This window comes from Carassius carassius, chromosome 4 (assembly GCF_963082965.1).
Source record: "Carassius carassius chromosome 4, fCarCar2.1, whole genome shotgun sequence".
NCBI classification, from domain to species: Eukaryota; Metazoa; Chordata; class Actinopteri; order Cypriniformes; family Cyprinidae; genus Carassius; species Carassius carassius.
Genome location: NC_081758.1, coordinates 37,528,779 through 37,600,867, shown reverse-complemented (window position 1 = coordinate 37,600,867; position 72,089 = coordinate 37,528,779). Strand labels below are relative to the sequence as shown.

Here is a 72,089-nt window from a genome sequence, read left to right as displayed (position 1 = left end):
AAATATAAATGTGTAAATATATATATTTTGTATCTATTGTCTTTTATTTATGTTCTTTTACACAACATAATTTCATAAAATTTAATAAATACTTACTCCTCTTCATTTCTGCGTCTCACTTGTCCATAGTCGGCTCTGTAAATATTATTGATAATTTGCAAAGTATACGGATTTAAGCAGTTTGGTTCAAAACCTGGATGCTCAACCATACATTTAGGAGGGTCTGGAACCTCCATCATTCGTTTTACAACCTAAACGGTAATGTAAGACAATGAGAACATACTGTACAATTAACCTATGTTCATCTTTTAAATATGAAAAAATAATTATACAGAATTAACACGTTATGCATAATTTTGGTAATAGCTTATTACACTACCTTCTGTATTTCTTTGCAGCAGATGTTTTCCTCTTCAATTGGCATTTTTTCACAGTTATTACATGTACACCTAATAAAATATATATATTTTTTTTTAATAAAAAAGGTTCTTGAATACACTTTTGTTAATAGACAAACACTTATTATTGTTATAAATTAAACATCAACTATTATAATTAGTACAATTAAATTACAGCGTATCTAAAAAAGTATTAGATATCAACAACAAAAAACATACCATTCTGAAACGTCATTTAAACGCCGTTCTTGAACAGGTTCTGCTCGTTCATCTTCATTAAAATTTTCTAGGTCCGATTCGGGCTCAAATTGGTATGGTTTTATTGACGCCATTGTTTCTAATACCACCAAAGCACAGACGACTGGTAAAGGTAAGGGCCGTGACGTTACCGAAAAACGTGCTCTAGGCGGTTAGCGAATCACAACACACTGGGCCAGCTAACCAATCTGAGCCCATTACTATTTTTGTGGGACTGGCTTCATAGAACCCGGAAACCATCAGACCGTTTTACAAGGAGGGACAGAGCAGTGTAGAGTAAAGGTAAAATATATGAAAAATAATGCGATTTTTTAAAAAACAAAGCATGAACACATGTTACAGTGCACCCCACAAACACAATCAAGCCTTCGAAAAACCGCGTTTTACCACCCCTTTAAAGTCTCCTCCAATAATTACATTTGATTCAGAGATATTAGGGATTAGTTTGAATACTTTCTGAAAGAAGAGGGGATCATTAAAATTTGGTGCATATAAATTAACTAAAGTAATTTGCTTTAAATGTATGGAGCCAAACACAATAATATATCTACCGTTTGTGTCAGAGATAGTCTTGTGATGGACGAATGGTATATTCTTATGAATCAAGATAGCTCTGGCTTTGGCAGAAAAAGTGGACTAATACACTTGTGCAACCCAGTTAGACTTTAATCTATTCTCGCTACCCTTCTTTAAATGTGTTACTTGAATAAAACCTATATCGGTTTTCAAGGCTTTGAGATGTAGAAGAACCTTTCCACGCTTTATTCATTCCCCTAACATTCCAACTAATGAACATAATATTGCCCAATCTATCACTGGGATCATTACCGTAAGTATCAGTTGACATTTATGTAGTTACAGTATATACATTTATATATGTATAAACCGCATCATAACCAAAACAAGAACATTTGGACCTTCTTTGAACTCGTGAACTTAAAGACAACCCACGGAATACCCACACAAGGTTTCCAAGGTTTTTTTTTACCCTTTCCTAGTTGATTGGTTTATATTTCTATGATAAAACAGTTGTAAAATATTTATATGTAGCTACTTACACCATTAAAGAATGTGCACTGGAATTCATGATCAACAAAATTGGATAGCTGCATTAGTAGCACAATGAGATAATTCAGGAGAATATGAGCCAACATCATTTCATCTTTCAAGTGATCTTCATCATTAGAGTCTGACACACACCCAGATGAAAGAAAATAGGACCTCTTTCTCTCCTCTAATTGTTTCTCCAAACAGCAATGAGATCAGTGTTGGGGAGTAACTAGTTACATGTAACGGCGTTACGTAATTTAATTACAAAATAAATGTAACAGTAATCAGTTACAGTTACTAAGAAAAAATGAGTAATTAAATTACAGTTACTTATGAAAATTGTAATGATTACAAAGAGGATTACATTTGAATATTTACACACATCCACATACAGCTTATACTTTCCCAAATTGCACTAAGACATATGGCCCATAATCTCCGAGACGCGGAAAACACATTCGTAGAATCGAGTCATAAAAATGGAATTCAGCCTATAACGCGGACGCAGTATGCCACATTTTGGACGAATAAATCAAAAGCAGGTCAGTACACTTGAATCAAAACCCGATATGGACTGATGTCTGTGAATATTAAGCCGCAAAAAGACTGAATATGAATCCTGCACATTCTGCGTGTCTGTGGAAATCAGGCGCTGACTGGACATCGGGAGAACCGGGACTATTCCCGGTGGCCTGGCAGACGATTTGGCCTTCTACTTTAATATTGTTATTGTGTAATTGCAGGGCGAATATACTAAAGCGATTATTTCCGAATCCGCCATTCGATAATTAAATTTCTAATAAATCATGAATCGGTTAGTCGTGACTGGCAATGGTTGGGCTCGCGCGTTCTCTGCGCCTCCGCCGAACGGTTTGGATCAGACTCCGAGTAATCAATGCGAGAGAGAGAGACCCGAGTGAACTGTGTAAGCGCACAGCTGGAGCAGAGAAGCGACACTTCTGTTCAGGGTTTCAGGTGCAGGTCAGTTTCATCTGTAAATATGCTAATGTAGTTTTGTCTTTGTTTACTTAGTCAAGCAGCAGCACATTGCTCGCAATCACTCAAAATACTGTATAAACGACGTCATTATTATCTTTTGTAATGTTACAGTAGTAAGTTAGCAGACAAATCATCATATTTTATTATAGGTTTAGGGGGAGCTAGTGGATACAAAAACACAACCCTTAGGAAAATTAATATAGCCTATGGTATGGCACTAACCGTGGTTTAATTATGGAATTTGTAGTAAAAATAAATACAAGTGGTAATTAATTTGCCAAAAAAACAAAATTGCACTTACAAAACATGGTAAAATTCAAATAAAAATCTTCAGTATTAAAGTCATGAGAGAGATGGATGGATAATGGAAGTGAATGTGCAGTTCAGGAAAGAACTCTTGATTACGTTGCAAGTCCCCCAACCTAAGGATTCAAATCTTTTTGATGTCAGGTCCAAAAAAAAATAGGGTTGTCCATGTTTCAGAATGGGTTGTGGTTGTATGAGTGTGAGATTTCCCAGCCTATTTTTTTCCCAGTCCGCCCCTCATGGAAATTAATCTCTAGAACAGTCACTTCATGAGCATTTTTTACTTATTTTGAGAAACTATCATCATATCATATACAAAGAGACAGCAGTGTTTCAAAAAGACACCAATGTTTCAGGAGTTTAGTACACAAAATAGGACACATGCTTATTAGATAACCGTATTTGAGTTGATGTATATGCTTTTATTTTTTTATTAACTATTTTTCCCCAAACCATTGTTAGATGCAGTTAGATGCCTGTAGTTATGCAAAGATTTGGTTTCAAAAACAGTATCTATAAACTATTTCTTTTGATTTTAAATCTGCTTTGAACTGCAGATCAATCTCTAAGTAAAAGGCAGTACTAAAGTCTGATTGTGTGGTGGATGTGTTCAAATGTGATCATCTTAATTCAAGTGATGAAGGATGGTGAAAGTCTGACAGTATTGAGCACTACTGTAAGGTTAAACCTGCATGGTGTAAAATGGTTGAAGATGATTAACAGTTGCAAATGAACATTCATTAGAAATTTATAAAAGTAATCAAAATGTACTCAAAAGTAATTAGTTACATTACTTTATTAAAGTAATTAAAAAAGTTACACTACTATTACATTTTAAATAGGGTAACTTGTAATCTGTAACCTATTACATTTCCAAAGTAACCTTCCCAACACTGAATGAGATTAAATGCGGAGCAAATGCAGACTCTTGATTAGTTCTTCTCCTTGTCAGTTTGATTTCTGAGAAAAGACCAGTAGTTTTACATATCTCACTAGAGTGTCAAAAGGGTTCTCACTCTGATTAGCCAAGATATTAAAGTCTGCAATCAAATGTCAAAATGTTCAGTATAAACGATGAATACATTTATATCTTACACTATATGTTTTAGGACAAGTATCATTGACAAAGTTTCTTTATGAAGCATAACCAAGACGACTACAAAAAAAAAAAAAAAAACACTTCTGAGCAACAGAAGTTTCCTCTAATATGATTTAAAAATAAATAAATAAAAGAAATGCAATTTTCTGCCAGGCTATTTCACAGTTCAGAGGACCTTTTATGAGTCTGTCTTAAACTGGACTTTCTCCCTCAATCTCTCTTTAATATTTTGTTTTATTGCAAACAAACCGAAATCCTATCCGTTGGATGTTTTTATGAAGATCACTGAATCACACAGACAAGTCAAGACAACCTCTTTGAAGAACCGTTTTCCTCTGTATATCAGAGCCTTCTAGGCATTTGTGATGGCTCAAAACTGATATAGCTTCACAGAGGAGTGCTCATCTGTACATGTTGGGCCCACGCAGTAGTGTTACTTTGAAACTGCTGAAATAAAGCCATCTATAAAGTAAAAAAAAAAAAAAAAAGTCCTCATACAGATATAAATCTATGAAAGAGTTCACAAGGCCAGAGACATCATTCTAATGAGACATCAATCACTTATCTTATGAACCTTTATCTTGAGTAATCTTTGAGAAACTGTGTGTAAACTTATTTGGCTTGCTGTCCACTGATGAGGGGCTCGATGAATCAGCTTCAGCTCGAGCTCTGATATACCCCTCCAGGGACTTGATATAGGATGATTACAAAGGGCAAGGTACCTAAGATGAAGGCAGAAATTGGGGAGGTGGAGGGATGCTGGAACAGCTGAGACTGGAGAGGGGTAAGCAGATGCTTATATACTCTGGCTGTTGATTAAAAGATAAGGTGGACTCACTCCTCCCTAACTTACATTTAGGAACTTAATTTAAGGCCATTTCATTGTTTCTTGTTTGCATTGCCTCTTCATGCAGCTGAATTTGACCCAGCAGTCTATATTCTAGATGGCTATCTATAGCCACTAAAAACTTGTGCAGTTTAAGATGTAAATGCTTTTTCCACAATAATTAAGAAAGTATCAAGCATGAATAATTTTAATCTATTTATTATTATTATTAATGTAAGTTTTTATTTATTTATTTTCTTACCCACACTGCATAGAAAACAATTGTCATTATGCAACCAGTCATTAAATGGTCTATTATATACCTTGTTATATTTCCTTTCAGCATTAATTATTTTTCTTTCCTTCGGCTGTGAAAGAAAATCACAGCGTGAGGATATACAGCCATTTCTCACAAGTACGAGTGTGATATTGCGTTTTATACAACAGTTTGACGGCACGAGTTTATAAATACATAAGAAAAACACCAACGGTCTTTTAAACCCCTCTGAATGGACGCTGATGCCCTGAAGCTCACATCTCCGAAAAGTTTTCAGATAGGCTTTATCTTAATTAACAAACGTCATATTTGAAGTCTAAACAAGTACATTATTGCCTTAAAGATTCTTAAAACTACATTCCGTGACACAAAAACAGTATTATTTTTAAATTATGGATTTGGGTGTCCACCATGACACTCGCTGAGAAATACAAATGTTGAAACATTAGAGGAGTTTTATTAGCACTTTCGCACTCTTATCAGCCAATCAAAGTCGAGATATAGATATAGATATATATATATATATATATATATATATTATATATATATATATATATATATATATATATAGATATACTGTATATACACACCTTTCTCTCATCATCTATCCAGACTAGTAAAGAGCTAAAATAATTTGCCATTGCATTGTTGGACCAGCATGAGGAATAGCAGTGCAGTCTGGAAGAGCATTTTCTTTTGTCTGCATCAACAGAAGAATTGCAGAGATTTAGAATTTAATATCAACAACAACAACAAAAAAGAAATATCTGCCATTAAAATCCTTTGCCCTTCTCCCCCAACTCAACAGTAAAATAAAATGCTTGTTCTGTACAGGAGTTTCTCAAACCTGCTCTTGGGAAACCTCAGCACTTCACATTTTGAATATTTCGAATATCTTTTCTATCTAATTCAACGAATTCAGTTCATCACCTCATTAGTAAAAGTTCAATGAGCTCTGCTGAAGGTGTCTGATAAAACCAACCAAAATGCAGTGCCAGGACCCAAATCAGGAATAAAAATGACTTAAGAACCGAGGCCATACATTTATCAAAATTAATACAAAAACAGACAGAGAGAACTCTTGCTATGTGGATTATTTGGGTGTAAAAGTGCACATGGCATGCATATTAGTTCACATGGTAACAGAGTCCGGCTGGACTTCCGTCTCAGTGGTTGAGTTAGCAGTAAAAATATGTGTTCAGAAAAGTCCAAACTATGTTGTTTGTCAAGTATTATCATCACATTCATGTCAGGCATCAGATTTGGGGCCCTAATGAAACTTTTTTGCTTGTCCAGTGACTAAGTCAGCTTTATTTCTACAGCACTTTATACAATACAGATCGTTTCAAAACCGCTTCACATTAATAAACAAAGGAAATTACAATGATACGAACTTCTACAAGTATGAGACAAAATATAATTGGAGGACATTGTTATTTTCCTGTTTATTACTAAGCTGCTTTGAAACAGCCCGTATTAAAGCATTAAAGCAACTGTCTTGCTTGTTCAAATTTCCAAATGTACAAATTTAGACACTGGACATGCAAAGCAGTTTTATAGGGGGCCTAAATCTGAGTCGTGACATGAATATGATGATAATACTTGACAAATAATATAGTTCAGACTTTTCTGAACACATTTTTACATATTTTACACGATTCATCTCAAGTCATTTCAGTGTTCACAACTCAGTGTAATAACTATGTCAAGTGCATTAATTCTGAAACAAATGTGCAGTTATTTTCCTGTGTATGCAGAGTTATAAAGTAGTTCAAGGTCTGTCTACCTCATTACAGTTTCATATCACTTTGCTAAATTATTCAGTTATTTCAGCGGTCCTTACAGGATACAGCAGCAAATGGAGCAAGATCCACAAAGACACTAACCAAGCAAACAAATAAGACAACACTACATATATATTTTTAATAATTCAACGGCCCATCGTCAATGATTTCTTACTTAAGCAGTTCTAAAGAAGAAAACAATGTTGTTATTCAACTTGAGTCAGTTCAGCAATGTTAACTAACAAAAGTTTTTTTTTTTATGATTTATTTATATACTTTATACAATTATAAAAACAAATAATAATAATAAAAATAAAAAATACAACATTTACAGAAACGGGAAAATGAAAATAAACAAAACATTACAGAAAGAAGATGCACTGAGAATTATTTCCCCCTCAAAACAAGAATAAAGTAAATAACTATTTAAAATAACTATTTAAAATAAATAACTTAGAGTACAGTACAATCACATACAATAACATTAAACACAGCAGTGTACTGGCCAGGCAATACAAAATTAGTATCAACATCTAGACTGGTGATAGATGTGGGGAGAGACAAGGGGATCACACACAAAGAGCAGGGTCAAGCTGGAGAGTTTTGATATGTTCACAAAGGGGTTGCCAAAGCTTGATGAAAATGGTGCTAGGTCGGTGAAGAGAGTACCTAATTTTCTCCAGTTTCATAAAATAAAGAACATCTCTTATCCAGCGAGTGTAAGATGGAGGGTGAGGGCTTTTCCAATTCAATAGAATTATTAAACGACTAGCTAAAAGAGTCAGAAAGGCTACGAAATCTGAAAAGTGACAAGGCAAAGAATGGCCAGGCAAGAGAACCCCAAATAAAGCTGTGACTGGACAGAGTGGGATATCTGCCGAGGTAATGGCTGACAATTAGACAAAAATTTGTCTCCAAAAGGAAGACAGGGCAGGGCCAGAACATGTGAATTAAAGTGGTCGAACCAGAATGACACCTGTCACACTCTGAGTCAATAGACGGGTTAATGCGTGCTAACCTGGTCTTCGACCAGTGGGCTCTATGAACCACCTTACACTGTATGAGCCTGTGACGTGCGCAGAGGGATGAGGAGTAAACCCTGTTCAGGACTGCTCCCCGTGTCTCCTTGCTAATCTCAGTACCGATGTCTTGGGACCAGACAAGGCGCAAATTATCAGAGGAAGACTGCAAATGAACAATTGTATTCACTAATTTACAAACTGACCCTTTATTACAAGGATCCACACCCAGAATTGTGTCTAAATCTGAAGGGAGAGGTGCATTTGGAAAGTTGACAAATTTGTTCCGTACAAAATCTCGAATTTGTAAATATCTGAAAACATTTTTTTTGGAAATATTAAACTGAGAAGTCAACTGTTCAAAAGAGGCAAAAACTCCATTGATGTAAAGGTCAGCAATAGAAACCAACCCAAGGTCTCTCCAAGAGGTGTAAGCACGGTCTAAAATGGAGGGGTAAAACAATGGGTTAGAATGTATTGGGGATAACAGGGGGGTATTATGAAGAGTGAAATTTCGCAAAAATTGGGTCCAGATTTTAAGCCTGTTTTTAACAATTATATTATTTGAATATTTCATTGGGAACAATGTATATGGGAGGCATAAAAGAGTCGACAGGGAAGATGATTTACATGAAGCATTCTCAATATGCAGCCAGGATGGGGAGTTGACAGAGTTGCTTGGCTGGAACTAGTAAAGAGTGGTGCATATATTTGCTGCCCAATAATATATTAGAAAATTAGGAAGAGCTAGACCACCTAATTGTTTTGTCTTCTGCAGGTGATAATTTGTCAGAAAATGTCTTGAAAATATCAGGTCTTGAAGATATCAGGATCAATGCAAGGCATATTGAAGGAATTGAAAAAACTATCGAATTGGGCTACTTCAGCTATGCTTTCCGAAGTATATAACGAGGAATAAAAATTCCTGAACTCATTATTGATAGTTAGTGGATTAACTGAAGACCCACCAGAGGTGGAAATTTGAGTAATGAGATGTGAAGCAGCAGACTGACGCAACTGATGGGCAAGCAATTTACTTGATTTATTACCGAATTCATAATAATTGCAATAAGTTTTATGTAGAGCTTTAGTGGCCTCATTTGTAGTAAGTAAGTCAAACTCTGTCTTTGTTGTCAGAAATTTAACAAAGTCATCGGCGTTTGTAGAATTAACATACTTAGACTGGAGGTCTGCCAAAGTATTCAAAAGATTAGCTCTCCTTTCATTCATTATTTTTCTTGTATAAGCTGAATATGAAATTATTTCTCCCCTTAAATAAGCCTTGCATGCCTCCCAAATTGTCTTAGATGAAACATCAGGGGAAACATTTTTAGAAATAAAAAGGTCAATACGATCGTTAATGACAGAGATAAAATTAGAATCATTGAGAAGCAAAGGGTTAAAACGCCAAGGAGACCGGGACATTGAAAGGCTCGGTAAAGCGAGGTCATATATAACCGCAGCATGGTCTGAGATAACAATAGTATTATAGATACATGAGCTAATCTTTGGAAGCAATTTGTTATCAACAAGAAAGTAATCAATGATATGTATGATGTACAGGGGGAAAAAAAGAAAACTGTTTTGTGCTACAATTAAAAAACGGCCAAACATCAGAAACGGCATATTGCTCCATGAATAACTGAATTGTCCTACTGGACTTAGACTGTGCACATGGCCTAGATGAGGAACGGTCTAGAAGAGGGTCTAAGCAGCAGTTAAAATCCCCACCCAGAATTAGTTGGTTGGAGTTCAAATCAGGGAGGGAAAACAACACTTTTTTGAAAAAAGCCTCATCATCCCAGTTACGGCCATACACATTGGCCAAAATCAAACGAACTCCATTGATCTGTCTTCTAAGAATAATAAAACGCCCATTGGGGTCCGAGATGACCTCAGAAACGGAGAAAGGAACTGATTTGTGGATGAGAATAGCTACCCCGCGGGACCTATCCTGGAAGCTGGAGTGGTAGAGCTGGCCTACCCAGCCCTTTCTAATAATTAGATGGTCTCCAGGCCTGCGGTGTGTTTCCTGAATAAACGCTATGCTAGTATTCAATTGTTTCAAATAATTAAGAACTTTATTTCGTTTCAACAGAGAATTCAGTCCTTTGACGTTCCAGCTGGTGAATTTCAGTGCGCCACGAGGTGCCATCTTGTTATTCATCATGGGTGTGGATAATTAATTCACTGAACATGACAAGATTTCTGAGACCCCCCAACTCCCCCCACAAACACCCCAGCCAATAGTACACCTTGCTTGTAGCATATAAGGATATAAAGTGCCATAGTGATTGCACAAAGATTGACAACGATATAAGAAAAAATAAAAATAAAAAACGACAAAGAGACAAAAAACAAGATCAATATAAAACAACTCTGTCAAGTTTAACAATGTTAAATTCACTAAACCGCCCACATTATCCTTAACAAGAAGCTGAAATTAAGCAGCCTGCTCGCAGTATGATGGACTCTGATTTGAAAATTAAAAGCTGTTTGTCTGTAAACCAGAATTTTAAACTAATTGCAAAGCTTTTTTTTTTAACCAAAGTGTAAATAAAATGAGATTTGAAGGGTCCTTGTAGTTAGCAAGTTTTAAGAAAGAGAGAAAGAATCAACTTTGCCAGTTGATGGGGGGGGGGGGGGGGGGGGGCGTCAAAAATCAGGACTGCTCGAAATAGAATACAGTCCGTTCAATTTACTATGAGTCCAAGCTCTGGATGAAGTTGTTGGCTTCCGCGACCGAAGCCAGCCATTTCTTCTCACTGTTTGGAAGAGTAATTCGCAGTCTAGTAGGGAACAGAAGCGCAGGCTTGAGTCCACGTTTGTTTGTACAATGACGACATCACATCCTTATACTCGGAGCGAAGTTTCAAAATCTCGGGGCTGTAATCCTCAAAGATACGGATTTTGTGTCCTTCATACATCAACTCACCCTTCTTGAGAGACTCGCGGATGACCAAGTCCTTCACTTGAAAACGATGAAATCGCAAGACGGGTCGCGGTCTATGGAAGCATATGGGTAGCATTATTCAATTTGGAATGTAATATGCAAAATGACAATGCATTTATGTATTTGATTATGTATGTATTGAATTATGTGCCCAGCTACATCTGATTCAAATATTATGCTAATTAACAGTGAGTATAGTTTCAGACATTACAGTGTTTCACTCGCACTGACTCTTATTCTGCCTGAAAGAATGAAAAGACCGAGCTGAAGCTGGAGCGATTCAACCAATCAGATGAAAGCAGCGTTTCAGCTCCGCCCACAAGTGCGAATGAAATATTGAAGCCATAAACCGAAATGATCAAAACGTACACAGACCAACTGTCTTGTCCATGTTCTCTCACTTGAATCCTCTTCTTGAGATTTGAGTCTCTTGACCTTCTGCAAGCCCCGCCTTGTTCACGCAGTGATTTACATGGCGGGAGGGGGCGGACACGTGATTGGCTCGGAATGCATTTTCATTGTGCACATTGAATTTTGCTACATTCATTGCGGGACACTGAATGAAAATGCAATCGTAAGTGTCTTGACTGTGAGTGTTAATGCATTTAAGAAAAATAGCATTTAAATGATCATTTTGCCACAGTTTTTGCTTGAACATGTTATACATATCTTATCATTTCTGTAATACATTTTCATTTTAATTTTGCAACGTATAAAGCGTTGCAATTAGTATTCATTTTACATATTAAAACTGGTGTATGAAATGGCAAATGAAAATTATGTAATTTAATTTTCATTTTCATTTTGCACCAAACGTTGCACAAATGTATTGGAAAATGTAAATGTAAATACAGAAATGCATTGTCATTTTACATATTGCATTGTCATTTTGAATATTACATCCCAAATTGAATAATGCTACCCATATGCTTCCATAGCGGTCTCTGCCCAGGCGCTGGTTTAGGTGCGAGGCTGCGATGAGCTCTGTCTAGCTCGGGCAGCGAGGTTAACACCTGAATAGTGGTGGAAATTATGATTCTTTCAAGAGATTCGTTCATTTTCAGTTCGTTCATCAAAAGGATTCGTTCAGAATCGTTCATTGATTCGTTCAGTTTTAATTTCTTTGTATTACACAAAATATGCCAGCAGGTGGCAAAAAGAGTGTATTATGTGATATGTCTTAAGTCTTAAGTATTCACTTGTTACAAAAACTGATCTGGCTTTATTAAAATGTGTGCATAATCGCATTCAATTTATGAAGTGTAATTAACTTGTTCAGATGAACAAAGCATGAGGTTTTCTTGCCTAATTAGCATTTTAATTGTTTGGTCAGATAGGTTGTATATTATATATTCACGTTCATAAATCGGGGATTAAACGTGGAATTCTGTATGCTAAATATCAAAACAAGCGTATGTGCACAGTACCTGTAACTGTGCTTTGCCTTTTGCGAGACTGGCATGCTAAATGGCAGACTAACCCGGTTTACTCTCATTCATTTCGTTCACGAACGATGTATCCGTTCATTCAACTCATTCACGAACGACGTGTGCCAGTTCAGTCATTTCATTCACGAACGAGATGTACTAAATCATTGAACTCGTTCACGAACGACAGGGGTATCAGTTCAGTCATTTCGTTCACGAACGATAAAACCTCTAGATCTCGTTCACACTCATTTGAAACTGTTTATTGAAGGGCGTATTCGATCACTACATTCAACAAATCACATGCTCTGTCACATCTCATTCTTGAGGATATTGGCTCGAGGTTGATTAATTCTTTGACAGGATGAAATGGTTCAGTTACTCGGTTCACTTCACTTAGCTGCACATGCGCTGCTAATAGCGCCGCACTGCTGTGGAGGGAGGAACTTCAGTGAACGAGAAATATGGCGTTATATTTTAGTCAAAAGTTATGAGCTTATGTGTAAGAAAGTTATGTGTAAGACGTGCTCACGAGCACATTATGTTATTTCACACGCGCAAAAATGAACCTTCAGCTGGCATGATAAAAGTACTCGCGCACAAATTCAACAAGCAAGAGGTGTACAGGTAGCTGCGAGCGAGCGCCTGGCATACTCTCATAGGTTAACTCTGCTTGTACAGTGGAATCCTGCTCGCGCGCAGCGGGCTTCTGCTCGCGGAGTGCTGTTTTGCTAGCACACTGGATTTCTGCTCGCTCAGCTGATTTCTGCTCCCTCGAGTCTACATGACTTTTGACAATTTGGGGGCGGAAACCAAAGAGGGCACTGACCCTCTTATGATTGGTCACTTTCACACAAGGACATCCTTGTACCTTGATTGAGAGATTTTTTTAGAGATAAACTTAAAAGTTTAGGGAGCGAACCGCGCACAAGTCTACTCCTCATGCGCCATAACAGGAAAATCTCTAACAAAGTTTAAAGATGTTGAGAAACGACTAAAATATGTATAAACTAGATGTTTCCATGTTCTAGATAAGCGTGTTCGGAGTGTGTTTAGCATATTGGTGTTTGGATGCTAGAGTGTCCTGGCTGTCCTTTACAGTTCATCCAAAGCCTCTATGATATTTTTGTCCCTAGATATAGTTCTGGCATGCAAGAAATCCACCAGGCAAAAAATCTGATTAAAAAGAGCACACCTTTTCCCAACAAGCTGCACAATTTGAGGTTTCATTCATGTCAGTAACACAAACCATGCAAAACGGGACATGTGCAATTTGTGAGATGCTAAGTGGCAAAGGTAATGGCAGAAAGAAAAAATTATCTACAAAAGGCCACCACTGTAAATCTGACTGTTATGACACAATACTGACCACAACCACCATTGAGAAAAAAAGAAAAAAAATATATTGAAAAAATCCATATGGAGACTTAATCATATACCTATTACCTACTTAGAGACTTAATCATTTACCAAAGCAATTTTGCCCATCTATTTGAAATGGATTACACAGCAACATCCCACAGTGAATGTACTGAGAAGCCTTTTAAAGCATACACATCATTAATAGCCAATTAAATGCCATTTGCAATAACATACACCTTTTTAGATTAGTAGCCCCATGCTAAAATCTCAACCTGAAGAAGCTGAATTTGAGTCTGCTATTCAAAAAGCATGGTAAAAATGACAAATAGCCCCATTTCCTTTGGGCTTTTATTCCTGGAGCTGGTCATTATACAGGGTTTTTGGAAGGCACTCACTCTCCTGTCAGTCATTTCCAGTGTAAACAACCAATAATTGCTGTCAGAAAGAGAACAGCAAGAGTGCTTAACTGAATTATTTGTAACCACAGACACAGTATATAATATGGAGGGAATCTGATCTAATATCAGCTATAATAAAAGGCCAATTACATTTTTTAACCCTCTTTTGCCTTCACAATGTCTTCATTAGTCTTCTCAGCATTCAGAATTTTAAGGACCATGTTCTTTCACCTAGGAGCATGTCTCCAAAAATAGGTCAATTAGCTTTTAACAAACAGAAAGAAAACTACATTTGAAAAGGAAGGAGGGGTAAAAACCATTCATCATCACACAGTTGAGTAAAGTTACTGTACATAGAGCTATCTATTTTTTTGCATGCTGTATTTTTTTCTTTGACCTTCACTGTGCAGTTTTCACTAATAGGAATATAAATATGCATATTTTCACCTGTGCACATGGGTAACGGAGGCCAGCTGTACAGGTGCTGTGCAGCTAAACCTCACTCCCCTGATCTCAAGAGGCACACTAGTGACTGAGGGGCTGTGGTCTTTAGCTTCCCTGTTAGTGCACGTGCCTCTCATGCCAGCAACTCAGTTTCAAGTCCCACTTAGATGCATACAGTCTCCCTGCCTGTTCTGTACATCATAGTCAAAGCACTAAAGTTTCTAATTCATAAATATAAACACTGATCTCACTGTTGCATGATACTTCTGGACATGGAAATTTACCCTGCTGTGCAGATGATATGAAAGTATGTCGTCTAGTTCAAGACTCATTAAGGTAGCAAATGAAAATCATGTAAGGGATCTGATTTAACGCATTTACATTTAGACATAAACTCGATTAACCTTCTATTTCTCTCACTTTCTTTGACATCAGTACTCTGCAAATTTAGATGATTTTCAATGTATTCTTATATTCTGAATGTTTGTCAATATCTAGGGGTACTCAATTCATAATGTGCTAGAAAGTATATGTATATCCAACAGCAGCAATCATGTCATCATTTAGTTGCAACAAGATCCTATCACCCTTTACCACCTACAGCTTTAAAACGTTTCATCATCGTTTTTGCCATTGCCTTGGGATTTGTTGTAATCTTGAAGATGTAGCCATATAATCTCTATTTCCAGAGAAATGAGAGAGTCAGACCTGTAACCCAATGGTTGTGGGTTTGAGTCTCGGTAAGCAGGGATTGTAGGTGGGGGGAGTGAATAACCAGTGCTCTCTTCCACCTTCAGAACCACAACTGAGGTGAGACCCTTGCCACCATAATGAATGCTTTATTCCGCTGAATAATGCAGAACCCTCTCAACAAGTGATAATGATATTGTAATTCCAACATGCCGCTTTTACACCCCAGTGGCTTTTGAAGAGGTTTTATGTACAAGGTCCTATTCAAAGAATCTACAACATGTGGCAAATGACTGCACTTGTAGAAATAAAAATACACTTCACATCAAATGTGGCTAGAGTGTTCTGTTTGTAAGAACAGAGAATTCAGCTGAAAAATATTCAGAAGTGCTGTTTGACATTGCACACATAACATGAAAAAGCTCATTACTTAATAATGAGCATCAATCAGTCGTTTTACCTCATCAAAGTTCACATGCCAAAAAAAAAAAAAAAGATTGTATTTTAGTATTAGCACCTTGCCTTAATTTAGTTAAAAAATTGGAATGTAATAACAATCTTATAATCTTTTTCAATTGCTATCAAGAATTGTTTAATACTGAAGCCACATTTTTAAAGCATGTTCATACAGTTACAGTTCACCATGTTCATACAGCCTGCATTGAATCTTGGCCAAACATTTGAACTCACCTCCAAAACTCACTCAAACAAACAAAACACTTCATATACAATATGACTCAAAATAAACTTGTTTCACCATAACACTGACAACAGTTCTCAATCAGAAAACTCTTGTGTGTGTGTTCGTCATGTGTTGATGTTGGTTTCCTCTGGGTTTCTCCCACAATCCAAAGACATACCGGACAGGTGAACTACAGACTGTAAGTAAGTGTGAATATGAATGTGTGCTTCATCCCTGTGTTGGACTGGCCATCTGTCCAGGAGGTTTCCTGACCCAGGAAAGGCTCCAGGCTCTAGATGACCCTACACAGGAGGACAAGCACTTTGGAAAATGTATGGAATTGACTGATGGATGGATCAGTTCTGCGAGTGTTCTAGACCTCACCCCCCCCCCCCCCCCCCCCCCACACACACCAAAGAGTCTCTTCCTTGATCCATGTTTCCAAACAAAATCATTCTGAAGGCATTCATCCCATCAAAAAAAAAAAAAAAAAACTACAAATAAGGCATCTGCAGTCTGCTGTTAGCTGTGTTTGGAACAATTATTATTCAATTATTCAAGTAAATACTTTTGCTAAGATTTTAGATCTTAATATAATTCCTGCAGAAATGGACAGAGCTTATCATTGTTCTGAAAAACTCTTTTTATCAGTTTTGAAATGTACTGAAAATATTTAGTGTTTTGCAGGTTGTGGAGGATGAATGCAAAAGTGTTCGTGCATTTTGAGAAATGTAGTCATTGAATGTATTTTGTCTGAAAGCAATGAAAAATGAGTCACAGTTTGTTTAGCAAAGACTACTGTACCACTGAATGTGTGAATAGTTTTGAAAAGTGTGGCTTCAGTATTGAACGATGCTTGTTAGCAGCTGAAAAAAAAATTGTGACTAGAAGCTTGTAGAACATTTTATACCAAAGGTGTCCAGCAAGGGGAGCTGATACACAATATGGGCAAAGGCCTCCAGACAGAATAATATAATGCAGAGCTACAAGTGCATCTAAACTATAATTAGGTGCTAATAAACTAACCGGAATTTGTCTATGGCCTTTTTGTTTTTCTCTATCTCTCTCTCTCTCAGAAATGTTTTGTTTGGCCTTGAATTCAAACGAACCATTTGATCTCCGACAGAAACTCTTGAGTCTGATGGAACAAAAAGCTCACCTCTTGAAATTGCATTTCTGATACTTCTCTCTGCTGCTAAAATAATAATAATTAAAAAAAAATGTGAGTTGATGCCGTGATTGGTCATAGTGAATATTAAGCCTAATTGTTTTATACAGCTGTAATAATCTATATGCAGTTTTTTATTCCAGGAAAAGATAGTTTAATCATCATAATCATCAGCTTTTGCTTATTAATGGGCCTTTTGTTTTGAGCATTAACTAATTACCAGACAAGTTCAGTTTCACCTAGTAATATAGAATTACCCAATAACACTTTAAAGATGCAACTTATGTATTTATAGGTCTGAGCACACATGTTGATGGGCCTCTGTTACCATTGTGTGGTTTTGTAGCAAAATACACCTCATTGCTATTCCAAAAAAGAATTTTAAAACTGACCTGTTTTAATTTTAGTCTTAAAATAAATGTCTCGTGCAAAACAAATTTGTGATAAACAGAATTAAGTCAAGATTGGCAGTCAGTAGGTTCAGTAAATGAATAAGCATGGCCACACACTTTCTAGATTTTTATTTTATTTTTTCTTAGTTTAGAACATAAAACAGTATTGTGGCTCTTACCACATACACTATGTATTCACATAATACACCATACAGCTACAAGGAGAGAGACCAAACAAAAGATAACACTTTTTACATACTGCATTCTCAACATGAAAAATAGAACTCAGAACAATCTTTTAACTCATTAAGGAATGTAGCTGCCAGTTTTTTCTTTCTTTCTTTTTTCCTCTTTAGACATTTTGTCCCTTTGATGTTTAAAACTGGGCCTGACTGATACTCTTAACAGTGAGTGCTGATAGAGGGGCAGAGTAGTGTGTGTATATGAGAGTGTTGTGTTTGTGTGTATTTGTATGCATTTGTGTGACACTGTGGCCAAAAAGTAGACTTGAGTTAAGAAAAAAGAATGAGTATATTTAATAAAATGTCAAATGTATAAAATATCAGAATGGTTAAAAACAGATCTCTGGGCAGTTCAGGTAGAACCAGAATGTTAAATTAACAGTCTATTCACATCAAAAGCATGAGTACCTATTCATCTACCTGTCATCATGCTCTTCAAGTACCATTTCAGTTATGTAGGGTGATGGCTGAAAAGGGAAACTGGATCAGATGGAGTGCTTTTGTTTTTTTTGTTTTTTTTTTTTAAATCGCGATCATCAGAGATTTCAGAAATAACTAGATAAAAAGATTAAAAAAGATCAGCACCATACAGGTTTCCTCTCAAAACTAGTTCACACACCAATTTAAGAGCCAGAAGAACTGTAGCAACAGTGTTTGCAGAGAGTCTTTTCCACAGTGAACTTTAAGGGGTAGCACCATGGTTCAAAAGCCATTTAGGGAGAATAAAACTGCAGAGGGCTTCAAGAGCAGTCTTGAAACTCAGCTTGTTAAACTTGAGGGGTATGTCTCACATTTCCATGAACAAGTGACAATCTAGATAATACAATGACAGTGCAGACTCAGAACTTTGTAAGAATCACCCCACACAATATTTAATAAAATAAACCAAAATAATAAGCAACACATGATCTACCGAAAGTTTTGAACTGAAAGTGGTCACATTTCAAACTGCAAGTTTACACCTGATAATCTTTTCGGTTCTATGGGCAATTTTCATGTAAAAGTGATGTACTTCCACTGTCTTTCATTAAAAAAAGTGAGTCCTGAATCCTTGCGAATTGTATTAGTCAACGTTCACAATTGGTTTCTTTGTTCTGCATTAGTTTATGGTTTATAGATGTGGATCAGATGCAGGGGAAGGAAGCCGGTGACAATGGTAGCACAGAGGTATTGATGTAAGTAGAGTACTCACGAAAGGAAGGACAGCAGTATCTTGAGTAGACCGACAAAACATCCTGCTTTGTTGGTCTGTTGTTGACGGCTTGACATACAGACAACTGAAGACTAAAAGTTCAGGAATCAATCATGATTAGGCCATCATCCCTCACCAGTTAAATAATCTTACCTAAATATTTAACTATTTACATTTCTATCTCTCCCAATAAAATTCCATTAAAACAAAAACTAGTTTTCAAGTTGTCAATAATCCATTCTTATTTTTTTTCCTCATTAAAAATCAAGATTAAAAGTGCTTTTATAAAATCCTCTCTTCAGTATTTACAATTTCTTTAAAATGATCAACCCCCCAAAAAAAATTACAAAATTAAAATAAAAATGACAGCAATCACAACAAGAATAATCATCATCATTATCATATAATAAATAATAAAAAAAATAGGTACGAATGTGGATGTAGGCAGCAAGCCTGCATTCTGTAGCGCCTGTGTGTTTGTAGCATGTTGTGACTGGGACCAGTGTCGGTACAACATGAGGTAAAGAGCTTTAGGACCACTTAATGAGCACCAGGATCTCTCCTCTGTGAGTGTCAAGCACCTTACAGCCCTGTGTAAACCAGCAACAGCCCTGCATTGCTCTCTATATGTAGCTCACATACATGCATTCACACTGGCACACTTACATTCTAACCAGCGTGCATGTTTAGGAATCCATTCACATGCACGCGAGCATGAGCACACACACACACACATTATGTAGTTATACATAAGCTTGCACAAACAACTGAGCTGAAACTGTACGCATTGCCAATCAGCACCAATAATTCCAGGTGTGGGTGATCTCTCAGGGCAAAGAGAGAGAAAAAGGCTGCTTATAATGAGAGGGGAAACTTAACCGGAACATAAAAGACTCCTATTAGCACCAACTCCAAGAAATGTGCTCTTTTTTTCATTAGGCTGGTGGGTGTAACCAGCAGTGGGAAAGAAAATATCCCCAAAATAACAACTTAGAATAAAATAGTCATCACAAATGGGTAACTACAGATAAATCAGGACATGTAAGACATGCTCAAATTTTACAGGGGCGGTTGTGTAACTTAAGGGAACCAGTAAGGGAACCCCGTTTAGGTCTGTTTTGGACAGTCTTCTGACTGAAACTAACCAGATACACTGATGTTACAAATCTATAGATACTCACTTATAATGGCAATTTTGAAGCAAGTCATTATTAAAAAAAAATAATAATAATTTTTTTGTCTCTGCTCTACAGTCAATCTGAACATATCTAGGGTGAATCAAGCAGAGATTGCAGAATTTTAAGCCAGTAAAAATTGGCTGATGATTTTAGAATTCCCTGTTTGAGCTATTTGATTCTGGAAATCATAAGCATAAGACCCATGGTGGGTTATCAGCAGCTCTTTAGGGTGGTTTGATTAAGGTGGATTTTTGCTTGCACTATCAGCACCTTAGAGAACTTAGTCTAAAAAAATGTCACATGGGTAGTGAAGAATGGCCAATGAAACTGCAGACAAATGAGTCAGCACCAATCAGATGGCATGATGGAAGGCTGAGCCATCATCGGGACTGAGAGGTCACTGTACATGACTGACATTTGCTGCTTAAGAGCACCCAGGTCCAGCACCTGCCTCGATATTGTGAGGGCAAATTTAGAAACACTTGAGACAGAAAAGAAGCACCATTTGAAGGGATGAGAAACTTTACAGATTTCATTAGAGTGGCACCAAACAGAAAGGCCCAAGCTGGTGTCTGGTCCTCTCTTTCTTGGTCACGTGTTCAGTGACTAGCGCAATGAGCCAATACTCTAGATATGCCTTGATGCAGTCATGTGACTTGCAATGATGTGATGGCACTTCATTAATAAAGAGGTTGGTGGGGGTGGGGGAGGCAAAAAGAGCAACAAAAATGCTGATTAGCTTGTTCTCATGTTCATAATGAACAAGCCAGAATGAAGAAAGCAAGTCCCTCTTAGTCAAGATGGGTTTAAAAATCATAGAAGATGAAAAAAACAATAACATTAAAATAAAAAATAGTCATCTTCATTATATAATAACAATACCTGTAATATCAACGTTGACAGTAACAATAGCAATTGTAATAATATTGATAATAGAGCAATAATAATTACGATCATCAAATTCACTTAAGGAGGGGTAGCTATGGAAATCTCTCCCACGGTGGAGAGAGCGAGAGCACCATAGACAGCGTGTCCGTTTGGGGAGTTGCCAAACTGCTGCCAAAATTTGAGGTAAAAGAAAAAAAGTGAAAAAGTGCCCCTTCCTCTATTCTCCCTCTCTTGCGGTGGCCTGAGAGAGGTTTTAGAGCTAGAAGAGGGGAAGCAAATGGTAGTAGAAAGGAGTAGAAGGATCCTTATCATTTTTATTCCCACCTCTGGCTCCAGGGGGCAGCAGTCTACAAGAGTTCACACAAATCGACTGTAAGGACCAGTGAGGTGTGTGGATGGGTAGGGTGAGACTGTGACTATGGTGGTGGTATGCTGTGTGGGCGCCATCCGTGTCATCATACCCTCTCGTTTGTCCTTGTTTTGTCCAGGAGATGGGCTCGCTGATCCAGCTGCCCATTTGCGTTTTTTCCCATAGGCCTTAAGATCTTCCTGTGAGAGACCCAAAAGAGCTGCTTCTTGTTGCCGCTGTCGTGCTCGCTCGGCCAGGATTTTCATCTTGGATTCCCACAAAGCCAGACCGTGGCAGGGTTGGTTCAGGCTCTTGTGCTGGTAGAAGACCAGGGATATGCGGCTTGGGTGAGAGCGGTCAGGCCTTTTAAGTGGTGTGGTGGCATGGAGCTCCCGACGGGCACACTCAATCAAGATAGAACCATGAGCAGGAGCCACTGCTACTCCTCCAATGTTGGGATCCAAGAAGTTGTGTTCGCTGTCTGACCACACCTCATCCTCCTCAGGGTCACGTTCACTCTGGGTCTCTGCATCACTCTCCCAACATGCCTGACCATCCGACTTTTGCAGTGCATCGGGAAACAAGCGTCCCTCAGGAGCCGGAGATGGTGTGCTGCCTGCTACTGATCCACCACCAGATTTCCAGGCTTTCTCCTGGAGTCCCAGAGGTGCAGACCCACAATTCTCACTTGCTTGGGAAAGCATTTTATCAGGGAGAGCACCAGCAGGACTGCCTTGTCTTATACAACCAGTACCATAACCTATGGGTCCGTAAGGACCCCATGCTTTAGGTTGTGGACTAGGGGCAGGGCTAACCCACTGTCTTGGGGTGGACGGATGTGGAGAGGGTGCAGGTGATGGACCTGCTTTTAGGGATGGGGACGGAGATGGGCCAGGGGATGGCATTGGAGAGTTAGGGCAGGAATAGGAATTCCATTGTTGCTGCTGTAGATACTGAGGGTGTTCATGTGGGTGTGGGTGTTGCTGGTGGAGCCTCTGCTTGTCCGGAGTGAAAGACAAATCAGTTGGACCTGGTCTGATATTTCTATCCCAGCCTTGAGGGACTAGGCTGCCATTTGGTTTGTGCCCAGGCCAGCCTTCAGGTTTTGGCGTGGTACTGGGGGTGCTAGGGCAGCTTTGAGCTTGCCCATCCGATCTGTCATCAAATAGGGGCACATCCATGGGCTCCTGCTTGATGATGGGTGTAGAGCGGTGCGTCTGCTCATATGATGGAGTACGACTGGGTGGAACAGGAGACTGGGAAACCTCAGAAGGGTGTGGGAAGCCTTGAATGGATGCATCAGTCATTTGCTGCGGTGACTGCACAGGACGACTGGGATAGGCCTGTGCCAGTCTGGCTTGGAGACACTGAACATCTGGTTTCTGGTCAAATGGTGTGGCAGAGGGTTCTCCAGCTTTGGGCCAGGCTCCTTTATCATATACCAAGAGCTCAGGAGTAAAAAGTGCACTGGGAGGGTAGTTGTAATAACCGTAGCGTATTTCTTGGAGGTTGGGGTGAAAGCCATTCATGGGGCTTTGTGCAGGAGGTTGGCTGTTGGTAGGGATGCGACCTCTTGCATAGTTTCCAGGGTATGACAACGGACTGTGCATGCTGTGTGGATCAGAGGTTGTCTTGCCGTTCCCTAGTGCTGGGTAGCCATGTATGGCTCCATTGAAGGGCTGAAAGTGGTCGACAGGCTTTTTGATGGTTGGTATCACCTCCTGTTTTGGAATAGCTAGATAACAGACAAACAAGAAAAATTTTATAATAATAGATTATATAGTTATTGCATTTCCATTTTATAAGATTAGAGCTCATGTTCAAAATCTTCAACAGGAATGGCAAATTAAATTCAAATAATGGCACCACAGAGTCTAAAGAGCACATATCTAAAATATTCCCACTTCAGCCAAATCAGTGGTTTGTCCTATATTTTAAACAACCAGAAGTTATTTGAACTCCCTTTTAGAATTTGACAAACTGGTTTATGTAAATAGAGATTAACTGATATTTAACCACTGACCTTTATTGCCTTGCTGAGGGTGAGGTGACTCCACATGGCGCATCTCCATCTTGACAGTCTTCTCTGGGGTTTCTGCAAGCTGCAATTTCCTGTTCTTCTTCTCAGATGCAGCCTTTTTGGCCTCCAACCGACGCTGCCGGCAGGATTTAGCAGGTTCAGGAAGTTTTCTAACCTGTCGACGGAAGTTAGTGAGCACCTGGATGGCTCCTGTCCGCATTTTGAGACGCTGGTTCTCCTCACTTCCAAATTCATCGGTTGAAGAAATCTTGTAGAGCGGAAGCACATGTAGCTGCTCATCTTCTGGGATTGTGCCTACTCTCCGATTGTCCTCTTTCGTAAGAGTGCACACCTGGAAATAAAAAAAATTAGGAAGTGTAAGACTTAATTAAATAGCAATTAATTCTATATATGGGGTACATCTTCTACAGCCCATTGTACATAAACACAATTCTAATTTTGATCAGTGTATCCTTTTAATTTATAAGTACAGGAACAATTTACAATGTATGGTAAACTAGAAGTTACAATGCATAGTAGCCCCCAGGCAGTGACCACAGTACAGCCCTGGAGATCATTCACTTAAAAATATGTATGATGCAAAAGCCTAACCTACAAATAAATACATACATAAATACATGCCTACATAAATAATATGGATATTATAAAAAATATACTATGTATAATCGCACATTATTTACACAGATACATATATTCATAAATAATAATTAATAACATACCACAGTGCAGCCATTGTGGAGGTTATGCTGGTCTTTGTGAGCATGGGCACAGAAATCCATGCATGCAGTGACTCCTGAAAATGGCCGTCCCTCCTTCAAACCCAACCGACAGTCTGAGGCAATCTTCTCATTTAAACACTGAATAACACAGAAAAATAAAATAATTATTTTCAATTAACAAATGATTCATTCAGTTTCTGTTTATTTCAGTAACACTTCCTGATACCATAATTCGTTATCTAAAAATAAAGATATGAAGCATTAAATTCATAAACTTCTTGATCACCTCAAACCCCACCAAACATACAAGTCCACAATTACCAGAAAAGCTTTTTGGTTTAATGTGCCTGAATGGTATAAAATTTGTACCATTCAGTGTAGTGTGAAATTTCCAAAAACAAACCTGGTTACTGTAGGCCTGGGGAGCAAGCCTCTTATACACAGGGGCCACATGTGTGGCCAAGTTTTGGAAGTTATCCCTGAGATTGTCCTCCTGTACAAAAAATAAAATAAAATAAAACTATTCAAATAAGTTTACATGGGCTATCTTGAAGAGTAAATGGCTATGTCCACACAGTCAGGATATACTTATACTTAAATAGCTGAAGTCAACTCCCCTTTCCTATTTTTCTCCAATAGCCCAGCATTTACTAAAATAAATATCAAAGATGGTGGCTTCCATAAAACTGGAAAATCTTATAACCAAAAAGTATTTTAACAGAACTATGCAGCAAAATTCTATTTAGTAAACAAGGTGCAAGTTCAGCTGCCAGTACATAATTAACCGGCCATGTCTTTAAATGCTTTTACTGTAAACTGAGTGCAGAGAGTAGCAGTTGGATGGGCACCCAGACCAGAATACTGATGGGAGCAGATACTAAATTAAAAACCTTCAGATGTCAACTCCTATTTTCATGAGTAAACAAAATGCAACACGCACTGTTTATTTATAATCATAGAAAAATGTAGTTGTAAATTATTCCATTCACATTAAAAAATATATATAAAAAAATAATTTATTATATATAATGTAATACAATTATAAAAGAGCAAGCAAGGGTTATGTAAAGTTACCCTTAGTTATTTTGATTAGGCTTGTAAAAAAATAAAAAAAATTATTACATTAGCGTATTATTTTTGCCTTCTTTATGTAACACTAACCTCTTCGGGGTGTTCTCCATGCAGTCTGAACTTGCGAGGGGTTTTGCTTCGAGCATACTTGCATCCATTGAAGTACATGCTCCAGGAGCAGCCAAAAGAGAAGGAAGCTCCACAGGTTTCTGTGTCCTTCCCTTGGCATGCACAGGTTCGACTGCAAAAGGCATCCACCACGAATTTAATATAATAACAATAGATGACATCTTTTCCATAAATAATGCTTTGTGAAAACATTACATTACTGAGTGATTAGATACCAGCATCTGGAGCTTTCACAATCTAACGAAAGATACATACAGTACAGGGAGCATGTATGATTATATTTGATTACAAGATCTCATTTATGCAAATGTGTGATTAAACTGAATTCATATGATTAGTCAATAATGTGATTTGCATTACCTAATATTTCATTATTTTAATATGACTCTGAAAACTCTTGAAAAAATGTAAACAGGTTATAATTCACATAATACATCAAGGGAAATTGTAAATCATCCAATATGTGACCAATGCATTGATATATCATACATTAAGTCCAACGTTACAGTCATCAGCCAAATTATTCCACACAAAATGTTAGTTCCTGTCACCTCTTTACCTCGAAGACACAAAAGGCTAAACAATTTATTTAAAAAAACACCTCAGTTGTGTTCTTAACTCACTCGTCATTGAGTCCACAGCGGCGGCTGGTCGGATTGCCATATTTGATGAGGGTTTCTGTTACTTCTTTGTAGAGTTTATCTCCCAGAGCACGGGGAACGCCCTCCCAGCACAGGATGACAACAACAATAACAGTATTGACACAGTGGTGCCCAGGCCGTTGCTTCACAACGCATAATAATTTCTCCTTCTCACTGCTGCGACGAATCACCTACAACGAAAGACAATCAGCAATGATAAATCCATTTGACAGATGTTAAGTTGTAGTTGTGTATACTTCAGCAAAGCAGAAATCACAATGTAATCATTCAGAGGTACTACTTTCACTGCTGTCTTGTGGTATTTTCAATTAAAATCTGTTCACTCAGACTAGCTGTTTTTGAATGCCAGAAGGCGTAAGAAACATGCCCATCTGGTTCAGGTGAACCCCCCACCAGCCTAATTATACAGGTATTCCTTAAGCATAATTAGTCATCCAATCATTCAGGTAACCCAATGCTTAGTTGGTTTTAGAAATATTTTGTTTTGCACACTCACCCACTTAGCAATAGGACATCCCTGAGAGCTCTTTCCTTCTTTCCCTGTGTAAATTACCCTCTCAATACGAATGGCTTCGCCTTTCTCCCCATACCTATCATAAAGAGGGGACAGAAGTTGAGGGACAAACTCACATTACAGTTTGAAATTGCAACATGAAAACAGCAACCCACCTCATTCTTAATGAAGACACATTTTAAGACACTTTATACAGATTTGGGAGCATGTACGTAGAAATCAAATCAAGAATTAAAGGTACAGTATGTAGTATTGGCAGCAGCTAGAGATTGAAAAGGGTACTGTAGTTCAAATTCAGAATATTGGAGAGCATTGTTTCTTCCTACCCTCATCGACGCTCACGTGGGTAGCCAGATGCAACAAGGAATGAGCATAACTGACAATGTTAGCCAACGAGTCTTACAGTGTAAGGTGTTGAGTTGTTTTATCGGTGTTTAATATGCCTCAGCTGATAGAGTTTCTTAGATGGACGTTGATTATTTTTAGGTTAGATAGAATCTTTGATCTCTGACCCAGTTTCAATGCCTGCAATGTGCTTTGTTTTCAGCCAGCTGGAAACCCGGGCTGACAAAATACTATTGGTTAAACTGGCAGAGGACGGAATCACACAAAAACAAAAACAGACATTCTGACGTGGAACACTAATTTCAAAGCAGAATAAATGGTTGTAGCATTGTTTTTTGGAGAAACTAATATGTGAACTTAGCATGTTTACTAAATACCTTCAAACATATTATGGTATTTATATGCTTTAGCCAAAAAATTACATACAGCACATTTAAGCAGTTAAAGCTTTGAGTTTGGTAAAGCTTAAAAAAATTATGGAATTATGTGTGATGTATCAATGTATTGAACAGTTCCACATTTTATGAGATGTGTGTCATATATTGAAGTAGTTTGTGATACTCAGTACTAAAGTTTGCATATGATGGCTTCATGTTCTCAGTCAACAACTGCTTGTCTCCTCAAATGAAACTCTCAGTGCACGAGCATGGCAGCAGCATGTGCTAAGTATAATTCAGTTTAATTACACAAGTATAAGCTAAGTATAATTCAGTATAATTACACAGGTTGGGGGAGAAGCTTCAAAGATCCAGAGGGGTGGGCTATGAGGTCAAAGGCTACAAAAGGGTCAAGCTTAGGCTTAAGGAGGCTATAGTCACTGTCTGACGGACAAACAAAGGGGAGGTTCTTCCTCTACCCACCAGCTCTCCCTTTATCTCAGAGGAGATGACTCAGGCTATAGAAATACAGCCACTATGCCCTCAATCAGCTCTCAAATAAAGCAATGAGAGTGGACAAGTATAGGAGAGGTCAGCAAAGGTGGAGATACTCTGTCCAAATGGGTCAACAAAGTCTTAGCTTCTGTATGCTTACAAGGGAAAGGGGGTCAACATATATTCCTCTTCACTTCTCAATGATCATAGGATCATTAAAGTATTAGTAAATAACATTTTAAACCTCAGGGAATGTGTCAAGTATTTTCATATATGGGAAATTAACTTGATTTACAGTATATACATTTTTAACAAATTTCCCCTGCATGACAGCACTACTGTAAAGGAAATCTGGCTTCCTTTTGTCCTGTGTATCAAAATAAAAAAAAACTAAAGAATACTCATTGCTTAAAGTTAATATAAACTCTGCCATTTTCGTCATTTCACATCCTACTTCTTTAATTTCCTCTAAATTATTTTTCTTTCCCCCTTTTATTCATTGTCTGTCTCCCTGTCTCTCCCCTGTGTGGATCTGCTGATTCTGATATTTCCTGTAACTCCTGTTGGATTATGGGTCAGAAATACCCTGGGGACAAGATCATAGAGCAGGAAGGTGGGAGGGGGTGAAGGGAGAACAAATGGCAGAAAAGAGAGATGCTTATCCTCAGCTGGTAAAGAATCTGTTGCCAGGATCCAACTGCCAGAGCTTCCAAAGAACTCTTGCAGAACAATGACATGGTGGTTAGGGATCTCTTAAAGCAAATGAAGTTGGGTCATTCCTCTGTGCTTTTTAAAGTTTAATACTTTGTTTCAGACAGTAGACAAATATATTATGATCTATAAATGGATTTTCACTTGAGTTTGTCTGATTGTTACTCATCTTATGTGAATGAGAATATTCTTTTATATTCAGTTACTTTTTTTGGTAATGTTACAAAAAAAAGGGGACAAGACAGAAAAGGTGATTGCTACAGAAAAGAAAGCAATAGGTACACTCTTCATTTAGTTTTTGTGATTTTCCTATTTGGCTCAATAAAAACTTGATTTTAAATAATGTTCCCACATGGCTCTTACATGTCCTGCTGGTTGTGTTTGCAAATGAACATGCTTGCATCAAGAGCACTGAAGAAGGTGACATTGTGGAATGCTATCTTAACCAATAATAATTCAGACATCTGACAGGTGCTGCTCACCTCTCTTCCATTAGTTGTCTGACTGAAGCAATGTCTCGCCCAGATCCCAAGTGATTGTAATATGGACCCTCTTCCTTTTCTAGGACTTGATCTATGGGAAACAGAGAGTGAAAGTGAATGCAGGTTAAAGCATGGACACACTCTTATACAACAATGGCTAATAATCCAAATGAGATTAACAGTTTAGACTGCAAATGTGTAATGCCATTAGAATGATCGCATGAGTCAGTCGTGTGTGGGTGAGCAAGAGAGAGAAAGGGATAGAGAGCTTGTCTGGGAAAGAGGCAATCTAAGGTCACATTCCACTTAGGGTGTAGGGATAAAGGCGTGACTAAAGTAAGGAAATGATTTGTGGGAACGTCCTACGTAAATCTTACAGAAAAAGTGTTTGTGAGAAGAAAAAACATCTAGTGGCTACTTACTACCTGCTTACTCAGCAGGGTAAAATACCAACAGTTGATGCAAGAATAGCTAACAGCATGGGGAAAATTGAGTGCTTTACATAGAGAAGCACAAACTTTGACAGAAAAAAATAAAACATAAAAACATTCTAAATATATTCTAGCATGTCAGAATCTATATTAAGACTGTATAACTGCTGAAGGTACTACATTGGGGCTGGCTTGAATGTGTTTGTAAGTATCAAATTACACTGGGTGTTTCCTGTGGTGTTGACAGAGAGCTGTAAGGATTCACTATGAAAAGCTCCAGCAAGTGTTCAGGCATAGTTTACTATACTTGGATACGCTTTTTTAAATTTATTTATTTTTTATTTGTCAAAGCATATTGATATTTATATATCACATGTATAATACAAATTTCACACAACCAAAACCTCTGAAATGACACAGTAAGAGATATGAGGCCTGAGCTGAGAGGTTGCAGTCCATCTCTTCTCACCCTGTCCTCCCTATCCCCTCCCTTCTTTGATGTCTGGCCACAGTATATCATATGATATATGAGCAGACTCCCTTTATTGTGACTGCCTTCTTAGCAGAAACTAGCTGTATTCACTGTACCAACAGTCTGAACGTAGACAGAAAGTGGTGCAGTGCACTGGCCCAAAGAATCACAATGGGCTCCTTTCTTCAAATCTATTGTTCCTCTGCAAGAGGCACAGAGAACAGACTGCAATGCACAGGCCCCTGATTGAGCAGACATTCTCAGACATGGCCCAACACTATCTTGAGAAATGTGCTCATGCAGAAATTAAATGATGAAATAAACATTTGGGGCTTGCTGAAGGGAATTCTAATGATCAATGAGGTAGAATGAGGTGTGGGGTGGTGTGATGTGCTATACTGCAGCAAAATGTCAAATTAAATATTTTTTTGTGCTTTTATATTCTGTTTGAGGATTTGCGTGATCTTGCCCAAATTGCTCCAATATATTTTGCTGGATTTAATTCTCTCACTTACCTACGCAGTCACAGGTGGGAAAATCAGGTTGGGAATCTTTCACAGGTGTATCCAGTAGGTTCTTGGTGGGAGTGTCCAGGTAACACAATGGTGACTCAAGAAAACCTTTAAGTGAAGGCGAGGAGGGAAAGATATCCTTGTTGGGAGTATTCAAATCAGCCCTCTCTTTGTCTGCAGACAAACATGCAGTTGTGGAGAGCACTGTAACGCCACCAGATGACTCAATCTTTATACGTTTAGCTGGAGGGGAGAAAGGTGCGATGAAGGGGTGCTGTCGCTCCAGAAATGCATCCTGAGCTACAGACAAGGGCTGCCCAGAAGGTTTCACATCCACCTCACATTCCTCACTTTCCTGTTTAATAGTACAGAGCTCCTCAGATGGCAATGGTGTTTTTTCTTTCAGTCTTTTAGTCATGTCTGTTTGACCTTCATCCATGGGGTCAGAATCATTTGAGGGAAAAGGAGGGCAGTTATTTGGCTGCTTTGGGGATGGTGACTCGGGTCTGGTTTGTCCTGAGTTTGATTGTGACTTGGTCACCACTGGCTGAGCAGGGCCATTCTCTGGGGTCTCTGCTGCAGAAGCTGAGGAAATGGTGTCCCCAAACTCCTCCTCAAACTGGCGAATTAGCTCTTCAAATTTTGGATCTAGGTTACTGAGGCCAGCCAGAGAAGGAGTCTGCTGTGTTGTAGAGGTTTGAGGTGTGATACTGGTTGTTGGGATGCTATCATTTGACCCAGCTGTGCCTGAGCAAGCCATCACCTTCTGGGTGGATAGTGCTAGGACTGACACAGGAGTAAAATAAGAAAGAGTGTTTTCAGAGATGGGTGCACTACTGCTTTTCAAAATGGATTCCTGAGATTGAGCTGGAGCTGGGTGGCTCTCAGCCACCTGAGAGGGGGGAAGCCCAACTTCCGTGCCTGGTAAAGATGGAGCAAGCTGAGATAGAGATGGTGCACATCCTGGGGAGATGAGGGGAGGTTTCAATATAACAATCTGGTTATGTGGGAGGAAAGTTGGTTGGGAAGCTTTCCGTTTATGCTTCTTGATAACAATCTGTTTGGGTTTTGGAAGAGGTGTGCCCAGTGAACCAAAAAGCCCACCCACTGGCTGCTTGAGAAGAAGAGAACTCTGAGCACTCTTTTTCTTTTTGGGTTCTTTGTGCTCCTGTTTGATGGTAACAGGGCACTCTGGAATAGTCTGTGGCCACCACTTATGAAGGTTTTGACAAGCCATGGGGGCTAACGGATTGAAGGCAGGGGAATTAGAGAAGAGGTTACGTTTATGATGAAGGTGCTGCTGTAGTGCTGCCTGAGTTAAGTGCCTAATGGTGGGGGAAAACTGCTGATCCTGGAACTGCTGCTGGCCATTTACTACCCCCTCCTGGCCCATGACTGCACACCCTGAGCCCAGGTACTCTTTTATATCCACCTCCTGCTTGATGTGAGACATCACAGTAAGGCTGCCCTTGCGACCATCCTGCAAGCTGGGGTGAGGGAGTGGGAACCTGAAGGCTGAGTTGGTGTACTTTCCACCGGTTTCTCCAAGGAGTTGCTTAAGCTCAGACACTGGGTCACTACTGCCTTTGGATGGGTTTACAAAATGAAGCTGGGAATCAGTATTCACCACCATCCATGGGTTCTGAGGGGAGATTTTATCACAGCTTCCAGCTGCGCCCTGGTTCCACTGCAGGGGTCGGGGATTAGTGGTCGATGGGTGTACGCTTGTATATGGAGACTTGGAGGATGGGTATGTTGAAGCATAGTGAGATGGGCTAGACAAAATGTTAGGTGCAGGAGCCTCACCCGGAGACTGAGGTCTCTGCTGATCCCATGAAATTTCCTGTTGAGGATAATGACCAGGAGGGATAGACTGTGGCATAGCAGAGGTGGCAGAGGAGGACAAAAGAGGACCGGGTGATGAAGAGACCACCTGTGGCATTCTCTGAGGATAGGAGGTTGGCAGGTGCTTATGGTGATTTGCAGGTGAAGACTCACCTAGAGGAACAACAGTTTGTGGGTCAGTGGCAGACAACTGGGTCAGAGCCTCAATTGCGATTGCTGTTTGCAAGCTAACATTTCTTTCCTTGGCTATTGACAGAACACTAGGGGAGCAAGGAATAGGTGCTGGTGGCCCAAAGGCTCTAGGAGCAGAAGGCTGGTTTACATGGGGATGTGGATTTGTGTCTTGCACACACAAGGAGTTACCTCCACATTGTTGAGGTTGGGATTGGGCACTGCGATGCTGTGCATGTGGCTGTAGAGGAGCACCCGGAATCTTACAGGAACCTTTATCCTGACAGTTAGCCACCATTTTGATTTGCTTCTCCAGCCACTCCAGGTAGTCAGGGCAGTCTGGGCCATCACAATCACAGTTAGGGGGCTTGTGGCCATGACGGGCCTTGCTCAGTGCTGCCTGAAGAGTGTTTAGGTCTTCAGGGGGGTACAACTCACCATCCACACCTATCTGTCTGGCCTCCTCACCTACATTAGACATTTCCTGATTGAACCTTTCGTACAGTTGAGTTGTAGGGGTCTCAGAAGGTTGATGGTTGGTGTAAGGTGGCAGTGAGCCAACAGTAGCAGAAAAGGCCACCAGGGTTCGTGCATCCTCCATATCCACATCATTCACTGGTTTATTGGCATTTTGGCCACTCCAAGCACCCTGTTGAGATTCAGGATTTGACTTCCCAGCATGTTCAGGGACCCAACCTGGTGTCTGGGAAATACATCCAGCTCCCTCATGGTGGTTGTGCTGGTGGTGCTCCCTGGCCATGTCTTTAACTTCTTCATCACAAATATTTTCTTCATTTGTTGCATTTTTGCTAAGCCCATTAGACAGTTCCTGGTTTAACACGCCTTCATCCAGGCGGTCATGGGACCCAATTTCCATCTGGCCTTTTCCTCTGGGGCCATCCACTGAACCCACCACAGAAACAGTCTGTGGAAGAGCAAAAACATAAGTTACTTGACAATGTTCCAGCAAACTGACAATTTATATATATGTTTTAAGTCTGTGTATCCTATTCAACACTATCTTTGTACAATATTTGTAGCTGTGATGCATTTATTACATCACACAAAATATAAGGCAAATACTATTTGCAGACTAATTCAAACAAAGATCATAGTATTCATCTTGGTATTCTTTGTAAGATTGCTGCCTGATTTGAGAAAAGACTACATAATAATATTTTGTTCCACTGATATTCCTGGGTCTTCTTATGTTCATCTTCTCTCTGTCTTTGCTCTCTGCTCTTAAGAAAACACATTCCGCAAAGACAACATAAAACGGCCTTTGGTTACTACAGTGTTGTCCATGGTCTAATTTAAATTATAGCATTGGGCATAATTTATGGCCAAATTATGTGCAGACGCTAAAAAATATTCTGACTGAAACAACCTGAGCCTACTAATTTTCAAGAGTACAATGGAGACTGGACTGCATGAAGTTCAACTGTCTCATGCAAATACAAACCCATATTTACAATTATAATACAACTGATAATGCCAAGTCAACATACTGAGAACCTCTTCCTGGTTCCTGGTTTTCAAATGACCTTTTTGCTAGTCTCTCAACTCTCTTTTGTGCTTTTTGAATGTTGTGGAAAATGTGAAATGGTTCCAGATAAGTGTGAAAGGGCAATATCTGCATGCAACAACATCTTCCTGGTACTTTTAAGTCATGATGGATCTCTAAAATGGACCTGATTTAAAAAAAGTGGATTAAAAAAAAAAAAACTGTTTGCTGCCAGATGACAAATACAGAAGCCTTTGTCTATGATGAAGGCATTTCTTAGAAAAGAGGATCTTGTGGCTTTATAACACTAGCTTAATGAAATTAATCACCCATTTAAAACTAACATGCAGCGGTCTATTTAAATCTCTTAAGCAGTAATTCTGTGGAAACATTTACAATATTTGAACAGAGTATAAGAACTCTTTTGCATAAAATTAAACTGTTTAGACTGCTGAGACAAAACTTGCATGTTTAAGAGTTCACCTTACAGCTCTGTAGCTAAATTTCCAAATCTCTCATATTGCGCATTGATTGTGACAGCTCTTTTGATGGGTTATACTGATGGTCAAGTTATTCAGACACTTTGAATTCACCTTCTGTGATGGTGTGATGGTGTCCCATGGGGCCATTTGTGTGTGCTTGTGTGTGTGTGTGTGTGTGTGTGTGTGTGTGTGTACATAAGCGTGTGTTTCAAAAATGTAGTACCCCACTTACCAACACTGGTCACACTCAAACTCTTCAAAAAAAGCTGAACCACACAATTGTTACAACAGGCTCTTTTTCCTCTTTTCAAGTGATGCAATGGGCATCCACGTGCACACAGTCATGCAGAAACATTCCACAATAAAGTCTTAAGGCCAGGAAACACCAAGGCGAACGACGGCCAGGCTAGTTTGTTTGGTGTGTTTCACTCATTGGCTCTCATCTGGCTTATGTCGGCACCAGTTTGCCCGTTTCACGTAGGGGACGTCAGCGAGAGTGAGAACTCTGATTGGATGTTCAGTTTAGCAAACGAGTCGGTGCTAAGAATTAAAGCGAAAGTGCTGAAAACAAGCATGTAAATGAAGGTGGTACAGACAGAAGGCTGTTTTAAATGTTACGTGATCTTTTCCAATCATTCATAGTACATACATTACATTTAGTCATTAAGCGGACGCTTTTATCCAAAGCGACTTATAAATGAGGACAATGGAAGCAATCAAAAACAATAAATGAGGACAATGGAAGCAATCAAAAACAACAAAAGAGCAATGATATATAAGTGCTATAACAAGTCTGTTAGATAAAATGCAGTACACGTAGTAAGGGCTTTTAAATAATATAAGAAATAAAAAGAAAACCGATAGAATAGAAAAAGAATAAAGCAAGCTAGTGTTAGAGGTCTTTTTTTATATAATTGTATAATAAATTAAAAGAAAATAGAATAGAATACAAAAAGATTAGAAAGGTAGTTTTTATTTTTTTTTAAAGAATAGAATTAAAATAGTGAGTGCTAAAGTAAGAGGGTCAAATAAAGATGGAAGAGATGTGTTTTAAGCCGATTCTTGAAGATGGCTAAGGACTCAGCTGTCCGGATTGAGTTGGGGAGGTCATTCCACCAGGAGGGAACATTTCATTTAAAAGTCCGTAAAAGTGACTTTGTGCTTCTTTGGGATGGCACAATCAAGCGAAGTTCACTTGCTGAACGCAAGCTTCTAGAGGGCACATAAGTCTGAAGTAATAAATTTAGGTAAATGGGTGCAGAGCCAGTGGTGGTTTTGTAGGCAAAGATCCATGCCTTGAATTTTATGCGAGCAGCTATCATTAGTTACATGGTATCAGTCTTATACGAAATTGTTTTCACAACAACATGATCCGCTTAAAATAATTATTAATCAGCGTAATCAAAGTAATTAATGTTACTGATTCAAAATGGTAAGCAAATGCCGTTTATCTTGTATATCTTTGTTTTGGTTTCTCCTTTTGAATGACGAATATATATTAATGATAGCTGCTGATATGGACATGTAACGCACATGTAAGTTTGCCGTTGGCTGTAGTCTGTGTGGTGGGTTTTTAGCGCAGCTTTTTGGTCCAACGCTGCCGACGTGAGGTGACAACGCTGTCGGCTTTCGATACTGCTAGCTCTTTGAAGTTGGCTTGGTGTGTACTGGCCTTTAGACTATGTTTACAAGACAACAACGTAAAACAGAAAAGTTTTTCCCTTGCATTTTTAAAAGGTTTTGTATACACAACAACGTTTTCAAAACAATTTGCATATACACATCCACGAAAACAGCCAAAAATGCTGTATTACGTATGCCAAGGCCAGTAGTTAGCGCGGTCACCTTGTTAGTAAATAGCACCTGTATTGAAGTGACGATTATATGTTGTATATGAGGTGTCTCCACTGTTGGTTGTAATACTGGTGAAGTAAATCCACACTTTGCTGAAGAAGCGTTAGAAAACTCTTGAGCAGAACCAACAGTACCATGCACTCCACTGTTGTATATGTTTGTTCGCGCTTGTCTTCAACATCGACACGTACTGCACATGTCTACATATACCCAACATGCACTCACATGCGCATGACATTACCATTTGCAAAGATTTCCGTACTGTCACTGAAATGATAAACGGTGGCATTTTCAGTTCAAAACACTTTTGCCGTGTAAACGAATTAGCAAAATGCATGAAAGTTTCCCGTTTTTGGCTGAAAACGCTGTAGTGTAAACAGCCCCCTTAGTGTCACTCCAGAGTTCACAAGAACGCACATGCGAAACTGGACTAGTTTGTATTTCAAACATCAGATAGTTAACTTATTGCATGCAACATGCTACACAACTGGTGTTAAGATTCTTTGGATCAGTGACACATATACATGCCCTACACCTGCAGAGACACACCTGTCTGACAGCAGACAGCATGTGCTTTCGATTATCTGAGGCATGCCAGGACTTTCAGCACTGCCAAAACTCTCTCTCCTTCTTCTTTCAGTCACAGAGCTACTACTACCAAAACATTAACACGCCCAACCAGAAAAGACTGTAAAACCAGTTTAACTCAGAAGTATGAAGTGCCCTTTAAACTTAGACCATATGCTGCTTATACAATGTCTCAGAATTTACACATAATTAACAGGTGTCTCAGAGGTTGACAGCACTAAGAAGAAAAAAAAAACAGATACTGCAGATGAGGTTTAAAGCATAGTATCAGACAGCTGAACATAGACAGACACACAACACCACCACCCCCTCCCGTAGCTGTCCCCACGTACTCCTGTGTCCATCATAGTCAAAATACAAAGCTCAAGCACATAGAGAGGGAAATGAACAGATTGGCGTCTACTCACAGTGGTCTAGCTGTCCCAATACCGTTGCTGGAGAGACTAAGGTGGACAAGAAAGTGCATGGAATACAGTTTTCACAAAAGTGCCAAATTATTAAAAAAAGAAGCCAGCCGGTGGAAATCCTCTAGGGGTTCCTTTCTTTTCTCTTACTGTCTTTCTTTTTTTCTCTCCCTCTCTTCTCAGTCAGCCAGGCAGTGCGGCGCACGGACACACACACACACTCACGCACGCACTGTCATACACACCTCCCCAACGCACACACACTCGCTCCGATTCTCTTCCTATCGCCGCTGTCGTTTCCCTCGTTCTCCCTCTCTCATTATGTCGCTCTGCTCCTCCCTTCCCTTTTTCTATATTCTTTTCTTTCTGCTTTTCGCATTTGCCGTCTGCTTTGCCTTATAGCCCCCACCCTCCCTCTCTCTTGTTCCCTTGCTCAATCACTCCCTCCCTTCATTTTCCTCTTCCCCCTCCTCTTTTCTGTGTGTGCAGAGTGAGAGAGGCCATTATCTGAGCCACACTGGGCACGTACGATGGAATGGTGGAGCGTGCAGGAAATACAGCCGCTGCAAAACGTAGAGAGAGCACAAGTGGCAGACTGGCTGACTATTGCGCTAAATAAAGGACTGTATGGACACAGATCTATGGCTTATGTGACAGCAGAGATGCATGCAAAACCAAATTGAGCAGCTATTTGTTATTGTAGAGGTGTTTTGTTTTTGTTTTAGTTGATTGGTCTGAGCTGTGAATTCTGAGAGGCTCCATAAGATGGAGGCTGCACCAGTTAAATACAGACATTCACTCAAACAGTAAATGGCAGCTGCTGTGTGATGATGACTGAGAATAACAAAAAAAAAAACAAGAAAGGGAAATTGCTGGATAGGATGTATTTATTCCTGTCATGATAGTGCTGTCCTTGATGGTTCACCGTTTATTTGAACCCTTTATTGCTGCTTTACCCTGCAAAACATCGCTGATTTCGAAAAGATGATAGCTGGCAGAAGATGCTTACAGACATAACATATACAAGTGATGCTGCCTAACCAAAACATGAAAGATTGTGGTGAAAACAAATGTGTAAAAATGGCAGTCATCTACAACATACGAAGCATATACATGGTTGCTCTTATAGACACCGCAGATATAAGAGTCAAGCAGCAGCAAAAGACTCTCGAAGCTGAGGAACACAGGATATGAGGGGGAAAGCAAAGCGACTGTCAGAAGCAACCACATCCACAGGTTAACGGGAACCGTAGAGACATAGGAAGCACAAAGTTTTGAGGGAAAAGGCAACAAACAACACAACACACATGCGTTTATGCTTAATTTTGCTGCTGGTTATCTAGTTTGACCTGTCGATGGTGTTTGTTCTGTTCAGAAGCGAGGAAGGGCGACAAGGTGCTTTTGCAGCGATACAGAAGAGGTGATGTTCGCGTAAGGGAGTCCAGGGTAGGTAAGAGCAAAATATAGAGAGTGAGTGTTCGATGTGAAGGACGGATTTGCTATCAGTCTCGCAGTGTTAACCGTATTCTTCTTCCCTTTTCTGAGCCACTCTTGCGCTTTCTTTCCTGCCTAAACACTTTGTTTCATTCCAACCCATCTCTGCAAACTCCGAAGCTTCTCAGCTGGGTCTCTCACGCTCGCTCTTTTGCTGGCATCTTTTCTATCTCTACCTCTCCCTTTTCTCCAAGAGCTTATTTTTGTACTTGTTCTGTTCAGTAGAGGAGAAAAACATGGCAACTGTCTTTGATAGTCGCTGGAAAGCCCTTCGGTACAATCGCTTTTGCAATACGAGGATGCAATCACAGAATGCATAACCCGCAATTTGTATTAACCCGCATAACCTCTTGCCATGTTCGTGACTCTCTCGTGTTGTCATCTTTCCTTCTGATCAAAGTCTTTCTCTGCCGCTCACTCTTTCTGTTGAGTCCTGCCAGTTGGATCGCCACTGTCAACACAGTGAAGGCGAGGCAACCCCACGGACAAACACACAGACCCAAAGCTCGAGAGGAGAGGTAAAGTGCACTGTCACCAGCGGAGGAGAAGCGAGTGAATGAGAGAGAGGGAGAATGGAGAGCAGGAACCTTCATGACGTCGCAGTTGCATCACCACAATCATACGATGCTCATTCGGAAAAAGAGGGCTGGGCAGATGTGTCATAACACATAATGTAGATGTGCTTCCCCTCACACACAAAGGCGCTCTCATTCACTCGCCCATCTAAGCATAGTCCCTCGTTCCTTTCAGCATGATGCAGCAGTTATTTTGCCCTGTAGTTATCTCACCCTTCCTGTTGAAAGTTACAGCGCATCAATACTTAGCGCTAAAAAAATATGCAGCAATGCAGAGCTGACATAACAACGATTACATTGCAACATTTTTACCGGCGTTCTTATTGCTCTGGGTGTCTACTGGATTTTATTTAACATATGAACAATTGAATGCCACTTGTTAATACTGATGAATAATGTACATGCTCAAGTGACCAGACACAAAAAAAGGGAGAGTTCACCCAAAATTGAAAATTCTGTCAACATTTACTCAAGACTTTCTTGTTTTGGTCAAACAGCATTGGACTCCATTGACTTTCAATGTATGAAAAAAAGTGGAAATGTGAAAATTCATACAGATTTGGAACAACATGAGTAAAAAAAGAATTTTCCTTTTAGGTTGAGCTGTCCCTTTAAGTAACTTTCTTCTCACTTCAGTGAGATACGTGACATGGTTTGCTAATATTGAAAGACAAAAATGATACCTACCTGGCCCATATAATCAGCTCTTCCAAACATAGAGGAAAATCTTGATTCTTTAAAAGCATATGCAAGGGACATTTGCTTCTACATTACAGTAAATGCCAAGAGATGTCTTATGTCATTTAAAAAAAATGAGAAATCTTAACCAAGTGAGCTACTAACATCCACAGTGTCACAAGACACCAGATCACTGATCCAAAAACACAGGGGATGTGAAACTCTATAGGTCTCAGAAAGATTGTGGTATTATACGGAAAGATTTAGCATTTCACTGAAACCTAAAGGTTATCACTATGCTCTATGTCATTACTCATTAGACAAGTCTTGTCTGCATCTCGAACCAACCTAAAAATACTAGACGTGCAAGGTCACACTTGAGATATATATATACTATACAGGAACTGAAAGTGAAATTTGATTTTAAACAAAGCAACTTGTTGTGGCAGTTCCCTTGTAACAACTATGGGTAGATATTGTTTTTGAAGGCACAGCATTCACTGAGTTTGACTGGGACTGATATATTGATTTATTGGCCAGACTGATCCTGAAAATATTGACCAGTAACATTCACATTCAATTTAAAAGTCCACTACAAGTTAACAATAATTTATCTTTTTAAGATGTTATGAAATTGATGTTGATGTTAAGGAAACTATACCAGGCTGATTTTTGCAAATATGCTATATCTAGCTTTGTCTAGTATGTATACACATAAATTGGATTACATTTACCACACACCACCTCTATTTACCCCTTCAAGTATGCAGTTATACACTGTGTGTACTTGACTGTAGCTTGGCTGTGCAAACACCCTGTTGTTTAGATGTCATTACTGGCATCAGCTGTAAAAAAAAAAAAAAAAAACAAAACCTGAATGGGTCAAAACTAAAAGTGATCTTCAGCAGGTCTTGATTTCCATTGTCATATCTTTGGAAAACAGTACAAATATTTAACCAATGATTTCCTGACGAACAATATCTAAACAATACTCATGTTGGATTAAGAACTCTCAGTTTTACACTCTTTATTCTCAGATTTGAGAAGTTTTCAGAAAAACGATGTCTGGCAGCGTAGTGGTTATGCCATTTGATGATGTCTTTTGACTCATCTGTTGCTAATCTCAGCTCACAATCACATAGAGAGAGAGAGAGAGAAAAACTCAAACCCCCACCTACACAAACCACCTACAGAGAAACAGAAACTCGTAGGAAACACGCTAATGTTTCTGTGAAATAACTTATGGAACATGTGAGGTTGAATATATTATTTAAATATACAGTAAATATTATTGATTCTAAGAACTGCATTTTAAGTAAACCATATATATCCACAGGAAAAAAACAATATAATAGAATAAAGAAAAATACCATTTACATACACATATACACATATATATATTTTTTTTTTTTTGGCATGTAAAAGCCTAGTATTCTATAAGAAAATCGTAGCATTGACAAGAATTAAAGAAAAAAGACAACTTTACGTTAAAACACAGCTGTTTTTTAGTCTATTACAACAAGTCCATTCACACTCCTTCTCTCTCTCTCTCTCTCTCTCTCTCTCCCACACACATACACATAAACACACACACAAACACACACACACACACACCCACACACACACACACACACACACACACACACACACCCACACACACACTTTCATTCTTTGTATTTGTTTACTAGACTTGTCCCTTCAGGCCAGAAACGAAACACTTTCTCAAACACAGATAAAACATACGTGCACTTAACTAGGGGCCCAATGAGAGGCTAAACCACGGAAGAGTTTCAAGCATGCTTTCTAAGAAACGTATACAACTGCGTGCGAGGGCACACGCACACACTCAAAAAAACACATGCAGAGCGTGTGTACACGCGAATGCAATTAAGCTTAGGGTCACTGAAGGCATAAGGTCTGGGGCAGATTATGAATGGTACAGACAGTCATTGAGCAGCTTCTGTTTCTCTTAACTTACCTTTCCATTTTTTCCCATCTTCTCTGTAATTCCCGTGTCTCTATTTTTGTAATTCCCTTTCTTTATTTCTGTCTATTGTTCTCTGACCCCCCACATCCCTCCATCCCAACCTTGTCCTCTTCTTTTTTCTGTGTGCACCTTATTTATGGTGTCCCCTGACTGGATGCTTCTTTCTTTAGGGCAAGGTGGGTGGGTTTTGTGAGGTGTTAGATGTCAAATGTAAATATCAATGTGTGTATGTAATAATTTGTCCTGCCTGACACATGGCACATGCAAGTCAGCATGCACAACTCAGCTGTGAGACCCCTTAGTCCACAAATACTCACAAAGGGAAAGGGAGAGACAGACAGAGAGAGAGAGAAAGAAAGAGAGGGAGAGTGAGGGGGAAGCAAAGCAGAAAATACATAAGGATAGAGGGGGAAGGGAAGGGAGGAGCGACCCTCATCACTCAATGAGATGGTGGGACAGGAGGAGGTATGAGACGGAGGAATAACAGCCTAAAGAGTGGTCTATGTGCAAGAAGTTTTGGAGGAGAAGGGAAAAAAAACGAGGTGAAATTTGATGAGGGGGATACAAGAGAGAGGAAAGCAGAAAATAGCAGACTGGTAAAGAGACGAAGGCTTGAAAGAGAAGAAGGGCAAAGAGAACTGAAAGACAATCGTGTTGAAGGAGACAAAGATAGATGGAGATAGACATCATGCAGATCTTTTTCAAAATGGGGAGACATCTGATCCATAACCCACTCTAGGTTGGCTATATACTCTCATATGGCTAACCAAATAATCCTTAAAACAATATGATGTAAAAACCTCAAATCAATCTATGTCGGGCAAAAATCTGCCACTAATAAACCAAAAGACCTTATTCTGTTCAACATCTATGACAAAAGAAGCAGCAAGAGAGAGACAGAATACTCTCTCCAGTTCTGCACAGTGGCTGGTTGCCAGCCTGGTTTCTCTCAGGAGTAAGGCTAAGATTAGCTCCCAATATGTCCAAGTCAGGCATAGCTGCTATTAAAGGGCCAGGGTCTCGTTGAAAATGGTACAAAGTACACTGCAGCACTGCATGCACTGTTTTGTCTCAGCCTCTCTTTCACGTACAGTTGCAATACAATGAGCACAAATGCCTTCCAGCCAGTCCCCCTTTCATGCATGTACAGTCAAAGTTAGATAGAGATGTATACACATGCACTACCATTCAAAAGTGTGGGGTCAGTAAGATAAAAAATTAATTAATAAATAAAATAAATAATAATAATATATAAGAAATTCATACACTAAGAAAACTGAGAACTCTTATTCAGCAAGGATGCATTAAATTGATCAATAAGAACAGTACAGATATTTACATGGTTAACAAATTTTTTTTTTTTAATAAGTGTTCAAAGAATCCTGGAAAAATGCATCATGGTTTCCACTACAATATTAGGCTTTCAACATTGATAATAATGAATGTTTTTTGAGCGGCCAATCAGCATATTAAAATGATTTCTGAAGGATCATGTGACACTGATGACTGGAGTAATGATGCTGAAAATTCATCTTTGCATCACAGAAATAATTACATTTTAAAATATGTTAAAATAGAAAATGTCTGTTTTAAATTGTAATAATATTTCACAATATTACTGTTTTCAATGTATTTTTGATCAAATAAATGCAGCCTTGGTGAGCAAAAGTCCTCTTTCAAAAACATTTAAAAAAAACTTACCTATCCCGACAGATGTGTGCATATATGTATATATTTTATGTACATATACATAATATATTTATATATCAGAGGTTGAAATTACAAATCACTTGGGATCAGGGGTAAGATGAACAGAGAGAGATAACACACCATTATTGAGCTAGTTTTCAGCTGACGTGCCACAGTACATCCTGTCCATTCATTTTTCATTAACTGCAGTAGTGCTGTCATCCATTCCACAGGAGATGCAAAGCCACAAGCCAAAGTGAAGGGCAAATATGTGAATCCATGTGAAATTGGCTTTAACAAACAACAGATTTGGATGCACTGGGTTCAAACACCCTGACAAGAGACAGTATTGTAGTTTAAATGTATTAGGCCTCCAAGCAATGGTCCCAAGATACTTCTCATCTAACATATTATTTGTCTGCCACTAGAGTCACCAAACTAATGACTGTTTTCAAACAGGTTTTCCAAAACACTCTATCTATCTGTCACTGGTAAGAAGAACAGATCCCAAATTCACACCATTGGTTGGAGTCAGTGTTGCTTTGTTGAGATGGCTGTGATGTACCAATTTTTTTAACTACCTCAGTCACAGTTTTTACACTTTTTAGGGTGTAAGACTTAATTATAGCTGTCTATTATAGCTGTATTATAGTATCAAATATTTAACATCAAATGAGACCACTTCAACTACCCAAGTTACACTGGTTATTGCATTATCTTAAAAGCATCTTTACACAACTGCAAGTTTTCAGTGCATTCATGATGGTTCAGCACATGATGGTTCAGAATCTGCAAGCATTAATCGTAGCTGTATTCATTTTTCAGCCTCCTGACATTGATCAAAGCTGGATAGCTGAAGCTGTCACATTTAAGAATTGTTTGAACATGTTTAACATGCTTTGTGAAGAATCCTGCATGCGCTTAATATAAAAACCTCACACATCTGCTCTTTCTACACGCACACACACACACACACACACACACACACACCCACCCCACCCTCCCCCACCACAAAGCTCTACTTGACATTTAAAAAAGCAAAACAGGATGCATGGTCTGCTGAAGTGTGTCATTTATTTGGAAGTTTAATTATTTTCTGATAAACCAGATTAATATGTAGAGACAATTATGAGTATTGTTGGCTGATACCCTGAAAGTGTACCAGTAACAAAACACTACTGTTTGTTTGCACGTCCCAACTTGGCACAACAGCCAATTGAGAATGGCAAAAGGGGATTGTTTGGGAAACTGGTTATTCCAGCATGTTTGGTGACACTTTAAAAAGTGTAATGATGTTACAATTTCATAATGATTCTGTTTTTGATTTCCTGACTGTTTTTTTTTTAATGTAGACTATATTTCTTGTTGTTATATTGCATGATAAACTATCTGTACTTCTAAACAAACTAAAGGGCCAATTTAACTTTCACTGGCTGAGGTCCAACTGAATTGGCTAACCGTTAATTAAAATCACTACCTTGAAAAAATCATTGCATCTTTAAACCAAAACAAATTTCCAAGAACATGTGCTGCTTACCAAATATTAGTAGACCAAAGAAGTTTTAATTGAATGTACAATCTACATGTTTGTTATATAATAAGATTTTATTATATAACTAACTTATAACTTACAACACAAGCATACTGATTATCCCAAATCAAAAACATCAAAACAATGAAACGGTTTAAACAATTTGTTTAACTCAACAAAAAAGGTTTTTGCACAGTTAAGCATAGCTATACAACAAAATGATTAACAGTAAATAAAAACAAATGGTTATTACAATCAATTTAGTCAAATGAATCATGCATTCCCGTTACTCTAAACCCAGTTATTCTAAACCCAGTCCCAGTATGTGCTACTAAAATGGTGGTATATTTTGCTACAAAATCATTTCAGTTCACTTGCTAGGCTTTGGAATGTTTGGTTGGATGGATTGACAGGGAAAAAACAGACCTAATTTTACGCAAACTTTGTTTTGTTTTGAGTATAGCTTGTGTGTGTGTGTGTTTTCAGGAAACTTGTCATGTGGCAGGAGATAACAATGCATCAGCTAATTAAAATAGTTTACAGCCATTCCATTTTTAACAACCTGTTTTCTCATAAGTGAACTTCGGTATCGGTTAACTCATAGTGACATCTGTAGAAAACAACCGGTTTATTTTGTAGCGAATTACATTGTGAGCCTAATTTCATGTGAACGATTAAAGGAAAACGAGTGGCTTCCTGCCTTTCGCATTACCTTTAAACGCTCACACTCACATATAATTTCCCCTCACAAGCACACATTCACATGCATACACACAAATACTGCATCACGTGAGTTGCCTCATGGGCGGATCTGAACTATAATTACAGCCGTGATGTCATCTGCCACTCACTGTTACCACAAAATCTAGGTTACCGTTAACCCTTTCCCGTCATGCCAGGGGATTCCGCACACCTCGAAACTAACCATTACTACAGACTTTCCATGAACTCTTTAATGTGGTGCTGCCTCCCATGCAACTTTCGGTACCTATTAAATGAATAAACTGGGGTGATTATATACATTTACCCCACAGATTATCCCCACAACAGTACATTACGTCAATCAGAAGACAAGCCAAAAGGAAAGAAACCCTACACAGAAACATCATCTCTTCAAGAAGCCTTGAATGTTCTTCATGTTCACGGGTTGGGTTTGAAGTACCGGTTAACAATTTCTGGGTAGTGCTGAGTAATTACATAACAACACAACTTAACATCACCGCATGCGTTGCATCACAGCAAACTGCCTAACAAAGCTTGACAATGCCAATCCACAATCATCCAAATCCAAAGTATTTTGAGAGCAAATGAGTATGTGATGCAAGCCATCTCAATTTGTGGCCGAGCGACAACGAAGTGTGACGGATGAGGGGCACAATGGCCAACTGGTAAGCCGCAAACAAAATTTTGAGACAATCCTTTAAGGCAAGCAAGATTTTGCTGTATTTTAACCAAATGTGTCTGAGTGAGTTTATGTAAGACTTGTGAGTGTGTGTAGGTGTACGGAACTTAGTGACGAAGCATTTGATCATACAAGCCAAAATAGCCAGTTAGAAATGAACTGGCATAGATTATACATTCTAGATTCAAGATAAACTTCAACAGTTCCTTCTGCCTGATGCTAAAGCTAAACCCACCGTGGTGTGGTGAGAGCGCAAAGAGGAGCGCTGACACCGCCGGTGTTGTTGAGACTGTCTGCTTGATTTTACAGCAGTTGCACCAATCACAATTACTCCTATGTGTGATTCAGCATATTCACTGAGGGTAATTTGCCGCTAACTCACACCTAAAGCACTCAAGTCCTGTCGAGTCTCTCCAACTCTGACACTACGTTACTCTAAGTCCATAAACACTCAGCCATGTGCTCGCTCACATGGACACACAAATACCAGTGGCGTCACCACGCATGCGTGCACTTATGTGACCCACTAAATTTTACTCCATTTACCTCAGATGACTCGAAACTTTGACAGTCCTGCTCACCACTCTTTTCTCTGTTGCCAAGCTTGACACAGAGTGCAGAGAAAAAAGAAGACAGACAGACTGACAGACTGAGCGAGATAGAGCCAAATAGAAAGTGAGAGAGAGAAAGAGAGAGAGAGAGGCCAACTCCTCCTCCTGTCTTCTCTCTCTTTGCCAGGCGAAGCTCACGCCTACATTTCTTCCAATAAGCGCAGAGCCCGGGTCTCTTTAAACAGAGGCCTTGTCCACACGACTGTCTTCTTGCCCCGCTCAAGAATCAACACTAAAGCACATTCTTGCGTAACGCACCTTGGCATAGTACTAGGATCAGAAATGGAGGCCATAAACATAGAGTTGCACCTGCAACACACAGGTGGATGCCTGAATGCAGCTGTTGCTTCAAACCGAAGCAGTCGCACTGCATCTGGGCATGCATTGGGCCTGTTGAGTCATGCAAAAAGCACAAATCATCAACTGCAGCTCAAAACATTGTACCATTTCTGATTCAAACCCAAGAGGAAAACATCAGACAAGTATAGGAATATCAAAAACAGTTGACATTTGCTGTAAGAAGATACACACAGAAGAGACACAGCTGGCCAAGGTTTATTTAGCTCACCTCTTTAGCCAGGTTTGGGATTATGGACTGGGTTTTCACGTCTTCAAAATATTCCACCTTCCCAGATAATCATGGAAAAAGAAAGGAAGAAAACAGATTGAGAATTGTCAATGACATGAACACTGACAATAAAAACAAGAACATCATAATCATCCAAACCTTCCAACCCATTATAACTAGGAAAAAAAAAACTATCTTGTCATAAGTCATCAGTCAGAAAGGTTTAAATTATGACTGGGCTCATTCACATGCACAAAACAGAACATTTTGAGTAGAGGATCAACTTCTGTCCTTCATATTGATACAAAACATATGATATAAAACATTTGTATGGCATAAAGAGACATTTAAATTTAAGCTAATGCCAGCTAGTTATTTTTTACCCCAGTTTTTCTATAAACCGGTGCTTTTCAGTCTACCCCCCCACCCTCCCCATCTGTCATTACTGTCTGTCATTTTTCCCTGTGCTAATAAATATTTACCTACTCAGCTTCGCTGCCTTCGTGTGTTGCTCTTCGGTAGCGAGAGGTATCCCCATCAGAAGACCCAAACCATACGCTCTGTGTCCCCCCCACTTCTCTCTCGCTCTGTCTTTCTTTATCTTTCTTTTCTTGTCCCTCTCTCTTTCTGGTCTCTGTCCATTCAGGAAGCCATCTTGTGTTCTTAATCCTGTTTTACATTAGCTCTCATACGCTCTTTCGTTCTCGCCCTCCCTGTCTCTCTCTCTCTCTCACTTCCTCCAATTCATGGCACATACACACATGAGCATTTTTTTTAAAAGGCAGTGTGATTGCTATCACTGCTGCACTATAGCCCCCCCTCTCTTTCTTTTTGCTCTACCCCCCTTCCCCCGTCCAAATAAAAAAGCTAACAGAATATGTGATGTGAATACCCCCCCCGCCTCTTTTCCGACCTACACACACCACACTCACTAATGCGACGTCACACCAACGATAGCTCACAAAGAGTGGCCATCAGCCAATCGGAGTTGAGCACGGGCACTGCTGCTAGGGTGAAACAGACAAGAGGAGAGAAAGAATGAGTGAGAGACACAGACATAGAGAGCATGAGGGCGGGATGTGTTGGATAAAGAAAGAAAAGGGGGCGCGTGCTATGAACAAAGCATGTGTATGTGTATCTGTGCGGTTCAGACTGGGGGGAAGGGTTTCTCTCTTGCGCGCTGTGGCTGTCAATTATCTAACCCGGCTAGCCTTCCTTAAACAATGGCTCTGGAATGTGGTATCACTGAAGACCATCTGTGTCTCGGCTGCCTGCAACAACTGGACTGGACTGTGCACGTGCATGTGCACGCCGTGTCTTTGGTACCAAGACGCAGTTGAACAATGTCACTGACAGAGAAACACACATAACCAATCCTCTTTCTCCAGCCAGTGACACACGAACAGCTGGAGTCAGTTGTTTGAAAACACACAAGCATTTTTCCATTCAGCCAACCAAAAAAAGTTGCCCTATAGTTACTATACCATTTTACATTTGTTCAATCTTACACGCAACTGGCATCGCAAATGCTAGTCGAATCTCAGATGTTTTAAATGCTCAGGATTGACCGACTGTGTGAAGCATGTGTGCATGCCTAAAATACCACTATAAGTGCTTAGATTTCAATCTAGGTCATACATGGTGAACTACAACCTCTGCTGGCCAGACCTACAAATGCCTGCTAGATGGAAATGCAAGGCTATTTCTAGTACAACAAAACTGATGTCGAAATCATCCATGAGGGTTAGCAGCATACGTGCTTTCCATTCATAAAGAAAACAGCAACTGCGATTGACATGAAAACGGCACACTGATTCAACAAAATTGTAAATGTCAAAAACTAATCAACATTTCATTGCATTTAATTTTATTGCATAATCCTCCTAAATTTTCCCTTAGTCAGAACGTAACCAGGAGCGAGGCTGATGGAAGAGGCACGTGGAGGATGAGAGTGGAGGGAAGCGTGCACTCAAGCTTTCGAAGAGCTAGCGGACGTTTGGTGACACAGCAGTTGTGATGAGAGTTGATTACGCAGCGTGGGAGTTCCAAGAACATCGTGTTCGTACGTGTATGCATCTGCATAAAGGCTTGCCGTAACCACGGGCTAGGGAAGGCTGTGACGCTATGGCATATTTCGGTTCAACATATCTTTTTTTATGCTTCTAGCATCATAAGAAATAATTTTGTTGTGCACAATGGAATCGGCAAAGTGCGTTCCACTGACTGGGTTGCGATGCAAATGCATTCGGAAAGATTGCCGCCTTCCTGATGTTGTCTCATCTGTTTGCTTTGATACTTGCTGAATCACCTGGTTTGTCACGAGAGTCAAAGTGCGTAAGTGGTCATTAATCTCCTTCCACGGCACTCTTGCAACAGGCCAGGTGATTCAGGCTGTATCAAAGCAAATCCCCTCGAGGCTGTCTGAAATCCTACCTGTGACCCCACAACCCACTTTCACACGCACACACATACACACGCGCTCACACAGAGTTCTCGTGGTAAGAGGAGTGAAACTGCAGAAACATTGTTAAGGCTTTATTGTGAAATAATTGCAAAGGTCTGTGTGTGTTTGTGTGTGTGTGTGTGTGTGCACGCGTTTCTGCGTGAGTTTAAATGAGAGTTAAGACATTGTTGTAATAACAGAAGGATTAACAATCCTAATTAACTCTCTCCTCCCCCTTTTCTCGAACAATAGCCAGCCCAAATTGAACTAATCCACATAGAGTTTCTAAGACCTTGCTCTAATACACAACCTAACTCAAACCCCCTCACCCCCCACACACATACCTCCATTCACACTCAAACTCTGGTCTGGTACTGCACTTTAATTACAAGTTTTTAATGTAACCACATGTTATGTTATCAGATCAAAATCAAATCTCATAAAACCAAGAATTGTTTGGGTCATATTCCACCCCAAACTAATAAAATATAGATAAATATTATGATATATACATTACTATAATCAGAACATAAGAATAATTTTTCTTTAATATTTAGCTTATATATTAGAGTTGTGCCGTTAGACGATAGTATCGTGTATCGACGATAGTCAGAGATATCGACATAAGCAGATTTCTCTGTCGATAATCAGGACGATATTAGGCTCATTTTCCTATTAATGTATTAGATTATAATAATAATAACTATTATTTTTATTAGGCTGCTTATTAAAATAAAACTGCCCAGCTATTTCATTTCAGCATTGATTTCACACACACACACACAGCGCGTGTGAGCGCAGGAGGATTAGAGCCTGTAGTCACTGAAACTGTCTGCCTCGACTCTGATAACTCGTTAAATCCATGAAATGAAAGAGATAGAAAACGAGGAGTTGGTGTCCCACACATTTAATGGCTGCTACACGACAACACGCTCTTCTCATACATGACAGATTAACTCTTTCTTGGCGTTACAAATAAAGTAAAGACAAAATATTAACAAGGCGGCAGAACGAACTGATCATCCATAGTAGTTCTCACGTAGACCTTCTATTAGACTTATCACTTATAACACTCACTATGTGGTGATGACGTAGAAGGACTACGTGAGAACCACTATGGATAAGTTTGCTCTGCAGCCTTGTTATTATTTTCATGCACACCGTACTATAATGTGATGCATGCAAAATACAGAGTTTTGGCCGTTACTAAGTCACCATCCACAAACAGACGTACATCGTCTGCAGATATAAGGTGTTTCATTGCACTTTAACAAGTAATCTGAACGGCCTATATATGTGCAATATTTTAAACGAGCCCTCACTGAGTTTAATGCCACAGTTATGTTAGAATGCATCTCATTCTTGTTTCTGTTGTGGTGCATCGAGCTCGTCATGAGGCGCGCGGTCCGGAGCGCTGTATGACTGATGCATCAGTTCAATTCAATTTTACTCCAAATATATGAACTTACTTGTTTTAAATACTTTATATTTAACTTGTTCGTTTATGCCCAATATTAGTGTTAAACTGTTGGACTTTAAATGAAATCTAATATTGATTTTCACCGTTGACTGATTATGCAGAACATTTAGACTGATAACTTCCGCACACAGATGCGGCAAATTGTCACAGGACGCACGATATGACAGTTGTGTCCGACTATATATATGAACGTAGCGGTTTTAAATACAGTATTTTTATATTTAACATTAGTTTATCAGTATGTTCTAAAGTATATTTTTTCAATAATTGCTGATTCCATAGGCTCTCTCACGCACCTGCACGGTTTAAAACACAAGAACAAAGAGTCTCTCTCTTGCTCCACCCATGCATGATAAGATCGTGTATTGTCGATCTCACGGGCTGACGATATGACGATTTGAAAAATGACCATATCGCCCAACACTATTATATATATATATATAGAGAGAGAGAGAGAGAGAGTGCAATACCTGATAAAAAAATAAAAATAAAATAAATTTAAATTACATTTTAAAATATATAATTTGTGTGTGTGTGTTTATCGTAAAGCAGTTACATTATCAAACCTATGTTGGTAATATTTGTTTTTAATATATTTATGTGTATTTTAGCTAGAAAATTATGTATATTTTAGCTTTTTCCACTGTAATACTGCAACGTACTCACTGCAATGCAGAAAGCTAAAATAATTATAAGAGCATAATGAAAATTACATAAAAAAAATACAACTTACCCAATTATTGTAGTAATGTTACATATTACTTCATGAATGAATACCCTTATACCAGTTTCTATTTATTTGTTTACTGAGAAAAAAAGTCTGCATGATACCATGTCGGTATAACATCTATACCAGCCTTTCTCAAAGTGGGTGCCGCCAAAAAATTACGTAGGCTAAAAAATAAATAAATAAAAAATCTGACATTTCATATAGAAAATATATTTGAATTTAAATCAAAATACATTCTTCTTTTTTTTAACCCTTTCGCACGTACAATCACACATTCACACATGTGATTAGAACGGTCAGTGCATCACGTGATCAACTGCTAAATTCAAATGTGCTTTCGCGTTGGCTGGCACTGAGCCAGAGACAGGCGCGCTCAGAGCTGTCATATATCACAACTTTTCAGTGTTTTCAGCCACATAATGTTTATTTTAGGTTTCAGACATATAAGTACTAAAAAAATACATTTAGAGTTTGTAAAATACACACTGATGTCAAAGGAAGAGGCAATAATAATCATTTCCATTATAATTAGTTTTATTCATATCAGATACACATTGTGTAAGTAACTTTAAAGTTTACTCTATTCTTCTCCCAATTCACCTGCCACTTACTTTATGTATTTTGGGAGAAGTGGATGAATTCACGTCTTGTAAATCCAACAGATCGGATTCTCTGAACTCTGCGGCGCCCATCGTGCATACAGCTCAACTAACGCGATCGTTATAAAGGTGTTTAAACGACAAAACACTTCCACTTGCATATATTTGACAATCGGAATATCAGATATTTCATGCTATATCTAACAAAATTGTGAATATTTTGAATAAAAAAGGAAAAATGACATAAAAGCAGATCATCATTCATTCAGCTCTGTTGTTGCTGCGGTGTGTCACGTGACAAGCAATGATGTGTCACCATGGAAACCATAAAGTGACACATTAATAACGGTCGCTTTGAAAAACTCACGCTGGGGAGTCAGCCAGAATATTTTAAATTTTCGTGTGAAAGGGTTAAACATATGAACGGATTAATAAAATTGTAAAAATTAATTTTAGATAAATATATATATATAAAATTAACCATAAAAATCCATCTCACATCAGTAACTGTCATGACGTCCCCACCGGGGTCGCGTGACTGTGCAGTTGGCTACATTGTTTTATAATTTAACTGCGAAAATACATTTGATTTGACATTTGACGACAATTACCTAAAATTTGGCTTCATCAGTACTGGGGATGCAACATGCCCTCTCCCTTTGTGTCTAATATGTGGGATGAAACTGTCAAACCAAGGGATGGTTCCGAGCAAACTTAAAAGACACCTGACCACCAATCATCCATCACTTGCTGACAAGGATCCTGAATATTTTGTTAGAATGAAAAGTCAACAAAGCCGTCAAGAACAAATGATGATTAAATCCGCTAAAGTCTCGGAGAAGGCACTGGAAGCTAGCTACCTTGTAGCTGAAATAGTAGCTAAAACAAAGACGCCTCACACTATTGCAGAAACAGTAATTATGCCAGCATGTACAGCAATAGTGACCAAAATGCTAGGGCCTCAAGCTGCAAAAGAAATTTCAAAGGTCCCGCTGTTGGATTGTACAATAGGGAGGCGAATTAATGACATGTCTGTGGACATTGAAGATGTCGTTTTGGGGAAAATCAAGACAAGTGGACATTTTTCTTTACAACTTGAGTCAACGGACGTGAGTGGGCACGCTCAACTCTTGGCAAATGTTCGGTTTGTGGATGGGGACCGTATTAGAGAGAATTTTTTATTTTGCAAACCGCTGCCAAACAAAACAACAGGAGAAGAAATTTATCGTGTGACAACTGAGTATCTTGAAAAGGGAGGATTGAGTTGGAAGAACTGTATTAGCATCTGTACTGATTGTGCAGCTGCAATGACGGGCTGTGCCAAAGGTTTCATTAGCAGGGCCAAACAGCAAAACCCTGACATCCGAACAACCCACTGCTTCCTTCACAGAGAAGCACTTGCTGCAAAGACGCTCCCAAAAGAACTTTCGGACGTGCTTGACAGAGCAGTGGACATTGTTAATTTCATAAAGGCGCGCCCGTTAAAGAGCCGTCTGTTTTCGATTCTGTGCGAGGAAATGGGGGCAGAGCATCAGAGCTTGTTGTTACACACGGCAGTCCGCTGGCTGTCACGGGGGAAGGTTTTGGGCTGATTGTGCGAGTTATGGAGATCAGGGAAGACCGCACATTGAAAATGAGATTTGGTGACATGGAATTGGACAGGTTTTGGATTTCAGTGAAAAAAGAGTATCCAGTGGCTTCAAGTAGCGCTGTTGCTATTTTGCTACCCTTCTCCACAACTTATCTGTGCGAACTGAGCTTTTCAAGCCTGACGTACATCAAGAACAAGTACAGGGAGTGACTGAGGACTGTGGACCAGGAGCTCCGTGTCTGCCTCTCATCCATCCCTGCCAGGATAGGGCAGCTGTGTGCGTCGCACCAGGCTCACGTCTCTCATTGATTGTGGTCACCCCCACCCCCGGCTTTTGTGAGCGCGTATGCACGCTGCATGCACGCATGTAGATCTTTCTCCCTCTCTCGTTGCGGATTATTGTTTGTGTGTGTGGGTGTATGTGTATGTGGGTGTCTGTGCATGCGCATATGGCACGGATGAAAACAAGCACTATATGGAAAAACATTCCTGCTTATCTCTGGTGCATTTTTTAACATGCATCTTTTTCTTATCGTATTGTATCTGATTTTATTTATTTTTGTTATGTCTGCCCCTTTTTATTTTATTTTAACTGCATCCTGCACTTCATTTTAGTTCTCCTGGTCTGGATTTGTTGTTGGGTTCTTGTATTGGGCGGTCCACCTCTTACGGTTTTATGGCATTTGTGTCTCTGATTAATTATTTTGTGAATTACTTTGCAAACCTGTGTTTTTAAAGGTGCTATAAAGTTGCTATAAAGTTGTTATTATTATTGTTATTTACAGTTCGTATTATGCTCTTTTCATTATTGTCCTGTCTAAATTAACAGGACATTTGCATTTACATTTGGTTTATGCAGTGTTTTTAAATTATATTTTACATTTTTAAATATATTTTGGGGTGCCTTGAGATTTTATGCACTTTTGAAAGGTGCCCTGACTGAAAAAAGTTTGAGAAAGGCTGATTTATACAACCGTATAGTCATTGCTTGCTGTCATTATGTTGAGGGATCATTTCAAATATATCACATAAAAATAAAAAATAAAAATTCAGAGTGTCAGATTACAGTGAGAAAAAGATAACGCAAAAAGTGTTAAGCTAAATGTCACTACTTTTAATGTGAAGTAATAATGAATGACATTTAAGATCAAAACTCTCCAAATCAGTCTCAATTCAAGCAGTCTTACACGCCCGATGCAGCAGCCCTGGTGATAACCTCTATATGCTGTAGCACTGGCATACTGCAGTGAATCGATCAATAAATGGCTGTAATGGTCATTTGTGAAGAGCCCCCTTTAGGTTTGCATTATTTTACATAACCATTTATTTCAAACGCATGTTTTTACATCTATATCAAATATAATACAGATTTAGCTCTAAACTGCTTAATGTCGCTCATCTTCCTAACACACATACAACCAACAGCTACAATAATTATTCTTGTTCAGTGAATGGTTTGGGTTAATTAGCATTATTTAGTGCTGCTACCTGTCATGCACACTGGGTCTACATTCATTCTGATTCGGAGCAAACTCTGATTGGTAGAGAAGGCTATAATGTGATTTGGTTGCCAGGCAATAGTGAAGTCAGCTGGTGGTATAGGGCAGAGGTCAGCTCAATGAGATATGGCCAGTATGGACACTGTAGCACAGCAAGGGTTTTTGTTCTAGCTCTCCAAAGATAATATCTTTCCAATTTCAATCTCAAATACACATTTCAACACACAAAATTAACAAGGCAGGTGCTCAGAATAGGTTTTGTGCACACATGCCAAGTCAAAATACTGTGTGAATCTGGATTTAGATTAGTTTGAATGAATACTACTGGGTTTCTGGGTAATCAGTGATTTATTAATGAATGTTTTGCTGCTCATGTGAAACTAACCTCTTGAAAGGGTAGATTTTGGAGCCAATCTCCTTCATGTGCTCAGTGAAGTGATGAGGAGGGGAAAAGGGTGGGAGAGGAAAGGGGGATGGGTGACCCTTACAAAACACAGACAGACACCATTTATATTTAATCCTCCTGATCCTTTTGTCTAATCTTATCTAGTAAACAAAAATGGCAAACTGGTCTTTTAAAAATGCTTCATCAGATACTGATATTGTTAACAGCCTTACTACTAATACTACTAGCACTATTTGTTTTGAAATTGAGAGGAAATGCAAGTAGTACTTGCCCTTACACAGTTAGCCAGCATTAGGGTTTTCTGGATGGTTGCTTGCTGGTTACTTCCTGTCCTAAGCAATCCAAGTCAGCAATATTCTGAGCTTTAGATATTACCCAAATGCTTCCTTCAGTATAAGTTTTTATCAACATGATGACAATTTTAAGTCTGATCAGTTAAAAGACAGCATTGTAATGTCTGGAGTAAAAACAATGAGGCACCAGTTACACGTTAAATGTTAATAGACTACTTAGGGTTTTTGAGTTTGTTAAAATGGTTTGTGTGTGCAACAGTAATAGTGATGTTTATATAAATAAAAAAAATAATAATTTAGTAAGAAAATATATACTTTTTTCACTCTGCTTTCAACATGACTTCATATACATATGTACATTCAGTACATATAATCAGAAACCAACAGCTCTGTGACTAACATTTTACATGTACAATTATTACTTTTCTTTAATACTTTTTTTTAAAGTGACAGTAAATACATTTATAATGCTAGCAAAAATGTTTTACACAAAATAAATAAATAACTAATTAAAAGCAGCACAACCATATTAACGTTGCTTCTTGAGTATTAAATCTGCATATTTGATCACATGATTTCTCAAAGATATGGCTGCTGAAAATTCAGCTTTGCATTACAGGAATAAAATATTTCTAAAAACAATCAAATAGTTACTTTAACTTAATGTTTTAATAATATTTTACTATATTACAGTTTTATTTTTATATGTTTTCTTGGTGAGTTAAAGACACTATTTTCATTAACATTAAAAAATAAATAAAAAATCTTACTCAAACCTTTGACCGGTAGTGTCTATTTACATATGCTCCTAGAGAATCTAGTACCATGTTCTACCAGTTGAGCAACAGGAACACCTTTCTGTCTATAAAACACAGTCTGATGAAATGATGGAAGTGAGGAATGCACTTTCAAATTGAATGCTTGTAGTAAAACATAATGCTTTCCTGTGAAATGAAGCTATGGAAATTATATTTCAGTGTCTAAAGTGGGCAAACATCCATGTCTACCACTTTTTAAACTTAAACTGTATGCTCAATAGTTAGGCTGAGTGAAAATGGAGGCACAGTGGGCAGGAGTGTAAGAGAGAAGGAGTATTGTTGTTTCCGGTCACTGAAACCGTTTCCGGTCAAGGTCTAATTCTGTCCATTTCCCACACAAGTACACAAAAACAGGGATACCTTTCCTTCAATCATTTCCTGTTTATCTGCATTTCTCCTTTACCTTTCCACGCTTTCTCTTTTTCTTTTGCTTTCAGTACTTCTCATCTCCTCTTTCTGGTTCTCTTTTTCTCTCTTTGCTCTCTCCCTCCCCCGTTCTCCTTCCTCTTCTATTTGGCCACAGGTCAGCCCCATGCCTCTAATGGTCAAAGGTCAAAGAGCAGAGTATATAAAGTAAGCAAAAGGAATTCCCTGCACCGAGACTAAACCTGCTCAAACACCAGAGGTGTCAAGTAACGAAGTAAAAATACTTCGTTACATTACTTAAGTAGAAATTTGGGGTATCTATACTTTACTTGAGTAATTATTTTTCAGCCGACTTTTTACTTCTACTCCTTACATTTTCACGCAAGTATCTGTACTTTCTACTCCTTACATTTTAAAAATAGCTTCGTTACTGCTATTTCATTTCGGCTTTATCCAGATAAATCGCGCCATCCGGATGAAGTGAATTGGATTGTGGTTGGATGAGAAGTATAAACATATACCATTCCAACATCCTATTGGTTTGTACGCGATCGCACCTGTACATGACACAATTCACATCACAGTCCAGCAAGGACATAGACAGTTTTGGGTTCGTTCAATCAAAAAATATATTTCTTAAAAGTAGGGTTGGGTATGTAACCGGTATGCACCGAACCGAATAAGGACGCAGATTTCGGTGCCTTTTAAATGCCTGAGTGATCGATTGAAATTTGTCCTGGTTCTCCGAAATGTACACAGACCGGTCTCCTCTCCGTCTTTCAGCGCGCTCTTCAATCCGCGGACCACGAGCGGAGCAGCGCGAGTGCACTCAAACACAAACAGAGGACACAAGGTATGTGTTTATCAACAGATTGTTAGAATATCTGTATCTGTGCAGTTCTTTGTCATAAATACGGTTTGCAAAAGGTCACGAGGGAGCAGTAGGTTAGGTTTTTCATCTACTGTAAAGTTTTCGCTTGTCACAGCTTTTTGGAGGAGTTTCCTCCAGCGAAAATCTAGCCCTTAACACATATGAACGAACACATACTTTAATTACACTTCTTTAAATATACTTAATTTAATCATAGGTACTTTATACATACACTAGCTACTCTGCAAAAGTCTTAGGCACAGTGTTAATATTTTCACTTAAAAGAATGGTGTTCGGCCAGTTATTTGTATATTTTGCTGTAGTGTGTCAGTATAAAATATCAGTTTACATTTCCAAACATTCATTTAGCCGTTGTCAGACTGCTTGTGCATTCAAAATCGCACTAGATTATTATTAAAATGAATGGCAAACTGATATTTCCTACTGACACACTACAGCAAAAGATATAAAATAACTGGCTTAAAACCCTTTTTTGGGGTGAAAATACTAATGTGCCTAAGACTTTTGCACATTACTGTATTTTAAAAACTACATTTTTGCTACTTTATAAAGAATGAGCATACAGTCATTCACAGAACTGATTAAAGACAGTGACAGACAGCACTCATCTTAACTAAATATCAGAGTGAGTGACAGAGATACAGTAGAAACATTATGTGTGCTTTTGTATTAAATAATGACCCAGATTGTGAAATACATTTATTAGCCTTAGATTAAGGGAAGCACAACTTGGGAAATGAGAGCATCCAAGGTGAAAGCGATGGATTTATTTTAAATATTTGTAATGTTCTTTAATGTTATCCATAGTTTTTTTGTGGCTCTTTTTTTTTTTAAGTATCGTTTCAGGCACCAGTAACATTTTAAATGTAAGGAAATGGCACCGGACCCTACTTAAAAGTTATTATTTCTCACTGGCTCATTTGCCAAATGGGTGCTTTCTCTTCTTCCTCCGCAAATTAAGCTACTGTAGGTAGTTCGGTAGCGAGAAGTTTGAATAAATTCTTGTTTGCGATTGACAATGTTGTGATAACTAGGCTATACCAACTTTGTAACTCGCCCCCCCCCCCCCCCAAACTGGACATAGCAGACGTATGTAGCGAATACAGGAAGCTATCAATCAAGAAGGTATCAGTATTATCAGTTATTTTTCATTTTTAGTTTTTGATTAATCACTTGGATTAATCATTCATTTTGACAGCACTATAATGTTTATTGTATATAGACAACCATACAAGGGTAATTACTACTAAGCCTGCACCAATGTTCTTGTCAATCGCCCTCGCAGATTCCTGCAGCTAAGCTTGGATGTACATTTACATTCCATTAAAGGTTATTGATGACATGCCTCTGAAGTTTGACCCTTTGCAACATAATACTTATAGGAATTTGTACGGCTTGTTAAGGAGAGTGGTATTACTATGTAAGAGACCATTTAAGAGATATTACATTTATAGTCCTTCCAAATAATAAAACTGGTGTCAAAAACATACTTAATAAAGTAGAGACATGTTCTGGGATATGCTAAAAAGCAAGAAAAAAAACAAAATTATTTTGTCTTGTTTTCCATTATAAATATCCAAAATATATGAGGTTATTTTAATGATCTCATTATGTATTTTAATTCATTAAACCCGTATTTGATTAGCGCGATTTAAAAAACTTACAGTAAATTCAGTTCAGCTTTAATCAAAGTTATTAAAGGGTTAGTTCACCCAAAAAGCAAAATTATGTAATTTATTACTCAACCTCATGTCGTTCCAAACCCGTAAGACCTCCGTTCATCTTCGGAACACAGTTTAAGATATTTTAGGGAATATCTTAAACTGGTAAGATATTATCTTAAACTTCCCTTTCTTTAGGGAAGTCATGGCCTAATGGTTAGAGAGTCGGACTCCCAATCGAAAGGTTGTGAGTTCGAGTCCCGGGCCGGCAGGAATTGTGGGTGGGGGGAGTGCATGTACAGTTCTCTCTCCACCTTCAATACCACGACTTAGGTGCCCTTGAGCAAGGCATCGAACCCCCAACTGCTCCCCGGGCGCCGCAGCATAAATGGCTGCCCACTGCTCCGGGTGTGTGCTCACAGTGTGTGTGTGTGTTCACTGCTCTGTGTGTGTGCATTTCGGATGGGTTAAATGCAGAGCACAAATTCTGAGTATGGGTCACCATACTTGGCTGAATGTCACTTCACTTCACTCACTTCACTTCTAGATTTAGTCCGAGAGCCTTCTGTCCCTCCATTGAAAGTGTGTGTACGGTATACTATCCATGTCCAGCAAGGTAATAAAAACATCTTCAAAGTAGTCCATGTGACATCAGAGGTTTTTTTTGAAGCATCGAAAATACACTTTGTTCCAAAAAAAGCAAAAACTACGACTTTATTCAGCATTGTCTTCTCTTCTGGGTCTGTTGTGATCGCCTTCACTGCAGTGTAGTGATATCCGGTTCGCGAACGAATCACTCGATGTAACCGGATCTTCTTGAACCAGTTCACCAAATCGAACTGAATCGTTTGAAACCGTTCGCGTCTCCAATTAGCATTAATCCACAAATGACTTTAGCTGTTAACTTTTTTAATGTGGTTGACACTCCATCGGAGTTAAAATAAACCAATATCCTGGAGTAATTCATTTACTCAAACAGTACACTGACTGAACTGCTGTGAAGAGAGAACTGAAGATGAACACCGAGCTGAGCCAGATAACGAACGAAAGATTGACTCGTTCTCGAGTCAAGAACCGTTTCTGTCGGACGTGTCCGATTTGAGAACTGAGGAGCTGATGATACTGCGCATGTGTGATTCAGTGTGTAGCAGAATGACACACAGCGCGTCTGAACCGAATTGGTTCTTTTGGTGATTGATTCTGAACTGATTCTGTGCTAATGTTATGAGCGCGGGTAACAAGGCTTGAATCAAGGGCAATCATCACCAATGACGTCATTACGTTGAGCGCAAAAGAACCGGTGAACCGTTTTATTGAATCGAACTATCTGAAAGAACCGGTTCGCCGAAAAGAACCGAACATCCAATGACTTGAGAACGAGTCAATCGTTCATTTGTTATCTGGCTCGGCTCTGTGTTCATCTTCAGTTCTCTCTTCACAGCAGTTCAGTCAGTGTACTGTTTGAGTAAATTAATTACTCCGGGATATTGGTTTGTTTTAACTCCGATGGAGTGCCAGCCACATTAAAAAAAGTTTACAGCTTAAGTTTGCGATTCTTTCGCAAACCGGATATCACTACACTGCAGTGAACGTGCTCACAACAGACCCAGAAGAGAAGACAATGCTGAATAAAGTCGTAGTTTTTGCTATTTTTGGACCAAAATGTATTTTTGATGCTTCAACAAATTCTAACTGACCCTCTGATGTCACATGGACTACTTTGATGATGTTTTTATTACCTTTCTGGACATGGACAGTATACTGTACACATTTTCAAAGGAGGGACAGAAAGCTTTCGGACTAAATCTAAAATATCTTAAACTGTTTTCCAGAGATGAACCGAGGTAATAAAGGGCAGCTTTGTTTACAGAGGTTACCGTGGAAACAGCTCTGTTCTACAGTTCATATGCACACTCTGCTGTCTTGGAAAACTGTGGATTTACAAATTCATTCAGTCTGACATATTTACTATATGTTCAGACCACTGCAAAATCAGACCAGATTTTTGTTGTTGATCTAAACCGGTTGATGGAAAATAGCCTTGTTATCAGAAGTGTTGAGATTTTTAGAGTGCACATTAGCTTATGTAAAACTGTTTATGGAGCAGATAATTTCAGAAAAGTAATTTCAAATAAAAAGTGCATTGTGCTGCTAATTTTATTTGTTGGCTTTGGTCATAAAACTTGGTAAAGTTATTTCAGTGTGTATCAGTAAGTTTTTAATATTTCCAGCACATTTTAACAATGCGGTTTATAACAGCTTGGATTGATACATTAAGAGATTTAAGTACTGTATAACATTGGTAGCTCTCAGCCAGTTCATTTTTAAAAGGTAGCTCCCAAATGAAATAAGGTTGGAGACCCCTGCTCTAACCATTAGGCCACAACTGCCTCTTTTTTTTGTTTTAATCATAAACTCACCTAATTTTGGTATATATGACAACATCTAACTGAGCATTTGACTTCTTAGGTAAATGCATCTTAAAGGTCCCATGATATTGTAACATTAATATGAGTTCCCCTAGCCTGTTGGTCCCCCAGTGGATAGAAATCGATCGATAGGTGTAAACCAAGCCCTGGGTGTCCTGCTCTGCCTTTGAGAAAAAAAAGAGCTCAGACGGGCTGATCTGGAATCTTCCCCTTATGTCATCATAAGGGGAAAGGTTACTTCCCCTTTCTTTGCATTGCCCGCCCCGAGAAAATTTATTCAGCTTATTTTTTCCATTTAATTCAGTCGCAATGTCAGCACAGGCGTTACAAACAGACTTTTACGATACGGATACGACAGCACCGCCACAAACAGTGAGAAACAGTGTTCATTAATGCCTGATCTGTGATTTCTGATGTGTAGCTAATTATTCAAGTTCACACGGACTTTCTTTCTAAATCGTTTAATACTGTTTATGCATCAGTGAATAAGCCAGTGAACTAAACGATCAACTTCATGTTGTTTCTCTTAGTTGCATAGCATGAAACAAATCTGTTATATTTAATTATGATTTAACTACAGAGAGCGATCAAAGAATGCTCCCTTTATATTGTTCGGAGCTGTCAATCACACATCGTGAGTATATCAGCACACTTGCCCAAATTGCCGTTATAATGAATTACGCTGTTATGCTGCACAACGAAGCTCTTATTGTATTCATGTCGATATTGTGTTTGCTGTTAGATGTGGTGAAAGCATTTTTTGAGAGAAAACGCGTTGCAATGATGAGATCATTCATGCTATAACAGACTCTGTCTACTCAATGCTCATCACTGCAGCCTTTCATGTGATGGGAAAAGATCTACAAAATAATGCTACAATCATCACTTCCACGATTTGTTAATCTCGACAATAGTTACAAAAACGCCAATCATAACAGTGAGTGTTTACTCTGAGTCTCACAGCAGACAGGCCCCTTCAAACAGAGATTCCAAGCCAGAGGGCTAAAATCTGGAAATAAAAATGCCTTTTATTTCTAAATTTTAAATGTAAAACTCTTACTAACAATATGAGTACACCTCAGGAAACACAAAAAAAAAACATTACAAAAAAAGAAAATAAACCACATCATGGGACCTTTAAGTTTAAATATTTGTAATGGAAAACAATTCAAAAATATTTAGTACAATTTTTTTTTTTTTTTGCAGTGTTGAGTCTTAAGGTCCTTTCACACTGGACGCGATTTTGATGCGCGAATAATTCGCGCGATGGTTTTATTTTTTGATCAGCTGTTTGTGTAATGAGTGCTTTCACACCGAACGCGAATGTGCTGAGGCGAAAAAACGACTTTTATTTTTTTCGCTTCGATGTCGATTTTTTTTAAACTTTTGAGGCGACAAAAAGGCTTCAGCCAATCACATACAAGGAAACAAAGGTGACGTCACAGCAAAAATGACGGATCTTCTGATTACTTGTGTGTGTTCTATGGGCTGATGTTTTTAAGAGGACAGCTCACCTTAAGCAGACTGCCAGACGCTGCTCCGGATCAATTGGTTCCCTGAAGTTTGTGGTTTGTCTCGTCAGATGCGGTGCCACTATCTGAAGGAGCTCCTCGAATTGTCCCACAGACATCCGAAAGTAAGTGCGGAACCGGCCATGATAAAGTTTTAGCTCCTGTACAAGATTGGCATACTCCCCTTCAGACTCTCTGTTCTTTAGGACTGGGTGCACCCAAAACCTTCTTTTCTGTCTTTTAAAGAAAATGAAAAGCTCGTCTTCACTGGATGATGATGTTGAAGTGTCCATTTTCTCAACTGTCGGCGCGAAAGTTTTGGAATGTTGAAGCTCTCTGAACGTCACAGACATCGCAAATTCGCGTCGCGGCTGATGTGAATGGTTTTGACGCGAACTATTCGCTTTTTCGTTTCGCTTTTTCGTTACGCATCCGGTGTGAAAGGGCCTTTAGGGTAGACTTAATCATTAAACATCAACCTAGCATCCTTACACAATGCCCTAGCAACTAAAAAGCAACACAAATCAGCACCCTGGCAACCGGCCACAACAACCTGACATCGCATCAACAACATCTGCATGGGCAAACAGTCATCTTTTCTTAAAAAAAGGTCTTCAATTTGAAGTTGGTAATTATGCTGCAGAAATGTTTTTTTTTGGTCAGAAAAACTCTCCCCCTCCCTCCCCCTACTACTTCTCAGCCTTCACTTAAGATCTGTGAAGATGATGTACACAAAGTCTTCAGGAGGATAAGAAAATCCAAAGTCCCAGACGGTGTATCTCCAGCCTGCCTCAAAGCCGGTTCTTTTCACATGTCACCCACTGCTCTTCTCCCTCTACACAAATAACTGCACCTCTAAAGACTCTTCTGTCAAACTCCTGAAGTTTGCAGATGACACCACAGTCATCGGTCTCATCCAGGACGGCGACGAGTCCGCTTAAAGACTAGAGGTTGAGCAGCTGGCTGTCAGATTCGTTCAGATTCCTGGGCACCACAATTGCACAGAACCTGAAGTGGGACAATCACACTGACTCTTTTGTGAAAAAGGCCCAGCAGAGGTTGTACTTCCTTCATCAACTGAAAAAGTACAACCTTCCGCAAGCACAGATGTTCAGTTTTGCTCAGCTGTTATTAATTCAGTTCTGTGCACTTCTATAACTATCTGGTTTTGGTCAGCCAGCAAATCAGATATGAAGACGACTGCAACAGACTGTAAGGACATGAAAGAATAATTAGGGTGCACCTGCCCAACCTCCAGGAGTTGTGAATAAACAGACTTAGGGCTGCATGATTAATCAAAATTAAATCGCAATTGTGATTATCGTGATTTGGCAAAAGCTGTGATTGTCATGCACATCTGGTCAGGGACGCACGGTTCTGTGGTCAGCTGTAAATCTCCATCCGAAGGCCAGAGGGCGCTCTCACACGGAAACTCCAAATATGCCCCACAGTAGAACTCCAGGAAATCTCAACAGCGGTTGCTGAATAAACAGAAGATTTAACTGTTTTCACTGATTCAACATGAGTATTAAACACACTACTATGACAATATATGGTTTATCTGAGTTTGTCTTATAATAATTGTTATTATAATAAAGCATACAATAATGCAATGCTAATAGACATAGCCTTTATCACTGCTTAGAATACCATGAAGTATTTTGCGTGCCTTATTCTGGAGCGTGATTTCAGATGGAGCAGCATTTACTACACAGAGCCGTAGTTTACTGACAATCTACGCAAACAGCTTTCATAACCGCAGAACGATTTATTTGATTTCATAATCACACAATTAAGTTGTTAGCAAAATGTGAATGCTGTTTTGCTCTGTGTAGTAAATGCCGCTCCATCTGAAAGCATGTGATGGAGATTTACTACTGATCACAGAACCGGCTTTACTGACAAGATACGCATGATAATCCCATTCGATTATTCATGTAGCCCTAGGTAACATCATCAAATACTTCTCTCACCCTAGCCACAACCTGTTTGCACTTCTAACAGATGTAACAGATCTAATAACATACAGGCATAAAAACAGTTTAATGTTTTTTTTAACCCCATGCAATCTCCATCTTAAACGGCTAACACAGAAATAACCACCTGTTAAGTACTATGTATTTTTATTTATACAGCTGTATATACATTAAATAATGCACAAATCTATAAATAAATCCTTTGTTCCAGTATACCACATAATCTTTCCCCCTTAGTCTTAATTAAAAATTTTTTTTCTGATCTCAATGTCATGTGTATGTTTGTACCAAGAGCTCCTAAAACAAAGAATTAAAATTCATAGTGTGTTTGTTCACCTTTGGCAAATAAAGCTCATTCTGATTGTGAATATAATAATAACAGAAGGTAACATTTTACAATAAGGTTCAATTAGCTGACATTAGTTAATGTATTAAAAGGATGGTTGTGAACATTTTATTGACATTTACTCACATTCTGCTTGTTCCAAACCGGTATGAATTTCTCAGTTCTCTCTCTGCTTAACATTAAAGAACAACCAAACAACTGACTTCCATAGTTTTTTTTTTTTTTTGGTTGATTTCCAACATTCTCCAAAATATCTGCTTTTGTGTTAAACAGCTGAAAGAAATGTATACAGGTTTGGAAAAACTTGAAGGTGAGTAAATAACAACAGAATTTTCATTTTTGGGTGAACTATCCCTTTAACTAACATGAACTAAAAATTAGCAAGAGATTTGTTACACTATTTATTCATCTTTGTTAAACCTGGTTCATAAAAATACAACTGTTCATTGTTCATGTTAGCTCAGATTCATTACATAATAACAGATACAACTTTTGATTTTTATAATGTATTAGTAAATGTAAAATGTAAATTAGTAAATTGTGTTTATGGGGGGCAGTTTAACGTGTTCATGCTCGTAAAAAAAAAAAACAAAACTTTTAATGTATTTTACCTTTATTCTACACTGCTGTTTCCGTTCTAATCAAAGCGGTCCTTTGGGTTCCTGGTTCTATGAAGCCCCTCCTTCAAAATTATGCAATGGGCTCTGATTGGTTAGCAGCTCAGTGTGTTTGTGATTTACTAACTGTCTAATGCACATTGTCCGGTAATGTCATGTCCCCTCACCATTATGGGTAGTTGTGTGTTCCCAGGGGTGAGGTTAATGTAAACATTGGGGTTAGTGATGTCACAAACCGAGGAAGAAGCTCATTGTAGTCCCTACCAGCCGTTTTTTGTAGTCCTTAAACAGCGATTTCTTTAAAATATCTCCCTTTGCTTTGAACTCATCGCGTCATATCTTTGCAGATGTTGTTTATGCTCTAACAGTAACATTATACACTAACTAAAGTTCAAAAAGTGAAATCATAAACAACAAGCCTTTAATATTTTTTTTCAAAGTATTTTTCATTGTTAGTTCAAGTTAACTAATAATTGACTAATGTTAACAAATGGAATTTTAGTGTCTTCTATTAAAAGGACCACATTATTGTTTGAAATCTACATAAAAAGAGTCAGACCATTCTCCTTTTAGACTGATCATTACAAACTAGGCAAGTATGGAGGGATAAAGAAACATGTCAAGACAGGACAGGTGAGGAATGCATCTAGGAGGAACAATAACTGCTAATAAACAGGAAGTAATGACTGTAGCCCAGCCTTTGAGTGTTAAATCCTCCAAACATCACTAGCAGATAACATGCTTTTTATGTACAAAACAGAAGTGTAATATCTTTTACCTCCCATGGTCCCTTCCTCCTCTTCAGTTCATCACACTTTCTCAATCTGCAGATCTGGTGTCCGATCTTTCGGTTCAGGCAGTTGCTACAGGTGCCGCAGTTCACCTTCCTCATGCAAGGCCCACATAAGCCGCATCTCTTCCTTTTCTTTTTAAAGGGTTCCACAGGCTCCATTGGTTCCTGGCCCTCCATCTGCGGCAAGGAGAACATGCCGGCTTGCTCATGCTCAGACCTGATGTAGTCGGCCGCAGGAGACACCACCCTTGCACTCCTGGCCCCGAGGAAAACTTTAGGGTCCTCATCATCCAGAGAGAATTCATATATGTCCTGGACAAGAGGGCCAGGGCCTACCCTCAGCTTGTGCATACTGAGGATCCCACCCTCTTACAGGACAAGAGACCAGTAAAAGTGGCCACTAACAGTTTAAAAATACAAGGTAAAAAATAAGGTTCTTTACAGCACAGCACAAACCAGTCCATAAAGTGTGAGTGCTGAGTTAGGGCCACAGGGAACAATGTCAGGAAAGGAGTTTAAAGGGTGGCGCTGGGCACAAGAGGAACTCCTTACCTCTGAGGAGATAGTTCTGGGCATGAGGTCATTCACCTGCAGGTGCAGGTATGAAAGGAATACGGCTGCAGGTGATGGAGAGCATCTCTCTGTTACACAAACTTGATGTCATTTGGATACAGATAGAAACCAGCTCTAGTCATTGCCATTTAAGGCAGTTTGGGGACTGTATGAGGAGAAGAAGAAAAAAGTAAGGTTTAGGATATATTTCAGTTTTAGTCAAATTTACTATATTGTAAATAAACCAGAATGCATTGTATATATGTATAAGCATATTGAGTGAATTATCTACTACAATTAAATATAAGAGCCAACTACAGGTTTTTGTTAAAATAACTATAATATGATAAAGTATAATAAATCAACCTAAGGTTGCAAGTCAAAAGATACCAGCCTAAAATCTCATGATCATTGTACAATCTCTTACAGTTTAGTGCAAAGGGAGGGGAAAACAGACACAAAGACACTCAATGACGACAGGTACTACGTGCGAAATGTGAGCAAATTCTCGGTAAGAATGGCGAATCTCCATGAGACGGCTCTCCGCAGTTCTTTGTTTGTCCGCTATGAGTCTCAATGCAGGACTTTCGCTAACGCTCTTTGTTCAGCGCTTGGGGACCGTCAATAAACTCAAATGTTTTAACGGTAACTACGGGACACTCAGCGAACGCATTGTTTATTGTTGTTAAGGTATTATGTAGCTAAGATACATGAGGAGTCCTTAACGAGACGTTGTGATTGTCAATGGTGCATTACTTATTCTATAAAGTGTGGCGCTTTAATGAGGAATTCTCTCTGTGGCTCGTTTCATGCTTCGATAAATGATTAATTCTGACATAGCCTATTGCAGAGTGATTTAAACAGCATCGCTCAAGAAAAATAAATAAAAACAAGCAAGCAAACAAAAACCTGGAAATCATCCACTCTTCTTCCTCTAAGGCATGGCGAGTATGACTTTTAATATTAAGATAGCCTAAACGTTTTACAGTCTAGCCGACAGGAATTGTTTGCGGTTTGAGCAAAATAACCTTAGTTTTTTTCAGTTATAGTTCCATGTACTAGGCTATGTAAAGAGTAACCTGACTGTGCTTGAGTCAGCAAAATAGTTCGGTGTTTTTACGCGCTAACATGTTATCTGCCAACATAACATATATAGACTAATTTATAGAAAGCTGAAGAAAACGGGAAATAACAAAACACAAAAAAACAACAATTCTTAAAACAGAATATATGCTCGAATTATTCACAACTTGTCCCATCTTGTAGTCTTTTGTGAGTCCAGCAGAAGTAGGCTACACTGGAAACAGTTACAATCCTCCCCGTCCGCGCAGGCAAGTTTTTATCTTATTGATTAAAGTTTGACTGGAGATATCAAATCAAAGAATCAAAGAACAGAACCTGCCGATTTAGATGAAACTAGTTAGACAGATGTGAAATTATACTTACATGTGGAATTGTTATTGTTATTATAATTTTTTTTTAATGACAAGTAAATGACAGTCATTCTGAGTAGCAAAGAGTAAGTGCATCAGTCTGAACCCTATTAGAAGGGCCAAACGACACGTATTAATACCTTTCCGTTGACTATTAAGGAATCCTGCATTATCGTTAGATGGCCCACATATAAAAAACAGTACAGTCAAGTGAGTCGCACGCGCTCTGAGACTTAAGCACGTGGCTCATCACTCAGCCGGGCGCTTTAACTGGCGGCAAAATAGGAAGAGCTGAGTAAATGGTGTTAAAAAAAAATAAATAAATAAAAACCCTGCGACGATCGCTTAAATCACGGCACATACACGCCTGTATTAGCTTTTCCGATTTATGTTGACAAACAAATTACAGTTTTCCTTGGAAGGGTGACAGAAACGACACATCAGCAAGGCCCCCCCTCTGAATAAAGAAAACAACACCCCGGGGCGCGTGCTAAAGCGCTGCCGGGCGCGATTTCTTCCAAAGAAACAAGTAAAAAAAAAAATAGAATGTTGCATTTGTAAAGCATTCGCTACATTGTAACAACGACAGTTCCAATCTGGTGTAGTAATATAAATAGTTCTCATCCGTATCATCACATAATACAGTCTTAGTTATCAGTAATCGATGTGTATTGCGCTAATCACCTCAATGGGGACTTACACGACTTACACAGGGGAATACCCAACACTCATTCTTGTAAAACTAAAAGTTTGTAACTTTTTTAAACAGTAAAAGTTTCCAGATGTTAAGAAATAAAATGCAAGGACTCACCAAGCGATGGAAACGTTCTCTGTGCGTCTTGTCAAATCCCATTTAAATTAAAATTATGGTTTACTTAAAACCAGTGCATTCATATTCAGTTCCACATGACTAGAATGACTAAAACGGCATTGTTTTATCTTAAAATGCAGTGCAAATGAGAGCAACATGAAAAGTTCGTTTGCTGAACGGGTTAAAAACTGCTGAACAGTCAAGGCATGACAGGGCGAATTACACGAGAAGAAAAAAGTTGCCGTTTCATTATGGAACAGACCCTTTAATTTTTCTCTGTATCTCTTCTATGTACTTTACAGAAGTTTTAGAGTTAAAAGACGATGAGGAGGATGAAGGCGAGGCGGCGAGAGACTGAAGTAAGTTGCGGAATGGATTTCAGAGACTGCCGTGGACCGATAGGGTTAAAATTACGTCATCCCATTGACCTAAATGTCATTTGAGCAGAACTTGGGGGAAGCAAAACGTTAAAAGGTTTTCTTCAATGGTATATCACCTTGCCAAACCATCTTTACCACATGGTGATGATAATCTCTAGATTTTAACATAATACACATTTTAATCACAGTGTTTCTACAGTTCGCCTGGTTTAAGAGAAGCATGCTGCCAGACATGAGGCATTTTGGGTGTGTGTGTGTGTGTGTTATATTTTTCCCCCCATAGCACTGTCAACTGTTGTATTTAACTGATAAACCGTATGGAGGAAAGAAAACATCAATAGAAGCTAAAAACAAAATTCACATATTCTCACTCAGTATCCATAACCAAACCAACCATATTCAAATCATCATCAAATCTTTAAAACTGCTCTTTATATGACTGGATGGATGCAAGCACTGTGTATCAAGTCCATTGATTTTTTTAATGCATGTAGCATTCAGGGTAAAACATGAGACAATAAACAATCAAGCACCACATAAGCATTATTATAAATTGTTATGGTCAGTTATGCATTAAATAGTTTGATTATTGTCAGATAGGCAATAAATAATAAAAGAAACATTAAAACAAAAGTTGTATACGATCAAAATACTACAGTAAGCAAACAAAGAAAAAGTTCCGTGTTTTACAATGTAAAAAAATGGTTTACCTTGCACACAATCATTGGGGACGGAGGA

The 72,089-nt window shown here is 38.8% G+C and overlaps 1 protein-coding gene across 6 annotated transcripts; it reads right to left on the bottom strand.

Annotated features, from left to right (window-relative positions):
- Window positions 1-17,647: 17,647 nt before the first annotated feature.
- On the bottom strand, window positions 17,648-71,336 carry tet3 (tet methylcytosine dioxygenase 3). Of its 6 annotated transcripts, none has more exons than XM_059548701.1 (12): window positions 70,972-71,336; window positions 68,161-68,893; window positions 47,726-47,782; window positions 30,346-33,283; window positions 28,928-29,018; window positions 26,500-26,593; window positions 25,965-26,173; window positions 25,303-25,453; window positions 24,545-24,634; window positions 24,142-24,279; window positions 23,405-23,753; window positions 17,648-23,116 (listed from the first exon to the last, which is right to left on the bottom strand). In XM_059548701.1, exons 2-12 carry the CDS (start codon window positions 68,524-68,526, stop codon window positions 21,390-21,392), a joined length of 6,210 nt encoding a protein of 2,069 aa, XP_059404684.1. In that variant the 5' UTR covers window positions 68,527-68,893; window positions 70,972-71,336; the 3' UTR covers window positions 17,648-21,389. The 6 variants fall into 6 exon arrangements, with proteins under 6 accessions (XP_059404684.1, XP_059404685.1, XP_059404686.1 ...); XM_059548702.1 differs by lacking the exon at window positions 70,972-71,336 and adding an exon at window positions 70,301-70,399; XM_059548703.1 differs by lacking the exons at window positions 68,161-68,893; window positions 70,972-71,336 and adding an exon at window positions 48,208-48,555.
- Between the last annotated feature and the right edge of the window lie 753 nt (window positions 71,337-72,089).

Excerpts from the sequence above, each read along its gene's own strand:
- tet3 (XM_059548701.1), bottom strand. The coding sequence starts at position 68,526 with ATGCACAAGCTGAGGGTAGGCCCTGGCCCTCTTGTCCAGGACATATAT. Across the intron at positions 26,594-28,927 it reads AGACAACTAATGGAAGAGAG|GTATGGGGAGAAAGGCGAAG; the intron begins GTGAGCAGCACC and ends TCTTTATGATAG. Across the intron at positions 23,117-23,404 it reads CCCTCAGCAAGGCAATAAAG|CTATTCCAAAACAGGAGGTG; the intron begins GTCAGTGGTTAA and ends TCTGTTATCTAG.